Source organism: Mytilus galloprovincialis, chromosome 13 (assembly GCF_965363235.1).
Source record: "Mytilus galloprovincialis chromosome 13, xbMytGall1.hap1.1, whole genome shotgun sequence".
NCBI classification, from domain to species: domain Eukaryota; kingdom Metazoa; phylum Mollusca; class Bivalvia; order Mytilida; family Mytilidae; genus Mytilus; species Mytilus galloprovincialis.
The window spans coordinates 11,863,319-11,935,407 of NC_134850.1; the positions used below are offsets into that span (position 1 = coordinate 11,863,319).

The 72,089-nt window shown below is 32.1% G+C and overlaps 1 long non-coding RNA gene across 1 annotated transcript; it reads left to right on the forward strand.

Annotated features, from left to right (window-relative positions):
- The first annotated feature begins 10,341 nt into the window (after window positions 1–10,341).
- LOC143057105 (uncharacterized) lies at window positions 10,342–44,715 on the forward strand. Its single transcript, XR_012972636.1, has 3 exons — window positions 10,342–10,591; window positions 12,853–13,044; window positions 44,016–44,715. It is a non-coding gene; the product is annotated as an uncharacterized LOC143057105 (long non-coding RNA).
- The last annotated feature ends 27,374 nt before the right edge of the window (window positions 44,716–72,089 follow it).

Below are 72,089 nucleotides of genomic sequence, written 5' to 3' on the forward strand. Positions count from 1 at the left end.
ATTCTCATTCGGGAACCCTTTGTATCATTTAACTAAACGAATACGCTCAGTAAAAAAACCACTTACGGTCAGTGAGTAGAATTTCCAATGAACAAAGTCATGTTAAATAGTATTTGATATGTGATCTAAATGCGAAACAACTGATATAGCGATAATGACTAATAGTGGATTTGACTAGTGGCCACGTAGGAAGACTGGTAGTGGACTGTTGATGTAGTTCATAGGTGTTTCTCGTTCATTATATAGTATAAATTGGACCATTTGTTTTTTCCGTAGATTTGTTTTACACTAGTCATTTTGGGGGCCCTTTATAGCTTGCTGTTTGGTATGAGCCAAGGCCCTGTGTTGAAGACCGTACTTTGACCTATGATGGTTTTTCTTTTGCAAATTGTGACTTGGATGGAGAGTTGTCTCATTGACGCTCATACCACATCTTCTTATATCTATGTAGAGAGTGTTTTGGAATAATCACGCATCAATACATTTTGATCAATATTTTCAACAATCAATTATTTTTTTCAAACAATATCTGTGTGACTTTAAAAAAAAAAGTAATCCTGAGGTGAAAATGTGAATCTCAACTTTTTACGGTATCACTTTATCATCTGCAGTAAATATGAATAGGAAAACGCTTTTATGTCCACCATATAAACAGGTCGGTATTTTGACAGACTCAATGAATTTTCGAATGCAGAGGGCACCCCTGTAACAAAGTTAAGGAACCTAATTCTTGATACTAGACCTTTCAAAGGACATGCAATCATAATGTATAATCAACAATTCTTAAAAGCATGCAAATTCGAAAAAAAAAAAACAGATAGCAATGCAATATCTGTCATAAAGTTGTCAAATGTTTATTACTCGATTTATTTCACTTGACTGGGCGGAGTTTAACCGGTTCGCTCATAATAAACCAGTCCATCTATAGATAGGTGTTTTAGGATAAACTCATCTAATTCTTTTGTAAATTTCTTTGATGACACTGATAGGTGATTAGAAATCAGTAATAATTATAACGGCAATCATCCTAATCACACACATCTTCAAGTAGACTGTCTTTATGCAAATTAAAACGTCAGCTCCGCCCGATCAGTTAAAATAACATTGGTAATAAACATATATAATATGTTAATAATATGAAATATGTTATGATTACTCAGCAAAACAATGCTAGATCTGCAATTTGCGGAGGCTTATATTTGTTTTTACCTCGCTGGGATTCGAACTGATGTTATTGGGAAACCGTGACTACACGACTTGCACTGTGTCTAGACCACTCGGTTCCTATATATATAATATATATATATAGCTATTCTGAACTCTAAAAAACGGCTTTCGGGGACCTAGTGTTTCTTTTCCCCGACAGCTGTAGAATCTAGTGTTGTAAATGTATAATAGTAAGTCTATTTTTTTTATTTTTTTATTGATATGGCCTCTATTTTCGATTACTCATTTGTTTCGGCAATTATTCTATCTCTTTTATATCTTAATAACCTAGTATTGTTCATTTTTTCTATGTGCTGCTTTTTGCGATATTCATTATTTTACGTTTTTTTGTTCCATATTCCCTACTTTTGCTCAATATTCTCTATCATGTTAACTCTATCCCCATATTCCAGTCGCTTACCTATTCATAAAAACACACAAACAAAAATACACCACAAAATACTGAAGTTTTATTGGATAATGGAATCTCTAATGAAAAATTTATTTCCTGATAATATTCGAAAAACACAGTTAAACAATGGCACGGGGTACTTGTAATTTCAAGTTTTTTTTATGAAACTCTTCGAAAATACGATACGTTGAACCACTCAACACTAGATATATAAACCTTTGTTCGGCAATGTTTACAGACAATTGATGTTTTGTGCACGTGAAAAAAAGGGAAATAATTATGCCATACTCAACAAAATGGACGACTTTAACAAGAGCAAACAAATCTATCTTTGTTTTGACAGTGGTTACACTTGGTTTGCTTGTCCTTGGATTTTCAACGCCGATTTGGATTTCGATATCTGTGGAAACTGACGCTCTAATTGAACTATTGGAGTTTGCCGACAAGCAGTATATTGGTCTTTGGCAGTTGTGCTTTAAACATTATGGGTGTGTTGATCTATCATTGCTGGCGAAACAATTTTCAATCTTTACCAAGATTATCAACGACAATGGAAATAAAGATGAAACACTAAATATGATAATTAACAAGGTCAACAAAATTATAAGTATGTCAATATATTGATAAATATGTATTTTATATCGATTATTGTTAGTTTTTTCTTATACATTAGACATAATAGGATATTGAATTTGTTTCAACAGATCGACCGCGACGTGTTCTTTCTTTTTTTCATTATAAACATTTTTGCATTGAGAATTCATGGATAAACTAGATATGTTGGTAGCGTATGTAAGACTTAAGTGAACTAAACTTTAGAGTTCATCAACAATTTTTCCACCATAGAGACGAAGATAAGCCAACCCATACATTTAATTATAAATCCTAATCGGAGAGTGTTTGCTTTTGGTCCTAAATGCTTTGAAAAAAACATAATGAGGTCCGGCCCAGCTCAAGAAGGCGGATTTTTATCGCTGCGTTGTGGTCTTTGTCTGCTCTTTTTGTTTTGTTTTTTGTTTTTGTTTTTGTTTTTGCTTTTCGAGTTTGTTTTTGCTTTTTTTTTTATTTTTTTTTTTTTTTTTTTTTTTTTTTTATCTCGAAGCAGTTTGTTCTCTTTTTATCATATTCCCCATTTCCATTCTCAATTTCTATTTTAAAGAGATCTTTGATGCAGTATAACAAAAATATATATGTCCGATGTTGAAGTGCAACTTAAGATGAAGGAATCCATAAATTGTTGTTCTAACCTCAAGTTTTATTAATATCTAGTTGCTAACTTCTACGTCATCCCGTCACTGGCGAAAATTTAACTTATTTGCCAGTATACTACATGTACATCTGAAAACTTCTATAATAGAATTAAAAAAAATGTTTATAATACAAAAAGGTACGTAATCAGGTAGTTCCGGGCTATACTGCCATCTTGAAATGTACAATCACAGTAAATAATCGGTCGAGTTCTTTGCTCAAATCTGCAAATTTTGAAACAGATCTGTAATGTGTTGGTCACACTGTTTATTTATATAAAGAGATCTTAATTATTCATTGCATTATCGAAAATGTTTTATTTGTGCTTATAAATTTTTTTTCTTTCAAATAAGCAGTAGATAACACTTTTAGTACAAAATTTATAATGGAAATATTGGGAATTTTTCATTTTTTACTTGTAGCAAGAAAACAAGTTCGGTGACACCATTTTTCTTTTTTAATTTCTTTAAAATATATTATAAAACCTACCTTCTCATAAACAAATTTGTCAATCTTAAACTTAAAACAGCGGTGTGACCCATACTTCTTATAATTTTTCAAAAAAATATAAAAAGTATGGGTCACCGCGCTATAGTAAAATCGTCATTTTGGCAAAGTATAAAAATAAATATATCATTTGTTTTCTATACTCCTGAACTAACTTAAGTGCGATAAGCAATAACAATTTACAATTTCCTTAAAATATAATAATGTTAAAATGCAAACTTTTTACATTTTTAAGTTATAATTTTTCTTGAAATCACAACCCCGTCACCATAAGCAATCAGGATTTGCTTATACAATAATGCAGTTAACAAATCAAAATAACTACTAGTGTAGGGAAATGAGTTCGACAATTGGACATATAACGTTTAAAGGTAGAACCATTTGAATACCTATATTACCGTGAACACATAATCAACTTATTTTCTTCAATCTTTTTAGATTTGTGGATAGTTTCAAGATCATGTGCAACAGTGGCCGTCGTTTGTGCAATCTCGGTTTCGATTTGGAAACTGCATTTCATTTGGATAAGGAAGGTGAACAATATACGTATCTACCATAGTGTGTCAATTGTGGAAAATATCCTAATCGGTAAGCCTGAATATACATCATATATTTTATACGCATATGCCACAATATACAAAAATCAATATTTGTTTTGTTATATAGCTTTTTATAATTCGCACACTCATGATAGATAAAAAAGAATCTTGTGAAATTCGATTTATTTCTAGATATGTCAAAACGAATGCAGGTATGTTAAATATTGGTTGTGGCCGTCAAACAAAATTCTTAAAGTTTACCATAATGAATTATTTATCAAAGTTTCATTCCAAGATATCCCATTAAGATTATCTTAATATATAGCACACATCGAACAAATGTGTTGAATGATTCCAAAGAACCAAGCTTTCAAAAAGAGAGGAATAAGCGATACCAGAAGGACATTCAAACTGTTAAATCGAAAATAATCTGACAAAGTCATGGGTGAAAAGGAAAAAGATAAAAAAAAAAAACAAGCAATAATTCACCAAAAGAGAAGGATTTCCCCTTATCGTTCAACCCATCGTAGTTGTGTTCAAGTTTGAATTTGCCTTTTCCTTTGGGTTTAATAAACCTATACAGACCGTACTTGTTTTATATATTACATGTATTTATATTGTAGGTTCTGTTTTAATTGTTTGCTTGGCAACGTTTCGTGTTGCAGTACAAACCTTTGATGCGATACACGAGGACATAATATTTGAATGGAAAAGATTCGTAGACATTAAAAGATACTTTTCCATTTCCATTTGGATGGTTATTGTTGCAGCAATACTATATTTTTCAAATGGTATACTAGCCATAGTCAGTTTACGCAAAGGGTATGTAATCAACACAAAAGATGCATCAGGAAAAAGATTAGAAGAAGCAACCAAATCTGGAAACTCAAAATCCTTTGCAATTGTTTAAGTGTATAATTAATAAATTATTGCGCCGTGAACAACTCCAACACTTTAAAAGTTGGATTTACAAATTAAAATTGATAACAGTCTTGGTCGATGTCTTGTCATTCTGTTGGTGTTTGTCGTACGTCTTGGTCATGTCTTAGTATGCAAATATATATTTTTTTAGGACGAAAGGTAAAACTAAAAATCTAAATTAATCTTGAATATAACAATTGTATGAATAAATTATGGAGTGTTTTCGTTTTATAAAAATTCCACGTTTAGAATTATCAACATACTATAATCGGTAATTTTTGGAGTTCTCTTAGATAAGTTGATTTGTCTTATCTCCTGCTCCTTTCCCTCTGTTTTACAAGTTTCCTCTCAGATCACGTTACCCATTATTTTATCGATGGTTCCTCTTTGATCATATTTACACTTATATATACTAAAACCAAACTTATGTATTTCCTTTGACTGCTGAATAGTCGGTATGCTTACACCATATGAAATGTTTATAGAGGGTGGACAAGCAATATATTGTATAAAGTCAAGCATAACTTTTTTCAGTACGTATTTTAACCATGCAATCCGCCAACAAATTTGCTTTAAATAATGCTTATTTTGTGTAGTTTCAAGATCTTCTCGAGTGTTATTCTGCTTATAAGTTTAGCGAACAGGGATGTTAACGTTATGTTTAAGTACTCGTAGTTTGTTTACAACCTTTTCGCGCTTTGCGTTAAATCCATGATATTGTACAAAATCAGACAACAGTCGTTTATGAACAAAACGTGATGTAAAGGTGAAATTGCTATATATATATATAATAGACATATGCACATAGTCTGACGTTTGTTTCAATATCAATGTAATGTACTTATGAGCTTGATATATATCTTATGTAAATATGTATATAGCTTCTCATGAGTACTTAAAAAGAGTATTTGGTTTTATATGTTTTTGAGTCTATATTTTGTATGTGGTTTTTATAAAATTTTGAAGAATAAAGTATGTCTTGTCTATATTATTCAACATACTTCTAGCACTGCAACATAGCCTAAGTTTGTCAAAAGAACCAGTAACAGTTCCATTGAACCGTATTTTCAAGGATTGTTCATTTGAAGAATGTTGACCGGGATGTTAAATACTGATAAATACAACAAGTATTTTGACACTAGTAAAAAATTAAAAATTAACGAACTCCAAGGGAAATTCAAAACGGAAAATCCATTAAAAAGTCGAATGGAAATCAACTGTCATATTTCCGACTAAGTATTTCCTTATGCAGTTGTGGATTAAACTTGGTTTTGTAGCTAGCTAACCTACTGTAGATTACCGGCAGTTTGTTTGCTGTTCTGTTTTCATTCTTTTTTTTTATAGATACTGTAGCTATCTCATACCTCTCATTTTTAGGTTGATATTATAATTGAACACGCCGGGTGCCACAAGTGGAGAGGGATCTGCTCACCCTTTCGGAGCACCTGAGATCACCACCAGTTTTTGGTGGGTTTCGTGTTGCTTTGTCTTTGGTTTTCGCCGTTTTGTATTTTGTACTTTTGTTTGTTTCTCTGTTTGTATTTTCCTTTTTTATCCATGGCGTTGTCGGTTTAGTTTCGAACTATAAATTCTAATGCCCCTCTTTTTTAGTCTTGGTTTTACTTCAGCACAGGATTTATGCAACCTGACATCTCGGAGTAATATCGATTGCACTATCTAGGTTATTTAGAACTCGGAGTCAACTGAAGCTATGCAGATGACTTTGCAACTTCCGGAGAGATAAATTATTGATTGAAATAGAACTATCGTCGAAACCATTGGCATACAATAAGGATCTCTGGCAAAACGATTAAACTTTGGTGGAAACCGAAGCTTAGAGCATGCCTTATTATCCACACATCTAGCTTATAAGCATATGTTAGTAATATAAAACTGTAATGTTGAAAGGCAAGAGATTCAGAAACAGAAAAAAATAAAAAATAAAAAATGACGAGCACAAAAACAGATAAAAAAAAAATCACACACCCCAAAAAAAACCACCGAGTAAACAACTAAAAAACAGTGAAGGAGCCAAACACGCATATTTCTTTTGGCAAAAACAACATCTCTTTGATGATGTTGCTAAATTATTGACACGATATACTTAAATATAGGATGTTTTACACAAGGAAATGCTTGCACCAAGTCAGTAATCTGTCAAATGTCTTCCATTCGTTTGATGTGTTTGAGTTATTGATTTTGCCATTCGATATATGACTTTCCATTGTTTTTGAGCAATGAAAAAATCCTTGTCCTGACCATATTAATTTTGTAATTTTTTGCGTGTTCTTGGAAATTTCAGAATTTTGATCTACAAAATTAATTGAATTTATGCTATAAATTATTCACTAGATATATCAACAACCAAGCCCATATTTGGAAGCAATCAGTATCATAATGTTTTTTCATCATTTTCAAGCTTAATGAACTTTTAATTTGTTCAACAAATGCACAACATTAAAATGTAACACACACAGAAGCTAACTAAGCATTAGACAAAATCCGATGAGAATAACAAATATAACATGAAAACTAAATACATGAATTTTGGATAGAAAAGTACCGTGACACGTCTTATAGCAATGCAAATACACACTCAAATATAAAAGGAGACAAACGACACAACAGAAACACAACATTAAAATGTAACACACACAGAAACGAACTACAATATAACAATGGCCATTTTCCTGACTTGGTACAGGACATTTGAGAGGATTATTTAGTGTTGGATTTTGTTCGCCTGTTTTGGGATTAAATGGAACATTGAAATCTTCACTGTGCTCTGGTATTCGAGTTGCATGGCCCTTGATTAAGATGTACAAAGTATCGATGTGAAAAGTTAAATCTTAGACGGTTAATTTCGCGGTTCAATGTTATCATGACTAAAGCAACATTAACAAAGTAAAGACACTCGCTAAAATGTCCTGATATAGGAATTAATAATGGACAGTCAAGTTGATTGGTCAGCTTTTTGTTTTGGTAAGATTTTTATGATTCAAAATGTGATTCATTCAATGCGATCAAGAGCTGTTGTGTGTGTTTGAGATACTTAGTATCCTTTTTGTAACAATTTTCGTAAGCTGAATATATTGTCAGATCAATATCTCGTCGCCCATTAACTGTGAGACATCAGTCATTTAATTGTATATGCAATTAGTCTTCGTAAAATAAACCGTTTGTAAAGTTAAAAAATTTCCCTTTCATTTATAAGGATGATGTCTTGTCTCTCAATAACTCACATTTCAGTGAGCGCTTTCGTCTCATATATTCCAGTAAAATGAAATTAAAATTAGTAAACAAAAATTGCAGGTTTGCTGCTTATTTTGATATTTTGTTCGATATGTAGACAGACGTTTAGCCTGAATCTATGATAAACATGATAATTTCAAATTTCTATTTTCAACTTTATATTTCTTAACCGTAACTTACCTTTGCGCTATCGTATAACTTACAATCGTACATGTGTACACTACATGTGTATTCGGACTTCAATAGTAGAGGTGTTCTTCCTTCACAATATCTGCTCCATCAAAGTTATGAGAAAGAAAGACTTAAACTGACAATGAACGAGTGTTAGAAAGAAGAAATGTAGCATTATAATTTAATTTAACTTCTATTTCCGATATAAAGTAGATTTTCTCTCACTAAACTTAATCAAAGTTTATTGTATGAACGCATCTATCACATATAACTTGAGATAAAGGATACAACCGATATAGTTAGGTTTTTTACTTACATCTATAAGTTGACCGTTGAAGTAATTGAAAATAAACTTTACGACAAAACAGAAGATGACCGTTTCACAATTGTGAACTTTCCATTTCTGTATCATGTTTATAGCATCATTTCAGCGGCTTATGGGGTGTATGTATTATCCAGTTGAAACGATATTTCCTTTGACAATTTCCTTGACATTTGTGCTGATGTTCACAAGGGAGATTTAAAAAGTTCCTAGTTGAAATTTTCGATTTTGTTACTGACAGAGTTAGGAGTTTATAGTTGGCCGATAAATATCTGTTTCACAAGGAGACTTATTTTTGTGGGTAAATATTTTCCACTCGATGACAAATCTACCGTAGCTGTATTTGGCAAAACCTTAAAAAATTGGAGTCATAGCAAATTTTTGAAGGTTTAACCAAATACAGCTACGGCAAATTTGTCATCATTTTACCAAGTCTCCAACTTGTAATGTATCTGACCTTTTACCCTTTTTTTTTTAGCGTCAATGGTAAGTCTTGTATAGACAAAACGCGCTTCTGGCGTACACGATTTATATTTGGTATGTTCAATAAGTTATTTGTTTGTTAAATGGTTGATTTTTACTTTGTGCATTAATTTGCCTGAAATATGTACCACGAGACAATAATCAAATAGTGATCAATCAAATCAATCGTAACCAATTTCTATAATTATCTTTTCCTAAAGTACATGAGGAGAGAAAAATATGAGTTGACCGCATTCTACCTCGGTAGGTTGTAATATGATCTGAGAATTGAGGAATATAAAATATTAATTAAATATAGAGTAGAGACATACATTAACCGTCAAACCTGCTTCATCAAAGTTACAAATGTTGCTTTGAATGACTTTAATCCTGCGTAAATTCTTAAACATCTTTTATAAGAGCCTTTGTTATATACAATCCGCCTGTCTGTGTAGGAATTCGACCCCACAACTTCATGAAACTTAAAGAATTTATCATGTTCGGCTAAATTTAATTTTGCTAATAACCAGAACATTTGCATTTGCATCACAACACCTTACAAACAATAATTTCCTGTGACACCTACCGTCGACCATGAATAATCTATGATAAATGTTGTAACATAAAACCATTAACGTTTTATCAATAGTTAAAATTCAACCCATCATGATTTGAACAGTAAATTAAAATATATGAATCAATACCGCAATTGGAAAACATAGCTTTCAACTTTGCATCCATGTGTTAATTTTAATATCAATTGCAGAATTTGATATCAAGCGATCGTATGTCTGGAATTTACCATATTGAGTCGGAGAGCTTTGTTGTAAAGTCACGTAAATACACGAAGAAAAACGAACAATACGGAAGTAAGATTATTTTTGCTGTGCGCGGTATTCCAATAGGGAGCAACGTCCGATCAGACGGGAGACTTTAAATTCGTATATACACGATGAAAAATGAATCTTGATATGCGTTCTCTCTATAAAAAATTATAAGTAAAGTAAAATAAACTTAAAAGTATAGTAAATGACTATTTGGAAGACGTATCAATTTCAAAACAATTATCAGCCAAGTTCGATCAGACGGAAGTTGTATATTTCGTATTTTACGAAGAAAAGGGCATCATGATATTTTCTTCCTTTCAAAGTTACAATTGAAGTAAACAATTTTTAACAAAATATTGGGAATTAAGTTAAATTATACAGCTGAAAATATAAATGAAAATGATCAGTTATTTCTCATTGTTCGTCCATGTTTTATTCTTCATTGTAACCATCATTGTTACAAGCAATGGAAAACGACTGGCATACGCCAGCGCCAAGGCAAATGCAAATTTTGGTAACATTATCGTTAACAGCGTGGCGCCAATACATATTCAGCTCGAACAGGGAGACATACAATGTTTACAATCGTGCCTGGATAATGTCAGATGTATGTCTTTTTTCTACAATTTCGTATCACGCGAATGTAGGCATTTTGAAGTGGACTTTACTGATCCCGGTGATGGAGTTCCAGAAATGGGTTGGAAATATTACACTGTTGTAAGAGGTAAAAACTTGAATAAATAAAATTGTATCTTACTTGTATTAGTTTTCCGCTTGAGAAAAAAGACTCTTAATTGTTATTTCTCATTCGAGAACAAAAATAGTATCTTACTTTTGTTAAATTTTACACTTGAGAAAAAGACTCTTCAACGGTTATTACTTATTCAAAAGAAAAAAAAACCAGGTTAAGATTTTTTTCTATTAACAGCACTAAAACAACTATCTCCTTTTATTATGTCGTTTGAAATATTTAAAATGATAAATGCATTGATATCTTTTATCATTGCAAGAGTCTTTTATATTGTTGGCCTCGAGTTTGGTGCAGGTCAGGGCCCGTATGCATCAAACTTGTTAAGTTAAGATATCTAATCGGAATAGTAATTTATCGTATGGCATGTTGAAAAATACTTCCATTTGGAACACATGTTAATTGAATTAGCTTCATGCATACGGGCCCTGTACTGTAACTAAGTATTTATCGCTTCTCCACTGCATATTCGGTACTAGTGAGTCGATTGAGTATGGTTGTATCTAAATAACAGTACACATATTGTGAGTCGGAATTTGATCTAGTATATCACCTGTAAAGTATTTGGATAACAAAAATACCACAAAACGTCAAAGTAAACCCTTCAATAGATAGACGTTTTGGTTATGCAGAGGCTTCATTGTGAATAAGTATGTTTTAACTCCTTTTTTTGGCTTATTCTCAATTGTTTTTTTTCTCACACAATTATATTCATCTGCTTTATTATCTTTTTTTTTTTTGTATATTTCAATTATTATTAGTTCTTCAAAAACTTAAAATGTATGTCCCTCCTAAACAGAAATGCCCCCCCCCCCGAAAAAAAACCGAACAACAAGAATTTATCATAATGTTTGAGTGTTTTTAAGCTTAGATTCCTAATTTTTACCATTAAAAAAATCCAAGAACCTTGCCAACCAAATATTTGAATCTAAAAGGTCAGGCATTATGGAAATTATAAAATTAGAAGAATTAGCATGATTGCCAACATGAAAAATATCTACCAGAGACTATGAAGACGTGAACAACTGAAGGTCAATTTACAACATTCTCCAATCAATGCAATCCGTACTAAATATTGAACTGTAAAAGTTCCTCAGAAGATCTCAAGTTTTGTACAAAATCAATTTATGAAACAACTAAGATCCCATAAAAAAGTCTTGATGAAATCTCAAACAAACTATAGTAAAAGAGAATAACAGTAAAGTATGCGGGAGTTTCTTGCTTCATTGGAGACCCTTTGTTGTCTGCTCTGTGGTCGGGTCGTTGTCTCTTTGACACATTCCCCATTTCCAATCCCCATTTTAAAACAGATATTGTAAAAAACGAAAAATAAGGCAAAATAAACGAGGAAAAGTCCACAAAAACATATTATTCAACAACTAAAATCCCACAATAAAGGAGCTGTCAAAATCCCATTCAAAGTTAAGTTAAAAACAATAAAAGTAAAATTTAAACAAATACATTAATTTCCTTTTCATACAGTTTTTCCTCAAAACAAAACAAATTAGACAAACAGGTTACAGGCGTTTAAAAAATCAAATTCATACATTGCTGTATTGTAGGCTTTAATATTTGATCAAATACATAGTTAAGCTTAAACAATATATTTCGAGTGGATTGGGAAACAAGTTTTGCAACTTATATTAATCCCTTTCAATTTTGCGGTAGCGAGTGCTGCCTTTAGCGGCATTAGCGTATTATTTTTCGAAATCTACAAGGGTATCTTTTACGTGCAAGAGATATGGCTCTCTCTAAACACGGGTCAGACATTTATCGTCCCCTTCCGACTGACTAACATCGTGTCCTCAAGACCATACTCGCAAATGGTGTCAAGGACGAGCCGAAAATTCAATCCCTAAAATTTTCATCAAATACATACTAGTCATATATGAAATAGAAGTAGAAAGTACCGAAGACAACCCCACAACTCCAAGACAAAACAAGTAACAAAATTAAAAGACATACAATAGTTCAGAAAAAAAAACAGTTTATCGAAAAATAAAATGTGAAATACAAATCTCACGAAAACAAAGGGGTTATCCCATGTGTTCCAGAAGTGTTAGAAGAACCTGTTCAAAATGTGGAAACCGTCGTGTTACTTATGCAAGTACAAATCTGTGGTTATTCTAATTAAGTCTTTATCTTTCTTTGCATTAAAAAATGTGTCTGCACCTGAAAGATATGTGTATACTGTTTGTGTATCCTTTGTAACTTAAAAATAATTCTTCAATTTTCAGATTGCAGAATAAACGGTTTAGCTTGTCCGACTAGTCCTGGTTATACATTTTTGGCAGATATATGTTTGTGTTATAAATACGTCGGAGTACGGTACACCAATCCTCAAGCTAAACAGTATTGTGCTAACATAAAGGGATACCTTATCAAGATTGATCGGCGACTGAAACAATTAGAGATGGAACGTCTATTAAGTAAGTTAAATTAGTTTAAACGGAGTAGATACAAGTTTTCAACTTAGTAACGTCTTCCCCAATACATACATATATTTGACTTTATCATGTTTTAGTAAGAAGATATGATATAAATCACATTAAATGTATTTGGAGAATTGATTGTTTTCAGTAAATATAATGCATCGAATACGTCTAAATCAAGAATCAGTAAATACAAAAACACCGAGCTGTGTAAAATAAAAGATGTTAGTGGTCATGTGTGTGAATTGCTTCAAATACAAATTACGCTCACAGTTTTGTGTAAGATACATATGTAGGATTAAGTGAGAATATCATCAGCTCGATAGTCAGTTTTTGAAAACTACCATAATGTATATAACAATGTTTTCCTAGATTCTCCTTTTATAGAAATATATAAGACATTAAGGTTCGAACGCCCTTGCATAATGTTGACCAATTATTCTATGAAAGTTCCGTTTTGTCATATACCTCCTTATTCAGTCAGCTATTTATAGGCGATTGATTTTTTTGGTTTAAGAATTGCTGATAAAGAATTTTTTTTTCATTTCAGCGATTTAACTGCGTCACACTATGTGACGTTACGATGTAAGGCTTTTGTGTAATTAAATACTTTTTTTTTCAATCGACCAAGAAATTAACTGCATTTTAGCTGAACAAAATTATAAAGACCGCTTACATTATCATATTGAAACAGAAATTTTATCATATTAATAACATTCCATTTAAAAACAAATTATGTAGACGGAATTCCTGATAATCTAAAGTATACCAAAATGTACTTTAAGGCAACTTTTTACTTGTACAGTTTCAGAAATATATCCTCACGTTTTAATTGTAATTATATCTTATAAATTATGAATGCTTATTTGATATTTACTAAACAGTTCAACGAGTTCTAATTGTATACAATTGTTTTTATAGAAATCCGAAAGAACCCCTCCATTACGTATGCTATATGCCGCCTTAATCACGTGTCAACATTAAAGAACCTAATCGAACTTCCTGTGGATAAGATCAAAAGTATTTTTTCATTTTGTCATTTGAATATCCTTTTATAAAGACAGAAAGAAGAAAACAATAAAAGCAATAAACGATATATTTTATATTAACAATCCAGTCTTCAAAACAGCATCAACTTCCTATTTTTTAAGATCATAAGCATTAGTGGTATTTTGTGACTTTATAAAGTAAAAGGTCAGACTTGGCATTTAACAATAAAAATTCATATACTGTACTATTAAACTTCTTGTGAACCCTTTTAAATGATAATATATATGTCTTCTCCTTTTGAAAAGTTGATGCATGTACAGAAATGATTGTATACATGCCATTTCGACAAAGATTGAGCAAAACTTGCTAGAACAGTTATGAATTTGCATTTAAAGACGAGAAAGTATAATTATGAAGCCCCACCAACGACAGTAAAGGCATTAGATTTTCCGCACTGAATATCCATGCGTCCGTTATAATTCATGTTGAAATTTTAGTATTAGGTATGTGAACTTGAAACATGTTCATTATGATTTTAAATATCTAAAATATATACCGTAAAACAGGTTTTTGACTCAGATTTCGATGTGCAGTGTAAATGAAAATACGATAGTGTGAGAAAAGCCATTGATGATATTGCGTTGATGGCTATACGAGAATTTTGATTATGGCTTTTAATTTCACCTGTCCACGCTTGTTTTGTATTCATCTTATTCTTTCTGCTTTTTATTAGCTAACATGACTGAAAGGCCAAATGAGCTTTTCTCATCACTTTGTGCTAGGAATAGAGAAAATCGGATGAGGACAGAATTGTCAAGAATGTTGATATGCACCTGTTGTTTATTTATTCAAATTGTCATTTAAAACTCTGTCATAGAGTTATTGCCCCTGCATTGTGATTTTACTAAAAAAAATGATATTGTTGAAGATTCATGCTGACGACTAGCTCTTTAGAGTCTTAGTTGTATCGCCTATCCTTATTTCCAATTTTTCGACTATAATCTTCTATTCAGTTGCCTGTCTTTGCATTAAAAAGGTCGACACAAATCAAAGGTTCATTTTATGTTGGGGAACGTATTGACTTTGCCATTACCATGATATTTGCATTATTCAATAGAAATTATACTGTTCCAACTTTATAGAAATCTATAAAAACAAAAAAACAATATCAGCACAAACGCTTTATTGTCACCTCATTTATATTTTTATATTTGTTTTTAGAGATTACAAAACATGCGATTGATAACCATCAATATCGAGTATTAAGTATGAAATACATTATTTCATTTATGTAACACACTGCTGAAAATACTATTTCAGAGTTAGACTTACATGTAATTAAAAATTAGTCATGCATTTTTAAATACGAAAAACCATATTGAGTAAATTAAGATCACCGTAAAAGGACGTTTAAAGGCATTCTTATGGAACAAATGTAAAAATTGCATGTCGATCATATCTATTATTTATTCGCAAGAACTTCGTTTTATTTTGATTAAAAAGATGGTCAACAATATCAAACATAACAATTGATTTTATCTGTGAAAAGGGGTTTAAAGCTAAATAATTACATTAGATGTATGTTTCATTACAATACGTTATTCTGATTGGCTAACGGCACATCATGTGTTATTCCTTAAGCAGTTGTATCACTCAATAAAACTTCTCATTCATGATGACACAAGGTCCGACAATAAAGTGCACAGGTAAATGAAATAAAAACTTGATAAAAGGCGTGTTTTCATGATCCTATAGGTAAAAATGTAATTATAAGTATTGAATGCTTTTTTTGTAACTTTATAGGGTTTTAAAAGCGTTGACCGTGCGCACATTTTAAGTATAAAGCACTTCCGCGCTTCATACAAAATGTACTTCGGTCAACGCTTTTACACCCCAATAAATTTACAAAAAAGAGCATTCAATTCTTAATAAATGTACCATTTAATGTCAAAAAGTTGAATCCCAAATACAAATGAAAAAGTGAACCAAAATTGTTAATACATTAAGAAATGATATAATGATAATAATAATGATCATAATATTAATAATACTAATAATAATAATACTAATATTATTAATAATAATAAATTCTTAATTTTAAGAGGGTAAGTCTAATTTTCATTGAGACCCTCAAACAAAATACACGTGAACAGTTAATATTAAAATACAATATATATTACTAGTATATACACAATTCAATCATTCAAACATTCAAATGGCAATAAATTAAAATATTTGATAATGTTTTGATTATTTGTTTTTTATATTCCCACAACAAAAGATAGAAAACAAATTATTCGACTTGCATATAATTTTTAAGAACATGATTAAAACAATGTTTCTTGAATAATTCAACATTTCGACAATTTGTGATTTTGAGTGGTAAATTATTCCATACCTTGGTAGAAGAATAATGAATAGATGGAACAAATAGATCATTATTAGAGACGGATCGTAAGTTGTGGTGTTGCAAATCATTAATATTTAGCATTGCTAAGTATTAATAATCAGGTGTTAGTCCATTTGCAATTTATACATGAGAATTGATTGCTGGTATTTTATTCTTTTGTTAAAAGATAGCCATTTTAAAGATGAAAACATAAAATTAAATGGTAAAGAAATATCGCATTCCAGTATAATTCTTGCTACTTTTTTTTTTGTAATTTTATGATTTTATCTGAATCTTTTTGTAATAAATTTCTTTAAACAGAACTACAATAGTCTATATATGGTAGAATATCTGCAATATGAAATAGTTGTCTTGTGTGTCTAGGCAAATATACTTTAATTTTATATAAAAGTGACATGCTAGATAAACTAATATATATTTGATCAACATGATCTTCCCAGCTTAATATTTCATCAATGTCAATTCCAAGTAATTTTGAAAAAAAATGAAAAAAAATTCAAGACAACGAAAAAGCAGCTGTTTCGAAAATGATTACAGACATAGACCTGTTAGTCAAATGCGTTTTGTTTAAATATTCTTTTTCACTTTTTGGTTATTTTGAAAATGTTGTTTGTGCTGTATTTAGACCCTTCTACAACGAAATTTGTTTTACATGCTCACATATAAAAATTGCGGTTTTTATCCAACGCAATCATAGGTTTGAACGTAGTTTTCAATTTAGACTATATATATAAAATGACTGAATAAATAGTCAACGACCAATCTTACAGGGCGATGGGTCATGTAATATGATTCTGTACACTACAAAATATAATATATAACAAGTCAAAAAGGGTACAACATCACCATTAAATAACTATAAAATGAACAAATATTAGATATTTCGGATAACAGATATCCTTCTTCAATAATAGCACGATGTCAAATGAATCATGTAAATATATTCAAACTGAGAAACTTTTTCTAAATCTTGAAATTTATTCAATTCAAGCGAACACCACAGACGCCGATACAATTTTAAAATTTCCAAACACGGCGCAAAGATTACAAAGATATGCCAAATGGAAAAAGTTATTTTCGATGTGAACTGGCTCAATTCTAAGTTTCCAAAGGTTGTGACAGTTTAGATGTTATAACTGCATTGAGGGCAGTCCTCAAACAAAAAAATCAAAAATGTCCTAACCGATCCCAAGTTGGTATAATATTTCAAATTTGACAACGGTAGGGCAATTGCAACAGAAACTACATATTTAAGCCTCCCAAACAAATAGCAGTCTAATAATGATTAGAAAAATAAGTTTTATCTAATGAGGTAAAATAATTGAACGTGGCTATATACTTATACATCCATCCCGAATGAATGGAGCCCTGTAATTTAAACTGGTATTTAAAAAAAAATCGAACTGTAAAGCCAGTAATAAAGCCGGAGTTACTGGAAACAAGTGATGATAGGAAAATGAGGGACTCATTCTATGTTTTTTAATTTATGCCCTCTGGGGAAACTGTCCGTAACTTTCTTATCCAAAATCTTTCCCGAGCGACTCTGTCGATCTTCGACCAACCGTCGTTGTGGTCTATGATTGTGATGGTAAGGTTTTTGAGATCAGCTTGTGTGTGCCCAGGTGATCTCAAATGACGACTTACGGGTAGGTCGGGCTTGCAAGTGTAGTCACTTCGATGACCATTCATGCGTTTGTTGAATGGCTGCTCTGTCTCGCCAACATACTAAATGCCACATCGACACTGAAGGAGGTATACAACATTCTGGGTTTTGCAAGTTACATTGCAAAATATAGTGTACGCAGACCCAGTCGAGTGGCAAGTAAATGTTTGAGTATTTAGTATTTGTTGACAAGTCAGACAACGTCTGTTACTATCCTGCAATTGATCAGCTTTTATTTGAGGAGACGTCAGCTCTAACAAATAGGTCATTCAGACTTGCTGGCCTCCGAAAAGCTAAGACAGGAGGATTGGGAAAGATCTTGGATAATTTAGGGTGTTTGTCAAAAGATTGCCAATTGGCACGGATCAAACGTGATAGGTTAGTAAAGGCTGGATTGTATGTTAGAACAAACGGGACTGTTTTGCTGCGCCTCTTCCGTTTGTACTGTAAGAGGTCATTGCGGTTGTTATTGTTAGCGCGCGCAAACCCCTTATCTATGTCCAATTTCTTATAACCTCGTTTTGTCAAAAATCTGCGAAGTTTCTGTAACCGTTTCGTGACAGCCTCCGCAGAGGAGCAAATCCGCTTGACTAAACTCTGAGAGCTTGACTGTACGTAATACTTTTTGAACAGTGTATGGGGTGACAGCTTTGGGGGGAAAGGTACTGATGTTTGTTTTGGGTTTACAGTAGAGGTCTGTTGATATGCCACCGTCCTTTATAGATGTGGTTGTGTCTAAGAAAGATATCTTAGAGTCGGAAATTTCATACGTAAATTTAATTGAATGGTGGGTGTTGTTTGCATGTCTGATTAAATCATCCAGTTTTTGTTGGGATTCAATCCATTTCATGTCAACATCATCAATGAAACGGAACCAAGACAAAGGTTTGGATAAAGATGCTGCAATAATTTTTTTCTAATTTGCCCATGAAAATATTGGCGTAAGACGGTGCCATTTTCGTCCCCATCGCTGTCCCCCTGGATGGCGTTTATTTGAAGATAATGATCACCGTTAAAGGTGAAATTGTTGCATTTCAGGACCAGAGTAAGCAGCTGGACTAACATTCAGTAGGTGGTTCTAAAATGTTGCGCGAGTCCCATATTTCCTTTCAAGATTGTATGCCGTCATCATGAGGTATGTTGGAATACAATGAGGTGACATCTAAAGTGACAAGGAAGGTTTCCGGAGGAAGAGGGTTCATGGATTTCATTTTACGAAGATAATCTGTAGTGTCTTGAATGTGGGAAGGAAGATTTTCTACAAGAGATCTTAAATGAAAATCGACGAATTCCGAGATTTTCTCAGTCGGATGGCCTTTTGCGGATACAATGGGTCTACCAGGGTTGTTAACCTTGTGTATTTTGGGAAGAAGATACAATCGACCAGGCTTGGCATTCTCTGGTTTTAAATAACCAATTGTATCCTCATCTATGTGACCGTCATTGTACATGGTTTGTAACGCAGTGATAATTTTGGAGCTAAACTCGGAAGTAGGGTCTTAGTCTAGCTTCTTATAAAATCTCTCATCAGAGAGCTGACGCACTGCTTTCGCGATGTAGTTAGCTTTGTCCATTATCACAACGGCACTGCCCTTGTCTGCTGGTTTTATCACAATATCATCTCGGTTTCTTAGCGATTTTATGGCTTTTTTCTCGTCAGGAGAGGTGTTATAAAATGACGAGTACTTGTTGCTAGCTAGATGAACAACATCCGATTTGATTTTGTCAATAACATCTTCCAGTGTAGCAGATTTACTAGGTTTTGGAATCCATGAACTCTTCTTTTTAAAATGCGGAATTATAATTTCTTCCTCCGAGTCAGACGTGCCTGAGTCTTTCTCATTATCCACCTCTTTATCCTTGTTGCCAAAATATTCTTTGATTCTGAGGGTTCTGGCAAAGTTATCAAGGTCATCTCCCAGTTTCATATTATCTATGTTATTGGGAGTAGGGCAACAATTCAAACCCTTAGACAAGACTTTAGTTTCGTCCTCAGGGAAAGCGTCTGAGGATAAATTGACAACCGTGTTGTTGGGATTGGTCGGAACTCGAATTTTTCTTTGAAATCTACGATTTCGAGGCTTTTTATTAGATTTTTTAGAGGGTCTGATTAAAGAGTGGTTAATTTGCACACTATCACGTTGAAATTTGTTAATCTGTTTGACGTGGAGCTTATGTGATTCAATACGGTTGATAGTCTTTCTCAATATCCACCTCTTTATCCTTGTTGCCAAAATATTCTCTGATTCTGAGGTTTCTGGCAAAGTTATCAAGGTCATCTCCCAGTTTCATATTATCTATGTTATTGGGAGTAGGACAAAAATTCAAACCCTTAGACAAGATATATATTGATACAATCGACCATTTGAATTTTATGGGGAGGGGGATAGGATGAAATGTAAATAATTGCAGGACAAAAGTTTTTTTGTTAAAAAAGGCAGAATGAACAACTTGGCAAAAAAAGAATGCAGGACGACAATTGATGTAAAAAAAATCACGTAAAGAATAAAAGAGAAGAAAATGGATGGACCTAATAGAGTGAAAAAAAAATATATGACCGGACAGAGATTATACATAAAAGAAAAAACAATACAACATTTCTCATCCTAGCCTCTCCCCCTCCCAATAAAAATCAAATGGTAGCTCTCTTTAATGTAACATTATTATCACAGGATTACACATATATTCTCTCCATGGCAACGTTAAAAAATACAAAAGACAATGATTAAAACGGAATAATCTTATTTATTAATTATTCACCACAAATTTAGTTATGTTACTTAAAAGCTTTTACTTTTAGTTTTATAGGGTTGTAAACGCGTTGAGAGTGTACACATTTCTTGACTATAATCAAAATCTCAAAGAAACATTCAATTTAAAATAGAAAGTTGAAGAAGCAAATTTAAGCTATTTCGTATTTAAGCATATACTGTTATTTTCAGAAGCAGTATTATTACTCTAACAAATTTACTATCATATTCCGATAAGATAATATCGCCTTCAAACGTGTAAATTGGTCAAAGTAATTTGTAATTTTGTACCTGGAAACAGGGCTATAGTTTTATTTACATGCAGCATGCAATACACCTAAACTTTCAAATGATCTCTGGCATAAATTGTAAATTTGAATTGTGTACATAGTATAATTGAAAACAGTTACAACAAAATTACAATAATTACTTCATTATGTTAAAATAAATTACATTGATTAAAACCATTATAGAGGTGTGATTGCATAGACAAGTATTCATCAGCATGATCAAAGGCCAAATGTAAAAATGCAAACTACAACATCTAGGAAATCGTTACGTCATTTGTTCAGCAAAGATTTGAAGCTGCCCCAATCAACAAACTAAATATGGTTAACAGTCTAACCTCAACAACTGATTTACACTCATCATCCTGGATTTGGACAGGCAAATTAAAAATTTGAAGGTTGTTTACTTTTAAAAGTGCTCAAACAGCAACATCGGGGTCATCATTACATCATTTATTTCGCTTTTTCAACATTTTCATATCACCGACTTTTGACTATAGTATTATATATTATCGACATGTGACCTTCTTTATGGTTGGACAGTCTGGTACTCGGTCAAGCAAAAGCAACATAAATAAGTAAATTCAAGATTTGAATTTGTACAATTTTGAGGGAAGTTTAGTTTTTTATGCTTTCTTCTAAACATCAACCCAACAATGTTAGATCTGTAAATTTGCTTTCGCAAATTTTTGGTTCTTCCCTGGCCGGGATTCGAACCCATGCTACTGTGATATCGTGACACCAAATCGCCTGCACTGCAGCCGTCCCGCTAGACCACACGACCACCTTGGCTCTTAAAAAATAGAGCTTTCGATGGCCGTGTGTTACCTTTCCACGTCAGTTTTAATCTAGCGGCGTACTGCAGTACATGATATATAAGGCATGAAGATGTTATTGTTACAGATCAGCTAAATTATCTATAGTAAAGGATCCTACAAATTAATGTAAGATACAGTCACAGAAAATATATATATATAACTCGTCTAAACATCAACCCAACAATGTTAGATCTGTAAATTTGCTTTCGCAAATTTTTGGTTCTTCCCTCGCCGGGATTCGAACCCATGCTACTGTGATTTCGTGACACCAAATCGCCTGCACTGCAGCCGTCCCGCTAGACCACACGACCACCTTGGCTCTTAAAAAATAGAGCTTTCGATGGCCGTGTGTTACCTTTCCACGTCAGTTTTAATCTAGCGGCGTACTGCAGTACATGATATATAAGGCATGAAGATGTTATTGTTACAGATCAGCTAAATTATCTATAGTAAAGGATCCTACAAATTAATGTAAGATACAGTCACAGAAAATATATATATATAACTCGTCTAAACATCAACCCAACAATGTTAGATCTGTAAATTTGCTTTCGCAAATTTTTGGTTATTCCCTCGCCGGGATTCGAACCCATGCTACTGTGATATCGTGACACCAAATCGCCTGCACTGCAGTCGTCCCGCTAGACCACACGACCACCTGGGCTCTCAAAAAAAGAGCTTTCGCTGGCCGTGTGTTACCTTTCCTCGTCAGTTTTAATCTAGCGGCGTACTACAGTACATGATATAAAAGGCATGAAGATGTTATTGTTACAGATCAGCTAAATTATCTATAGTAAAGGATCCTACAAATTAATGTAATATACAGTCACAGAAAATAATTATATTTATAAGTACGTCTGAGTCAGTGACAACTCTACAACAGATGTATCCATCGGATCGCCATCAGGTGATACATGGCTGTGTACATAATGTATATACAACTCGTCTAAACATCAACCCAACAATGTTAGATCTGTAACCGGGATTCTAACCCATGCTACTGTGATATCGTGACACCAAATCGCCTGCACTGCAGCCGTCCCGCTAGACCACACGACCACCTATATACATGACTAAATCATCTGAAAGCAGTAGATTTTCACCCAAAATTGCACTGTTTAAATATTTGATTTAACTTCTTTAAGTTGCTCGTAGTTCTCCGAGTACTTATGCAAGATGTTTTACCACATAGTAGGTAACCTGTCGAAAAAACTAATTAACCCAGAGTAAACAAATCACTGGGATGACAAAAAACAACTGCCGAATCATTAAACGCATTAAAAAAATATGGTTGACAAGAATCAACCACGGATGTTTACTTTTGAGAGCACTGAAACCAACGCTTAACGTAAGACAATACTAATAGTCTAACAGTACGGCAATAGAACAAATACACTCTACACTTCATCGAAAGCTACACATATAAAATATGTGTGTTAAATTATATATGATTGTCTTACGTAACATAGTTGTAGTGATAAATGTTGCATTCTGTCAGTATATTTCTACTTAACAAATCCTTGATGTTATTCTGCTGTACCCTAGGTATATATGGAACTCAAGGAACAGGCATTTAATCATTCATTCTGTACCACGTGGGGTGTCCCGACTTGCCTAACCTTGAAAGTCTCTTATGATTAAAACTGGGTTGGTGTATTTGCTTCTATTCGCATTTTTAACTTTCCTATATTTGTAGCTTCATATTTTTGTTGTTATTCAGTGAAAACATAACCTTAACAAGTCGAACTGGCTTTTTATTGCAAGAAATGTCTACCTACTAGAGCAGCTGTTATGTTTTCGGGGAAAAAAGGGGGGTAAGGTAGCTTAGTCCTAAGCTTTAACGTAGTTAAATGAGGACTTTTTTTCGTCCACTTAATAGAAGTGCTTTAATTCCAATACTCGTTTACTTAATACATTGATCATAAACTTTAAGTGAACGCGATTACAAATGGTGCTATGCAAATAAAAACCGAGCGCCTTGTTTCAGGAAATGTATATTTCTGTAAATGATTATCACTCTGTGTTAATTAAATATCATCAAAATTAATCTTCTCTCTTTACTTTTAAATCGATTCTCTATCACAATAAATGACTTTATCAAAACTCTGACAGTCGGGGTAAACTGTTAGCGATACAAGCTTAATTGAATTTAAGTTAGATTTGTGTGATTGTTTAATTGAAATGAACTGATCTCTATAACAAATGAGTTAAGTGGTTACACGAATAAACGGAAGCGTATTTACTGTATTAGCTCCACAACATTTGTTTTATATTTCTTTTTATGTTTGCGTTTTACAAACCTTTAGCGTTATAACGCAAACCTTTGCGAAATAACGGGTTAAACAAAGTAGTCAAGAAATAAATTGTATTGGATTTTGGGATTCTGATATATAAAGAATAGAGAATATAATGGGTTGCAGACATATGAAGAACAAATAATAATGAGGTCCTGAAATATAAAGAATAAAGAATTAGGGTAAAGCAAATATAGAATAGAGAAAATGATTAAAAAAAATAGAAATGATAAATGGAGGATCCCTACTACCATCATATAATGTAAGAACCTCAAATTAGGCACATGGACCTTTAGGGGCACTAGCTACGAGATATATAAAAAAAACCTAAAGTATGATTTTATTTTCTTCAATCATTAATGAAAGTGAAATAATGAAATAATAATTCGCTTTCAGCAGCCAGTATGGGTCAATTATTGGCAACTTCAGCTAAGAAACATTGATGATGAATTATTCTCATGAATCTGTATTCATGTGACTTCAATTTAATCCCTTAGCTAGAGATAGGTGCCTAGAAAAATCCAATTGCACGAATTTCGCTTTCGCTTTCTATTTATATCTATATTTATGTTTTTGTCGCTTATATGACCATCGGCAGTATTAGTAAGTCAACTCGATAGTTAATAAGATGACTTCAAGACTTAAATTCACACGAAATGGAGCTACACATTATCGAGCCCATGCTAGGTAAATTGTTAATTCAAGACTTTTTATAATTTTGATAAATATTTAACATGGTTATAAATCAAATATGAGAATATGAGTCAAATCGGGGAACATGCTTTTGACAGCTTATGCCCCTTTAAATGAATGTGGCACTTTTCTAATCGGAGAATTCACTTTAAAAAGTATTTCTGAACACGAGTCCACGAAATCAAAAGTGATTAATTTACCATGTCTGTAATACTACGCATGTTATCCCTTGATTTGTGACGTATTCATACTTGTTTGCCTCTTATGATTAATTTTCATTAAAGTAAAATAACATATGCTCGACAAAATTATATTCTTAAAGTCACCATTATCATTATTGATATGATTTTATAGATAAATTGCAATTTAAACTCATAATCTATATCTCATATATTGTGCACAAATATATGGGTTTTCATATGTGACATGTGTAAAGGTTACTTGTTCCGAAGTCTCTCAAAATATTAACTTTGCTTAAATTTAGAGAGGTTGCATTGTAAAATATTTGTGGTACAAAATAAAATACGACAGGAATGTATCTAGGGTTTTGCGCCCAAAAGTATGTATTCATACTTGTTTGCCTCTATGATTAATTTTCATTAAAGTAAATAACCTATGCTCGACAAAATTATATTCTTAAAGTAAAACAAGTCACCATTATCATTATTGATATGATTTGATAGATAAAATTGCAATTTAAACTCATAATCTATATCTCATATATTGTGCACAAATATATGGGTTTTCTTATGAGATATGTGTAAAGGTTACTTGTTCCGAAGTCTCTCAAAATATTAACTTTTCTAAAATTTAGAGAGGTTGCATTGTAAAATATTTGTGGTACAAAATAAAATACGACAGGAATGTATCTAGGATTTTGCGCCCAGAAGTATGTTGAAATAGGTATCATAACTTGACATAAATTTTACTGAATCTAATATTTTGTATTCTAATACGACGTTCTTCTTTAGCTTAGGATACAAAGCCATGTTCAAATTCTAATAAAACATGGGCTGCACGTCATTGACGTGACAATTGATATTGCAATGTCAGATAAATTTTGAACAACGCCGGAGATCAAAACGGACATTTTTGTTGGTGTTTCTCGCTAGGCAATTAAATAAAAACATTACAAAAGTAAGTGTAAATGTGTCTGTTCTTTTTTATTGTTAAACCGTCGATTTTCTATAACGTTTTTGGTTCTTCAAATCAAAATGGCGACATTTCGAGCGTGTATTATAGGTCCACTTCGAAGTACAAAAGTTCAAAACTGACCCTTTTAGAATGGAAATAATTATATCATGCCATGCCCTGCGCTCATTTTAACTTTGGTAGGCATTATATTTGTTAACATTTAATACCATGCTAACGCTCGGTAATAAGATATTGACAATTATAATGTCTACCCTCTACCCATGTCAAAATGAGCATAGAGCATGACACGACAAAGTATTTCTCAAATACTACCTGGGGTTTTAAACTGAACGTAAACCGCGTTTAAAAGTACGATTGAAATGTCTAATTGATCTTATTAAAATAGCATGACTAGATCGTAATTTTGTTAACTCAAGCACAAGTTCAACAAATAACAATGGTGTCTTTCCTTCAAATACGTTATGTATTATAAGTAGCTTGAAATTATAACAAAAACTTTCAAAATTAAAAAAAAAGGAATATATCTGAAAATGTATTATCAACAAACATCGTAAGCAGGTTCACACACTTTATGAAATAATGACAAACTGAAATTTTCAAGATAAACTAATTTCTATAATCATTTACGGATACACATACATTGTCTGTCAACTTATATATGAACATAACAACAAATACACCATTAGGTAGATTTTAAAAATGCTCAATCGGGATGAGTTGAATTTTGTCATCCTTTGGTTAGTTGTATAAGGGCAGAAATTTTATCTTGCAACAGGCTACAATTTTTGTCATTTTATTATTAATACAGCAATAATAAGCAGTATAGATTGATCACTTATTTTCTTCAAATACACATGGCGTTGTGGCTGAACCAGTTTTGAGCAGACCCCACACCCTTTACGCTTTAAGGTATTTCCACCCGGGCGCAGGATCTCATCACTAAAGTCCAATCAGAACAGAGGATTTTCGACCGAATTACTCATGAACGCCCGATGACTCACATCTAATGTATATATGTAGGAGGCTTATTACCATATACGTTCGTGCGGTGTTTATCTGACGTCAAATGATTCACTGCAGGACGTGTCGGCATTGTAGGTACTTTAATTAAACAAGAGTATGTCTCACTATTTACAAAAAACAATTTCAAACCGTTTAAATTAAAAAAATAAAAATTAATCAATAAAAATCAATTTAAAAAATGTCGGGATGAACAGTTGTCAATATCAGCTGAATTGAATTTTAGTTAAAAATATTTAATTGAAAGTACTGCAAAATACCAATTGAACTATTTCAGAAATTGATTGAGTGTAACACGAATATGTACTTATTTTTTTTTTATGTTATCTGATTTTGGATGTTGCACCTCTTCTGATTGGCTGAAAGTATTTGTCTATCAGCTCATATACAAACCTTTGTCATGCGAACGTGACGTCATAAACACTTTTTCATTATTTACTTCTTCAAAAAATGGAATTTGGAATCATTTTATCTTTATTTTCAATAAAAACGTTAGATACATTTCATTGAGAGTCTACTTAGTATTAACTCAAAACAGGAAACGGACAGCGAATGTAAACTACTGTTTACCGTAAAAAAAAATAAAATCTCATCCGCTGTTAGAAGACATACATTGGTTAAGAGAAAACAAATCCGGGTAACAAACTAAAACCAATGGAAACACATCAACTATATATATAAGAGGAATAAAATTTAGAATGGAAATGGGGAATTTGCCAAAGAGACAACAACCCGACCATAGAAAAAAACAACAGCAGAAGGTCACCAACAGGTCTTCAATGTAGCGAGAAATTCCCGCACCGGAGGCGTCCTTCTGCTGGCCCCTAAACAAATATATACTAGTTCAGTGATAATGAACGCCATACTAATTTCCAAATTGTACACAAGAAACTAAAATTAAAATAATACAAGACTAACAAAGGCAAGAGGCTCCTGACTTGGGACAGGCGCAAAAATGCGGCGGGGTTAAAACAACAAAACAATAGAAACACTAAGGTGCAACAAAAACAAAACGACAATGCAACACCAAGAATCAAAGTATAAAAAACAACTGCCAGTGAACTATCTTTGCACAGGACATTTAAAAAATGGTGGGTTGAATCTGGTTTTGTGGCTAGCCAAACCTCGCGCTCTTATGGTAATATTGAATAAAACACTAAAAGGACAACATTACATAACAGATATACGCAAATAAACAATACAATGATACATTTCGACATGCTTAAGTAATCAAATGTTCCATTATTTTAATTTAATACACAAGACGCACGTTTTATCTACTTAAGACTCGTTTTATCCATTATCATGTAGCAACTTTCCGGAAGCGCCTGTTTACGGAAGTCTAACAATGTACATTGTAACTTCAAAGCATTTGAGAGTATTCAAAAACTGCTTTTATTAAGAAAATTAAAAGATCGTCCCGTAATCATGTTAAGGAAGTTCTTTGACAGTGTATTGTCGTCTAAGATCGCACCAATCACACATTGAATTTCTCAAAATTGATACTTTAAGCTGGAATAGAAATAGGTAAGGATCAAAATAAGCTTAAAATATTGATAAGTCATGGAGCTCCTTTTCGAGATATTTGATTTATAAAATATGGCGGGAAAAGGCTGACTCTGACTTTTACCTTATATTTGCATTAGTATTATTTGGGTCTCAAATCAAAAGAAAGAAAATCCAGAATCTGCTTAAATTTTGTCAAATGACTTTAAATGAGCTATTAAGTCTTGTGTTAAAAAAAATTAATAGGTGTTATGGGGCAAAATGTTGTCCTCTGCATCGTATGAAAAAAACACCAAGGAGTCCGAACATTCGACACTTATTCCTCAAAACTAAAGTTTGATTATTTTTAATAAACCTGAAAAACCTCAACATAACATGTTTTTCAAACATCATAAGCAGGTATGCACTTTTTTAAATATGAAAAGGAGAATTTATGACAGAAAAATCATCTTCAAAATGTACGAATTTCCATAAACATTTTGGCGAACACATACATTGTCTCTAAAAATTTAAACTAATCTTCCTGTCAAATATTTCATTCATATTCAAGATTGGAACATATTAACTTTTTTGTCTATTCTTTTTTCTGTAAACCCGATGTAGACCGTTACATAAAAGCAAAAGTAGTATACAGGTGTTCATAACTCATAAATCGATGGACAAAAAACAAAATCGGGATATCAAACTACAACTGAGGGAAACGCATAAAATATAAGAGGAGAACAACGACACAGAAACGGACTTAGCATTAGACAAAATCCGATGAGAATAACAAATATAACATCAAAACTAAATACATGAATTTGGGATAGAAAAGTACCGTGACACGTCTTATAGAAATGTGAATTCACACTCAAATATAAGAGAAAACAAACGACACAACGTTAAAATGTAACACACACAGAAACGAACTTTAATATAACAATGGCCATATTCCTGACTTAGTACAGGAAATTTTTTAAAGAAAAAAAAATGGTGGGTTGAACCTGGTTTTGTGGCATGCCAAACCTCCCGCTTTTATTGCAATGTTAAATATAACATTAAAATGACAACATAACATTACAGGACGACAATACAAATAAATAGGAGAACATATTAGACAAAGAAACACATGAATAATAGCTAAAAAAAGGCACCAGGTTTAAAATTCAATACGTCAGAAGCGCACCTCGTCCACACAAGATAAACCAGTGACGCCTAGATATAAAAGTTCGAAAGTCAAAACAAGTACAAAGTTCTACAGCACTGAGGATCAAAAGTTCAAAAAGGTTGTGCCAAATACGGCTAGGGATTTCTGCTTGGGATAAGAACATCCTTATTGTTTAGAACACTTTATGCTATTGCGAACAGTAAATTTTATCAAATAAGTATTAAAGATATACATGATAAAACTGAAGTATTAACTAACTACAGAAAACAAAAACCGGATACATTACATAAACCAACACAAAAAATAGAAACATTCGACTCAACGCAAAAAGTGAAAAAGGTGACGTCACGTACGAAGTGGTGAAAAGGCACACAAAATGACGTCACATTTGAAATTCTAAAAAAATAATGAATTGCAGCTTCCATATAAAGAACATTATTAACAACTAAACGACACACCCATCGTTAAACCAACATAGACAAACAGATGATTCTAAAATGAAACATACCAAATTGAATATAATTCATTCCATATAAATCATTTATGTCAAAGGAAAACAAACAAATTAAATTACAGTTATGATTGAAATCAAACAATAAAAACATATATTAAAAGAACATCTCTTCAATCATTGTATGGTTTAATTAATTGCTATTTATTTAATCTCACTTGTCGGGTTCACATTTCACAAATAAACCCTAATGAGGTGTAAGAATCAGTATGAATTTATATTTTTCGTTATTGACATGCAGAAAATTAATTTTGTCTATAGAATGATTGGGATTTGAAATTATCTGTAAATCTTAAAAAAATTACATAATGAGAATCGCAAATAATTCACTGATCATGTGCAATACTTAAATAAATATAGCGAAGACTCATAAGATTATGATCATAAGATTATGAAAGTGCTCTGCACAATTGTTTAAGACGATTTTAATTTTGAAATTATAAATTATAAACTTCACCTGCATATGGGATATATATTTCCCAACTTATTCGATATTCAAGAGCTTGCAGCTCCTACTCAGACTTTGTAAAACGTCATCAGTGTCTGAGTAGAAAGTTGATGAAACAGGGGTATGTCAAAGAACGTCTCGTTCTTTTTCTAAAAAAAAGTTCATCGGAAGGTACCAAGACCTTGTTGATAAATATTCCGTATCAACTTCTCAAATAATACACGATGGTCTTGATGTATAGATTCTGCGTACTGATGTTGTTTACTGATGTTGTTTATCATCTTAACAACGTGTTTTATAGTTCTTTCATTTGTCTTTGTTCTATTATTAATATTACTTTTACTGTTGAATGGTTTCATGTGATATCCGTTTCATGTGGCTCGGTACTTATACATCTCATCAATGTGTTTGCATTGGCTTTCATTTTTTTGTGGTTTGTTTTGTATTTGCGACTTTTTGTATTTCTTTTGTTCTTATAACGTGACTCTGTACTTTAAAAGATCCCATCAATATGATATTGTTCTATTATATGTCATTATGATATATTTCTATTATGAATTTCAATATACGTTGAACCACAAACGTCAAAATCATTCAATCGCGTAGTGGAACTAACTATTTTTGGATTCTTATAAATTCTACATATAACTTTTGGACTAGTTTAAATCTCAGTTTATTTCTTAAATTTATTCTAACATACTTTTGATTTTTTAACCCTGTATGCTAACATTCCCATGAAAATTTTAAAGTTGTTTGTACGCACATTGATCGACAAATTTATGTGACGTATGAAATTTTCTGACATCAGACACTCAAATCAATAAATGTGTTCGTAGATAGTAGATGTTTTTGTGTTCTGTTAAATTGTTCCTTTTAAAATTGTTAAACGATGATGACTGATGTACCCATATATCAATGTAAAAATATCGGAAATTGATGAGACTGTCATTAAAGTGAGAGGGTTAGCGCTATAGAAGCAGGTTTAATCCACCATTTTCTACATTTGAAAATGCCTGTACCAAGTCAGGAATATGACAGTTCTTGTCCATTCGATTTTGATGCGTTTAGTTATTTGATTTTGCCATGTGATTATGGACTTTCCCAATTGATCTTCCTCTAAGTTCAGTATTTTTGTGATTTTACTTTTTATATAGATTTTCATATCATAACTTTCTGACGTTAAATAACCGGGCCTATAATAATTGTGAATCAGACATAGATTATTTTCCATTTGACATATATAAAATCTTGCACCTGTCCACCCAACCCCATACATATAAATTTGGGTGCATAATGTTCACAGCAAGTTTCACACTAGACAAAAGTGCTGCCCCCGCACTTCACTCTGATGTAACTAAGTAAATGTGGGACCTTCTTTGCGATATTAGTTTGTCTGAGCGGCCCAACAGATGCAAAGTGTTTTTTTTAAATAACTATAATATTTTACCGCTTATACCTTAAAAATAACAAAGTTCAACAATCTCCCAAAAGAGCAAATATTAATAAGAATCAAAACCCTGACCACATGCACACCTTCAATATATGTATAAACAGCCAGCAAAGTACAAACTAACTGGCATTCAAACTGTAGGAGAAGTTATCTGGAAACCCCCCTCTTATGCAAGTAAATACTAAAAATTCAACTATCTCCCAAAAGACAAATATCATTGAAAATCAAAACCCTGACAACATGCACACCTTCAATATATGTACAAAACAGACAGCAAAGTGAAAACTTCTTAGGATTTAAACTGTAGGAGGAGTTAAGCTGATTAACTATATACCCATAATGCGACAGACGGAATGACGGAAGGACGAACAAACGAAAGGACAGACGGAGGGACAGAGGGACGGACAGGTGTAAAACAACATGCCTCCAACTTCAGTTGCGGGACATACAAATATCTCTGAAATTGGTGCTATACAGTTTGCACATCTAACTCATACACATCCATTACGTTATGGAAAAGTCAAGAGATGTTCCAAAAATTGCAAGTTCCAACTGATTGCGCCTATATTCTAACTTTTTTTTGTCAAAGCCATAAAAGGGACCCGAATGAAAGAATATTTCACAATCCTAAGAAAATAATAAAGATGAGTTCAACTTCGTTAACACAATGAATTAGAAGCAAATATGACAGACAGCTAACTAACGACAACAACTGAATAACAGGTTCTTGATTTGAAATAGCGTGTAACGAATGCGATTGAGTTTAATATTATAAAAAGGAAGATTTTGTTAGATTTCTAAATGAAACAACTATGCAAGACCAAATGATGTAGATTTATAAATCAACTATATACCGCCGAAAATTACAGTGACAAAATTTTAAAATTTCAAACCAAAAATTCAGTGGCCTGATTTATTTAGTTTTTTCCTACTTAGTTTCGCACTTTCATTTGTTTTTTAATCAATTTTTATTTTTGTTTTCAAATCCACACAAGACGGAATTCACAGTTCTGTACTGTTCGTATACAATATTATATAGTGCAAACCTGATATATTATTTTTTATATCAAAAGCACTGGTGCACTTTTTTTTAACCATTATTGATAAGATTGATTGTCCTTTGTCCAACAATAAACAAGGACATTTGCCTTTGTATAAACGAGGAAGTTTGTCGACATAAAATATTCTATATACTGTACTGAATATATTGAAATCAAACAATAATCAGATGTCAGAATTTGTATAGACATTAAATAAACCCAAGTTAATATAGAATTGATTGTAATTGCATTTGAATTGTTTGAGAATCTGTGCGGCTAGATTGAATGTTTTTTTCGTCAAGTAGCTAAAGTCTTTGAAACAAAGGAGTAATGTATCAGACTTAGATTGTTGCGTAAATAGCAAAGTTACATTATAAATCATTTTTTTTCCCGCGCTGACATCGTGCATCAATATAATGTTTGGTTATACATTTACTGCATTTACCACAATTCAAGTGACAGAATTTGACAAAATGTATAGTCAGTGGTTTCCGTTTATTTATGAGTGACATATTTGTTTTTCGTTCAATTTTTGTACATAATAGTTATCAAAGGTACCAGGATTATAATTTAGTACGCCAGACGCGCGTTTCGTCTACATGAGACTCATCAGTGACGCTCATATCAAAAGATTTATAAAGCCAAACAAGTACAAAGTTGAAGAGCATTGAGGATCCAACATTCCAAAAAGTTGTGCCAAATACGGCTAAGGTAATCTATGCCTTGGATAAGAAAATCCTTAGTTTTTCAAAAAATTCAAAGTTTTGTAAGCAGGCAATTTATAAAAATGACCACATTATTGATATTCATGTCAACACCGAAGTGTTGACTACTTGGCTGATGATACCCTCGGCGTATAAATAAATAAATAATAAAGATCAAAACATTTTTGTCTATTCAGGAAGGAGCTATCACATTTGGGGTTGTTCTAAAAAATGAATAAGGGTTTTTAATCAAGACGTGAACAAATTCTTTGACCTACACGAACCTCCCCTCTCTTCTTTTTAGCCGCCAAAACCCAAAAGACGTATGTGGGGCCCGAACGAGACACATGGTCACATTTTAAAACTGCCTACAAGACGCATATTTTAGTAAGCAAATTTGTCTGGCAGTATTGCGAATGTAAATGCTATTTGTCAGTTACTTCGACTTATATACCAAGTGAAAATAATTAATTAAACGTTTAATAAAAATAAATCAAAATTAAACTACATGGGTGATTATTCAAAGTATTCCAACTTAGTTGCACCAAAAGGGTTTCTTACTATACCAAATTTATCCTTGATTCTTCAAAATTTATATATATATAGTTTAGCCATAATAAAAAGTAGTATATAACAGCAATAGAATGTCATAAACAGTGCAGAATAAGTCTGTACACATTTCAGGCGAAATTTATACTGTTGAGATAGTGTCAAGACATATTTAAGACTGTCAAGAATGAGTCGAGACACATTCAGACATTATTTAGAATGTCAAGAATGTGTCAAGACATATTCAGACATTATCAAGAATGTCAAGAATATGTCAAGACAGATCGAGACAAAAATATAAAAAAGTCAAGAATTGGTCGAGACTAATCCAGACTTATCAGATGATACAAGGAAGTGTGGAGAAATTTTTAGACAATGTTCATATTGTCAAGACACTTTTCAAGAAAAATCAAGAACCTTATTAGACAAATTCATACTATGTCAAGAATTTTTAAAAATTATTCAGACAAATTAAGAATGTCAAGTAAAAATTCATGCAAATTCAGACAAAAACTGGTCTTTTCAGACTTATTAACTTTTGTAGTGCTCGTTTGAATTGTTTAACATTGCCATTTCGGGGGCCTGTTGACTATGTGGTATAGGCATTGCTCATTGTTGAAGGCCTATAATGGTTAATTTCTGTGTTATTTTGGTTTCTTGTGGAGAAAACATAATTGAAAACAACACATTTAATAAGTTCATGCGTTCGAAGCGCTTTACTGGTATAACCTTTTATCAGGAACGCTCAAAACCAAACATTCAAAATCCGAGGATGTATATGAACTGAAACCGTTGAAGAGCTATATGTCAAAAATACCTAAAGTAAATAGCCAAATTCTTCTAAAGTCAACTTTTGTCTGAGGGAGTTGAAACCTTAGTTTCTTAATAATTTCAAAATTTTTAAACGGACAATTTTAGAAAAGTTTGTTAAATCCTGTTAGTACCGAATTACTGACTTCTGAGCTGATGATACCCTCAGTTAGTGATAGTCCACCAGCAGAGGTATCGACCAAGTGATGTAAAAATGGAAAACAACACGTTTAATAATTTCATGCGTTTTACAATGGCAATCATACCAAATCTTCTATTTCATATTGACAGTATTTCCTTTTACCTGCAATTTCTTTCCGGAGCACCTGAGTTCAATGGTATCGTCAACTATTTATTAGACTTATTGCACTTCTGGTCTGTTCGCTCTCTTTTTTAATGAAAATACAAACAAAGCCATCAACAAACAGCAACAAGCACTGAGTTCCTGACTGAATGAAACTGAGACTGAAAATAGGGATATGTCAGAGACACCAACCCGACCAAATAACAGATAACAGCCGAAGGCCACCAATGGGTCTTCAATGCAGCAAACAAATCCCGCACTCGAAGACCAGCAAAGGAAGCTCATCCATCTTTTTATCTGGACATTGGCAAACGATTTAAAAAAAAATAAAAATCAGTTAAGTAATTTTTTACACGTATGCTACAGGAAATAGATCAAAAGTTTTCTATAACGGGTGTATGGGATGATTGTAAGATGCGTTTGTCTGTCTAGTATTGTTCATCTGACCTGCAACCTTATTTTCATGAATAGTGTTTCGATATAAGGGTCTGTATAGGGTACCTGTAATTATGTATCTTTTATGTTTTAAACATTTTTTCTCTATTCTCTATACATTTTACCCGAAGTTGTCTATTAGTTAGTTGAGCACATCATTTCTCTCTTTTTTCATTTCGTTGGCCAAACATTCTGTAATATTGACCAACTATTCTTCCTCAGTCATAATAACCTTCCATCATTACCGAACTGAACAAAGAAATAACACGACGGGTGCCGTATACGGTGCAGGAAATGCTTACCCTTACGTAGCACCTTGTTTCACTCCCGTTTTTTAGTGGAGTTCGTGTTGTTTCTTAATTATTATTCATAACTGTTGATGAAATATCCTTGGGTTTTGTGAGTCTTTGTTTACTCCTTGGTTTTGATTGTTATTGTCATTGAGCAACTATTCTGTACTATTGGCCAATTATTCTGTAATGTTGACCATTGATTCTGTATACAATTGGCCAACTATTTTGTAATACTGACCAATTATACTGTAATATTGACCAACTATTCTGCAATATTGACCAATTATACTGTAATATTGGCCAACTATTCTGCAATATAAGCCAATTACGCTGTAGCATTGGCCAACTTTTCTGTACTATTGGCCAAATATTCTGTTATATTGGCTATTTATTCTGTAATATGAGCCATTTATTCTGTTAATTGGCTAATTGTTCTGTAATATGAGCCAATTATTCTGTAAACTATTGGCCATTTATTCTGTAATATTAGCCAATTATTCTGTTAAATTGGCAAATTGTTCTGTGATATTAGCCATTTTTCTCTGATATGTAATAATCTTAGTCGTGTGATACCCATCATCCTGAAGATACATTAAATCAAGATCAGAATAAAACAGACCAGACAAGACATATAATCGTGTGTACTTTTGTTATCACGAACTCAATGACATTTAAATGATTCACATTTGTTTCATCCAGTTCTGTTGTTTTTTTATTATACAGTCAGTTAAGTGCTAACCTTTATCGCTGTTTTAATTATGAAATAACTTCCGCAATGTTCTTCATAAGAAGCATAGTTTGATAATTGTGTCCGCCTTTTGACATTTCATACAATAGTATTGAATATCTAAAAACAAATCAACTACTATAGAGAATAAGTGTAATTCAAGTGCATGAATATGGATACACAATGTTGAATAAGATACATACTTTTGAATTTTCTTTTTTTAAATGATTTAAATTCTTTTTAAACCAATATAAAAAGGAAGATGTGGTATGATTGCCAATGAGACAACTCTCCACAAATGACACAGAAACTACTAAGTTTACTTTAGCTAATGTTAAATGTTTAATTCTGTATAGAAATTTCAAAAGCGTTGGAAATGATAAGTAAAACAAAATCCATGACATGTCCTTGACGCGTAATAATATTTTAACAGTTTTCTTGGAACAATTTTTCTTGTACTTTAAACTATTTTTAAAACAAGTGTGTTTTTGCCTAAAGAAGTTTGAAGAGTCTACATCCGTTCCGTTCAATACTACGTAATACTACACAAATACGGTCATATAAAGTGCTGTGTATGAGACAATATAGGAAAAAGTATAATTTTTGGCAATAAGAAAAAATAAAAAAAAGTCTTTAGACCCGGTATTTTAATAGCACAAATCGAGGAACACACATTGGGGATCTAGGAACTGTTGTCTGTAATTCAAACAATTGTTAAATGTGGTTACAATTGCAATTTCAAAAATGGTACAAAATAATTTCAGTTCTTTCCTGTTACCAAAATGAATCAATTTTAAAAAGTTTCTAATGGGAATAAGAAATAAGTTTCAGACACTATTTGTGGTTTACTAGTATATCCTGCAATAATTTAGTAAATGCCAATTATTGATTTTAGCATTTGTAATACAAAAAGGTTTAAATATATACTAAAATATAGTCAGAGATGTATATCTGTAACATGAAAGAATATTGAGTAACAGGACAACGGTAACAGGACAAAGTTGGTAACAGATAGTTTAAGAAAAATAAATCATTTCAGGTTGGTCACAATTGTAAGATAACAGCAAACAATGTCATTTACCCTTTGAAACTGTATTTGCCAGATGAAAAATCTGCCTAGGTAATGAAAAATTCTAAAATAAATTCCTTACTGTTACTATCTACTTTACTAGAATTGCACAATGTTCTCTGCTGTTATCAAAAGCAAAAAAACATATTTTTTCATTCAATATACTGTAAATTACTTTGAAATTTATTTAATATGGTGATGATAACTTATATTAAATGAAATGGTTGACATATAGTAGATTAACTTTTTGATTCATCAGTGAAATTGTCTTGAACATCCTTCCTGTTACTGATTATGGTTATGCTGTTACTTTTTATCAGGTAACATGACAGAACGTAACAGAAAGCAATTACGCAGTACTTTTTGTTCTTTACTCGAATTGTGTAGAAGTTTACTTTCATCTACATATCAATTTGATAAGATACTATAAAAACACATGTATTGTTATAGTGCTGACAATGAAACATTATCAGAAGGTACACAAAAAAGGTTGTTACAGGAGAGAACAACTAAATTATTTTTCTCCAAATTCTGATCTTTTGGGAGTTCAGTTTTTTTAAACTGACTGCTATTCACCAAAACAAATGGATTCATACATTCAGGAAATGATGCTCCTACATTACATTACAAGAAATAAATTTTTGGTCTTTCAAACGTGTCCACAGGTGGAAAAAAACCTCAGCGGTAACAGGAGGGAAAGTATAATCTTTCAGATTTGTGAAAATCGGAAGGCTGTTTACCTAATTTAGATATTCATTCTTTGAATGATTTAATTTTCAGAAAATAACAGAGGACAACAGGATTTTACTTTTTTAATTATATTTAAATTATTTAAATTATAATATTTCATTAGATGAAATATTAAAAAGAATGTTTAATTGGTTGCAGTTGGTGAATTATAAACTCAAGTTAAAACTGAAACTTAAAATTTTCCAAAAAGATGCCTGAATAAAAAAATAATTGCTTGTGAAAGGCGGGACATTGAAATTATACTTTTCCAGATATTGCCTCATATAGTTTATATATATTTTCTTGTTATAGTTGAATATGAAACGAGTTTTAACTTATATTAATCCCTTTTTTCACTTTATGGATGTCAGTGATGCCTCGTAGCGGCATTAGCCTGCTCTTTTTAGAAATCTGCAAGGCTGTCTTTGACATGCAGGACTAAGATATTGGTTTCACTTAAAACGGGTCATCCATTTATCGTCCCCCTCCGACGAACTGTCATCGTTTCCCAAATCCATATTCGTAAATGGTTTCAAGGAAGAGCCGAACATTCATGGAACCGGAACGGGAATCGAATCAGGAATCTTTGTGTTAATTGTCCAATGCGTTAACCACTACACTATGGCTAATAATCTACGGATTTGATATGAAATCTGAGATTGACACAACAGGTGTTCTGATCGAAACCACGGAGTGATCCGAATCCTTAGCAGCGTTCAGTGAGATTGTTACGGTTGGTAAGTAGAATCTGGACCCGTATCATAATCCTTAGCAGCATTCAGTGCAGATTGTAACGGATTGTGAGTAGAATCAGGATCCGTATCATAATCCTTCCGCGGGGATCGGTTCTAGATTTACGTACCTACTGAAACAAACTTCTCAATAATTACTCCTCGGGAGTCGGATTTCGTGTCGGATATCATCAAACAATTGATCTTTACGTTACAAGTGAAAATTAAATGTTAGAATCCGAATGTTGTTAACTTTAAAGATTACACAAGACGAGTAGACTTGTTTGTCTCGTTGTTTCCACCCATCATACTGTTTGTTTGTATTGACGCGCAATAATCTGATTTTTTTTCTTTATTCTTTCTTTTTTTCTCAAGCTGCATTCTTTTGCGTTATGGAGTGATATTTCGTTCATTTAAGACGTAATGCAATAGATTAAAAAAAGTGTATGCAGTATTTGCATTTCAAATTTCCATTACCAATTACAAAGGCCAAGTTGTTAGCTGTGTTACTAGTAAACACTGAATGTTAGAATCCGAATGACAATCACTTATATGAGTACACAAGTAGTCCTGGCCAGTAGTTATTGTTGATTTTCATGAATCATTCTTTTTTCGTATTGAATCGAAATGATTTCAAAACTGTTGTCTCAACACCATTTCTTTAATCTGTTTTATATCATTTCTTAGGCGGCATGTTTTTGCATTATGATGTCAATTTCTTTTACCAAAGCCGAGTTATTTTGTTGTAAAGTGTGTTTCAGGTAAACTTTTAATGTTAAAATCTCAATCCCGAGCAATTCAGTGGTTATAATGGAACATAAAGGTAATTGAAATAAATACATTTTTTTTATTAATTTTTATATAAGAAGAAGATGCCAAATATTTATTACAATGCATGCTCATTGTTTTATAATGCACACAATGCGTGACCCGTATTTGGGGATTTCCATAACCGGCTTATTCTAGAAATGTGAAATAGGTACCAAGTTCGATGTTATAACTAGTCGTCGGAACCTGGGACTATAATAGTATAATAGTCCCAATCAGAACATGAGAAATGAGTTGTAGTTTGAGATTGTATTTTTCAAAATCGTTATTTTATATTCCTTTTTGAGTATGATATATACAGTTTTCATCATTTAGAAAAATAATCATAATAAAGTATTTTTACTTTCAACATCAGCGATCTCGGGAGTTTTAGTAGGTAACATTTTCAGTAACTGAAATTGATTTTCAAACCTCTCACATATCCACATGGTGCTTGTGAATACTTTTCAATATTACTGCAACCAAACAGATTGAAGTGAAATATTTTGTCACGGATTTGTCAGTTGTTACGAAGAGAATAATTTGCTATACTTTTTAGTCTGTCGTATATCGAATGAAATATGAAGGGATATGAAGTAAATGTACACGAGACAATATTGATATCAATACGTGGTAAAACCCAAATATGGAACGTTTTTCTTGTTGTCCCTCATCTTCATGTCACCATGAGACATTCAACGATGATCAATATTTCTTAAAACTGGTAGTTATTTGAGTTCAAGTTGACCCTTCGCATCGGTTTGAGCAGAAGTTATGGTTTAATATCATACAACGCTACATTCCTATTTAGAATGCTTGTTAATTCTTTTAAATTTCACCAAAATCGAAAAGAAATGAAAACATTATGTCAAGGATTTCTCAACCTTATTGAGAAAAATAATTTGACATTTGTTTGCTTTACGTACATGTAAATTATGTTTTTTGTCAAACGATAGAAAATATGTCATCTTGACATAAAATTCATGGATGAGTAAATGAGATGAAAGATAATATTTTGCACATTTTTTTTTACACCAAAAACCTCCATATTTCCGGCCAAAAAATTTGGTGCGTACACAAATTAACTCTCTTGCTTTACCATTATATGATATAAAAAATGACATTATATAACATGACAATGACATAATAGGATATAAATATAACATTGTAATATTTCCAATGGAAATTTAAAATTCCCATAGAAAAAGTACTTTTCCTGATGGGAACTTTAAATTTCCCCAAAGGAGCTACTAATATTCGCATGGGAATTTTTAATGTACTTTTAATCAGCTGGGACATATGGGGATTGTTTTTTTTTGTAATTATTATATATCTATCACTTGGCCAACATATAATTTTGTTATCTTGTAAAACAAGAATTGCAGACTTGCTAATTCAGAAATGACAAATTTGTCCCGCACAGTGTTATAATGTGAAAATGACATTAGTAAAAATTAGCTGATATGATATGAAAATGACATTATAATATTTTGATGTAAACATGACATTATATAATATATATTTCATTAAGGGATAAGTTTACTTAATGAATGTCTATCATCTATTTTGAATTTATTGAACCATAAAACTAATTTTTGACTCTTCACATTGAATGTAAAATGTGAAGAGTCAAAAATAAATTATTGCCATTTATTATAAATAAATTTCTATTAAACACAAGACTCAAAGAACATTTTATATTATTTATATTAACAATAACAACGTACACACATGTTGGCGTATGAATACAAAACGATCAGAGTGGGCGTGTCGCCATCAAAATTGACAACATTGAAAATAAAACTAATAATTTTAACCAATCAGAAGACAGTAAATACACCAAATTTATTTATAAGTAGGTATAATAGTATGGATTATGAGTGCCAATGAGAAAAATCTCCATCTAAGTAACAATTTTTAAAAGTAAGCCATTATAGATCTTTAATACGGAGCCTTGGCTCATACCGAATAGCATGCTATAAATGGCCCCAAAATTAACTAGTGTAAAATCATTCCAACAGGGAAACTTACGATCTAATCTGTGTTAAGAAAAACGAGAAACGAGAAACACTTATGAACCACATCAAATAACGACAACCACTGAACATCAGGTACCTGACTTAGGTCAGTTGAAAACAAATGCAGCGGGTTTAAACGTTTTAAAAGGTAACAACCCTTAACCTTATCTGAAACAACATAGAAAGACACACTATAAAATATCACTAGTCTGTTTATACTGAGATTGCTGGAACTCACAATTAAAAAACTGTCCGTTACGATATAATTAAACTCATCATAGATAACCAAAAGTACCGAAGATGGCGTTAAACACAAACAATTAAACGCCCATTTTGATGTGATTCTTTATTTCAGATATATTCAACAAAAGTGGTGTTTTGCAAGATTGCACATTTCACTGAACTTTAAAAAGCGATAGTGTGAGCGCGGTATTCAAATAAAAAAATCTCTTTTTTGTTAAAAAAAATTCAAGGACAAAACATAAAATGTATTAGTAACTTCGAATAAATATATTGTTACAGGCGGGCGAGTAGGGGTCGAGTGTACTTTTAATTCCGTATGATTACTTATTGATGGTGTTCCTTTTCTAAGTCTTGTTTTTCGTGTAGTTTGTTGACTCCAGCATAATCATATATAAAATGATGAATCCAGCGTAAAAGAATGACTTTTATTCTTGTCCAGTATGCATACATATATACATCCGCGACTCACAGAACTGAAAATCTACCATAACTTTGAAATACTAAGGAAAACCCTGGCTCATGTCCCAAAATGTCGTTAGAAATCCATAAAATCGCGAAAGTTTGCCTTTATTTCCAATAAATAAGTGACATATAAAATATAAACCTTAAAATTCCATACTCTTAGCCTTATTACCTACGTTTCTATCTGACGTCATTGAAATCACAAAATAGTTCCTTAACGGCGCTTCACAAAAACGTATTTAACGTAATTATATCCTATTATTAAATATCTAAAACAATAAAAGGAAAACCAGCAAGTAATTTGATTATATCTAAATAATACTTTTATGTATTATTACAACTTTATAAAGAAGTACCGTTACCCGGAAGTGACCATTCGTTGGAATGGAAACTTCCAATACATAAACAAGCACTCGCCACGATGGAATTAAAAGGGAAATCCATCCAAAGATGTGTCAAATAACACTGAGATTGAATGAATAGGTAACAACAAACATGTTTTATAAACCCATTACCCTCTGAAAGTGTGAATTCAATGTAGACCCGTGAAAATCGTGATCGAAGTGTCTGTTCACTGACAGTTGAATTTTACCGCTATGTCAACTTGATAAGTTGATAGACATTATGTTAAATGTTATGTTATCTGACTAATTATTAAAAAATGCAATTTGATCTCCCCAAATTGACAATGATTGAGTTGCCAAAGTTGTCTTAGTGTACAATGGTGTATAAAAATCATCTAAGACCGTTATTTGTCAGGTTTTCAGATATTGATCCCAATAAAGTTTAGAAATATAAAATGTGTTGTTTCTTTGTGAGAATTATCAATACCCATTTATAACAATATATTTAATCTTGTAATCTGACATTGATATATACATTTTGTTATTTTTTTTTCGTAGCGACTGTACCAGACCCACAACAACCAAATGGTGACATACACATTCAAGGAACGCGTGTTGGAAGCACATCAAAATGGCGATTTGACGATGGACAAGACATGAACTATTTTCAATGGAATTACGGAAAAGGTCAGCCGGAACTTAGATATGGAGAAAATTCTATAGTTATGCAAAAGATATGGGGTAGTCTGTGGCATGATACACCGCTTTCTACACAGGTAATGTTCGTCTGTGAAATCCTACTGTGAACCGGAAGATATTACTTAGCTGTATAGTTGCTGCTGCGCATATCTGAGGAATTTACGCACGTACATACATCTTCAATTTTGAATAAACTGAAAAAATATCATGTCCATAAGAACAAGAAAAAACCTTAGATTTAGTTCTGCTTGAAACTACTTATTTTATTATTTGTAAAATGTCTACGAATATGTGTATTGCTTATTTGTTGTGCATGCGCATTTCTACTTGTAAAGTGAAAGAAATACCATGTCAAAGAAATTTGAAAAGATATCGCTCAATTGTTGTACATGCGCTATTTTTCTTGTAAAATGCAATAAATGCCATGCCAATATGAAGTAAATTTAGCTTAACTTCAAATCTGATCAGACTTACTTTTATTTTTGTATTTTTGACTTGTTGTGCATATGCAGTTTTACTTGTAAAATGAAAAAAGAAACATGTTAATAAAATCTGATTGAAATTACTTCTTTTTTTATAATGAGTTTTCTTTATTGTAACAAATAGACTAGCACAACATGAATGAACAAAGGTATACAGAATGGCATTTTCACACAAAGGAAGTATTAAATAATAAAACAACAATTGAATATATAAAGGCAACAGTAGTATACCGCTGTTCAAAACTCATAAATCCATGGACAAAAAACAAAATCGGGAAAACAAACTGAAACTGAGGGAAACGCATTAAATATAAGAGGAGAACAATATATATGATGGTGCAATTAATAGGTTGAAAATAAACAAATATGTTATAACATTGAAATCTTATGTGTTCTTGCAATAAACATAAGTGGTGTTTCAATCAAATTTAAACATTAATTATTCATTCTATGATATGGGCCCAGGGACTCCAGTATTTGTTATATTCCTCTACAGAGAGGATTTTAAATGAAATGTATTTTTCTAAGTTCAAGTGTTCCTTTAAATAGTTTCTTAATAGTACGGTGACCGAGTAAGGAAAACTCCGGAAATTTAGAAATGATCCATGTAAACTTGTTGCTCCTTTAAATAAACTTATTCTAAAAGGTTACATATTCAACACTGTAATAAGATCATTGAATATTGTTTTTATTGGTATAAATATTGATTTTGTTATCAGTAAATTAAAAGCTAACTAAATATTACTAGTATGTTATATATTTACATACACATGGATCTACTCTGTCGATTGCTGTAACTTGGCATTACACAAGGTCAGGTTTTTCTCTGGCTGTTTATGACGTCTTTACACTAAATCCATTGGATGTTGGATGTGTACGGATTGATTGTTTAGTCTTAGATGCATGATTTTTTCATTAGTTGTTAGTGGCTTTAAACTAGCTGTCAGATAACTACGAGTACTCTTAGATCTGTTCATTACGTCTTTTTGTATCAGGATGTATAAGTACCCGGCCACGTCTACTTATATTTTTGTCCATCTGACGAGTTAAGCCTTTTTCAACTGATTTTTATAGTTCGTTCTTATGTTGTACTGTTATACCACTGTCCCAGGTTAGGGGGAGTGTTTGAACCCCGCTAACATGTTTAACCCCTCCACATTATTTATGTATGTGCCTGTCCCAAGTCAGGAGCCTGTAATTCAGTGGTTGTCGTTTGTTTATGTGTTACATATTTGTTTTTCGTTCATTTTTTTACATAAATAAGGCCGTTAGTTTTCTCGTTTGAATTGTTTTACATTGTCTTATCGGGGCCTATTATAGCTGACTATGCGGTATGGACATTGCTCATTGTTGAAGGCCGTACGGTGACCTATAGTTTTTAATGTCTGTGTCATTTTGGTCTTTTGTGGATAGTTGTCTCATTGGCAATCATACCACATCTTCTTTTTTATATTTGATAAGTTTCGAGGTCTAAATTGTAAAAGAACATCCATGATATGATTTCTGTTATTATATACATTGTTGTTCCAGCTTATTTCAACGATTTCAAATAAAATTTAGCAAAATTAATCAGTTATTTTATAAAGAGTTTTTGTAAAGGATTAACACTACGAATATTTTTTTTAATAGAGTACGTTTCAATTCAATGTCATCATTTGTTTTTATGCAAAATTAAAAATAATCAACATTTATATGATATTTCATACCTTTAATAAACAACAATGTCAAATTTATTTATCTCAGAAGCATTGTTTCAGCAGTTCAAGCCGGAAACAGGTCCTATTAAGACGGAGCTATTCGAAGCTCACATACAGCCTTTTATAGATACATATAAGCAATGGGGATGCTGTATCACTTACATTCAAATACTGGGACATTTTTTGAAGCAGTAGAAATTTTGCTGTCAAATGTTAGAGCAGAACGAGATGGCCATTTGTCACTTCTGTGAGATCGTCATCTCAAATTTAACCTTACTTTTTTGTAACCAACCGTACCAATTTCTGAGAATATTCGATCACCTTTTATAGATGGCGACTTTGCTATTAGACAGACTCCTATACATTTTATGGACCTACATGGCAACAGAAAAGACCATTAAAAGTCTCAATGTAACCAGGTGTCAATGTAGGCATAACAAATTAAAAGTCTGCGCTTGTTAGATGGACCCTTACTAGACATTTGCTAAAATACCTTAAGCGTGTAATTCTGGAATTGCTGAAAAAAATGCAAATCCACACGAGGAAACAAAACCAACAGTAATGAAAAGAAAGGAGAACATGTTACTGCCATTGAGAACCATGACTGATCCCGTTGATGTGGAATCCCATCATTCATGTCTTATTCATATCTCTTCTGGAATGCATGCTACAAAAGATGTTAAAGATTCTTTGCTCACAGCTGTCGAAGAAGACTTGAATATGTCTTAGACATTTCATCACTAGTTCTCTTTCTATATGTCAGTCAAGGAGTTTTTATAGTCCAATACCGAAGTTACAACTTATAACGTTTGAAAACATGACCACAAAAACAAACCTTAAATATAAATCGGGGGAAACAATTTAAGGTCACATTAATCCATAACTTGTATTTAGACGTGCACTGATTTTGGCAAAAATAGAGATGATGTTACAATAGAAAATGTGCTGTCGCACGTGTAGGTTTCATTCCAATTTCCCTTTTTCACGATGACGGCACCACGAGAAAATCATGCAAGTCTGATTTGGTGAAGCAATTAGAATCTGACGTATCTTGTGCACTTTCCCTACCTTCCTTTGTAACATCACTCACAAATTCCATCAGAGATGGTATGGCATTGGTTCAATGTATTGATGTTGAGAGAAGTAAAACATTTGGTGACCTTGCAGCTGACTATTGAAAACATATGTTCCAATGAATTTCTATAGCGCACACAATACAGATGTTTTTGACCGCTACGACATGAACAACTCTATAAAGTCTGCTGAAATTGAACACCGCACAAAGACTATAGCTTCCACCAAAATGTATCATATTATTGAGGGGAGAAGTATTCCTGACTGGATGATGTTTTTTTCTATTAAAGAAAACAAACAGGCTCTCCTTAATTTCCTTGGAAGTTTTATTATTTAAAACTTTGCCAATCCCCTATATGAGCTTCATTTTGCCGGAACGTTTGTAAATCCCGAAATTGTTAAAATTATTTATACCAACACTGTTAATGACTGTCGTAACTTGTTTAGCACTCAAGAGGAGGCCGATACTCGTATGATACTCAATGTCTTAAACTTTAACACTAAGTTTAGAGAAATGGGAAAGCGAAAAAACGATCATACGGACCTCTATTAAGAATATGATTGTTCTGTGTGTTCACTACTATAAGCATATGACACATACCAGCGAGTTGTGGGTGCAGATGGGAAACATTAGCAATTTAAAGGATGGGCGAAGGTTTTTACCCATTCACCAACTATGTGCCTGTCTTTCCCCAACAATTTGTAAAATATTGCCTTATGTACATGTAATTACCGGATGCGACACAACTTAGTCTCTGTTTGGAGTAAGTAAACAAACTGCCTACATGACTTTGAAGTACACGCACGACTATGTCAGAGGTTTGCAGAGCTTCGGTAGTACATAAAGCCCTTGTTTGTGCATGAAAGTTAATTTCAAGCTTTATGATTAGAAAAATCTCTTTAAATCATTCCATCATAATCATGCAATACGCTTCAAGCTTGCCACCAGTAAAGATGTAAGTTTAGCCGCAGGTTACCTCCCTGTAAAGCGGCACTGAAACAACATGTTTTACTTGCTTTGTTTCCAACTTAAAATTGCGACCGCATTACACATTGCTAACCCCCTGCTCCGTCAACTTTACAATACGTTTGTCGAGAGTAAAATAATTCATTACACCCGGTGTATTTTAAAGGGCATACGCCAGCAGAATTCTTGCAGTATCTTGTATTTTAATGTAAGGGAAAATATTTATGTAAAAAGTCATGTGTTTGTTCACAACAAAAACTTACATGTTCGGTGCTTTGCTCCTGTAAAGGGTCAGAATTATGTAGAAATTTCAAATCATGTTCCTTAACAGATAAACCAGAAGATACTCCTGGATGAATTCTGTTGTGTAAATCTCTTTAATTGGATTTTGTTAATAGTTACGGTTTTCAAGGTATTGAGTGGCTTTTTGTTTTAATGAATTACATGAACTAGCTTATGCAAAATACGCCTTTATGGTAGTAGGCTTCTGGCAAACATAACATTTGTCATTTATTGCTGAGTTTGAATGTTAGCCGGCAAGGTAACTCCTGTAAGTTTTAACAGGATATGTGTTGATCTTGTGTAATGGAACAAATGTTTGAAAAACGCCAAATTTCAGAATAAATTGATTTCCTAATTCATTTGTTTTTTTTACATTATCGAGATAATTCTTGCTTATTGATTTGGAAAAAAAAGGATGCATCTGAAATTTAACCTGAAATTGTTGTATATATCTTCAAATTCTGATAAATGGAAGAAAACAATAATAACAGAATTTGATCTTTGACCTTATTGTATGCAAAACTGTTACCACATTCCTTTTTGACGACATCGATATTTCAAAAGTACTCATTTTCCCGAATCCAATGATATATAATATAGCCAAATAGTATGTTTGACGATTAAATATAAAAAAAAAACATTGTGTTCTACTATACGTTTAAGTTTGGCAAAATTTTACTATACGTTTAAGTTTGGCAAAATTTTTTGTAGTTTTGTTCGGTAAATATAGTATTTTGAAAGTAGAATAATCTTATTTTTAACAAAATTCAATTTAACATTTTCGACAGATACCAAATAAAATAATCATAATATTCAAAGGCAGTTCAATATTTGTCATTTCAAAATTCAGATGTTTAGTGCATGCCAGAGACTGGCGACCATCGGACAGCTCCAAAATAAATGTTCTATGGTCTCTGGTCCTTCTTTACAAAATGTACATATATTGTTACTATTTAATTATTTTTATCTTGTAAAGTAGTGAATTAGTTCCTAAATTCTATGGATAATTCTATTTTGAAACCAGCAAAGCTTAGTGCTTTTAGTTTATTTTGTACACGAAGTGTGTATTTTTTTCCAGTTAATACCAGTCATATTAAGATGGTTCTCTCATTTTTCCTTTGCAGGAAATGTAACATATTTTTCATTCAATACTTTGTACAGTTCCTTTAAACCTTTTTTGATTCGAAAAAGATACTTATGTTAAAAGGTAGTATTGCATGATATTTTTTTCTCCTTTACTTCAATATTGATTGTGTCATTAAGCGAGTGCGCTATTCCATAATAATGTAAAATACTTGGCCTAAATTGATATAATTGTTGTCTCATTGGCAATCATACCACATCTTCTTTTTTACATAATCTTTGAAATCGAATTATACAGACGTCTTACCCATGTAAGTTTTTTAGTCCCTGTATAAATGCTTTAAAGTTTAGCATTTTTAAACCACCCTTATAATAATCTTGACATACAAGATCTCGCTTGACCTTATCTGGTTTATTATCCCAGATAAATGCATACATTTTATTTGTTAAATTACGTAACATATTCTCATCTGGACTAGAGATAGATAGAAACAGATGATTTAATTAAGCTATAACCAAAGTTTTAAATATAATTAAATCTTTCCAAAGGGGGTGAGATACAGTGTTGACCCTTTTTTCAAAGTGTTGTCTATATTATCTAAAACTGGCCTATAATTTTAATTAATCATTCTATCTAGGTCGACTGAAAACGTAATTCCAAGCAGCTTAAATGTACTGGAGCCCCATTTCCATCCCCACTTTACACAAATTTGATCCTGGCTATGTTTTTTGCTAACTATCCAAATAACACTTGTTTTTTTCTATATTAATCTTAAGTCCCGAGATTTCAGCATACAATTGGAGAACACGAAGTGCTGCATCGATCGATTCTGGCGAGCCATCTAATATCAATGATGTATCATCTGCATATTGAGAAAGTGCAAATTCTGTATCATCTATAGTAATACCCTTTCTCTCCCTATTATGTCTTACCAAAATGCCTAATATTTCTGCACTTAGCAAGAAAATATAAGGGGATAAAGGATCTCCAAGTCTACAGCCTCTCTCTATAGTGAAAAATTCTGACAGACAACAGTTTTTTGTCACCGCAGCTGTTATATTGTTATAGAAGGTTTTAACCCAGGATATAACGGATTCACCAAAATTAAAATATCTTAATGTATCATAAAGAAATGACCAAGATGTGGAATCGAATGCCTTCTCAAAATCAATCAGCAAGAGAATTCCTGGAATATTATTTTCTTTTTTACTCATTTAAATGTTTACCAATGAATGGATATCGCTTACTCTGTGTGCATGTGATCTTAAAAAAAATGCTTTATCTGATTCTGTTACTGGTACATGTAATGTCCCCCCTCTTTGGAAAACTCCAATATTCAATGATAATAAATAAGCATTTAAATTAAAATTTCTCTTAATACAATGGTAAATATCGTGTAGTTTATTCGATTTACAACTTACTGCATCATGATATGATATGCTTTCCAATATAGAACACCAAATTGTTTTGGCTTTCCAACTGGACAGAACTTTTTTATTTGACTTGTTTCCTTTTGCGTGGCTTATCTTATAAGATAACATTCTTTTATTCATAAACAATCAATACACATTTGTGATGTTTTAACATTGTTTATTTTTTGTCAATCAATATGCTGCGTTTCAATAAAATATTAATTTACTTACTTACTTACTTACTTATTTATTTACTTACTTACTTACCTACTCTTACTTACTTACTTACTTACTTACTTACTTACTTACTTACTTACTTACTTACTTACTTACTTACTTATAAATTACTTACTTACTTACTTACTTACTAGTTTTGTTTCTGCACTTCATGCACACATCGGCAATATATGTGTTTTAATTGATGGTCGATGCCACATGAGTTAAAAATCTAATATCTAATTAAAACACAGAAGAGCTGATATGCAATGTAACAAAAAAAGATAACCAAAAATATTACAAAAGCTACGCAAAATCCGGCCAAGGAATCATGCATAGGAAATATATTACCCAATTCTAAATGATTTCCTAAATATTCAAGCAACTTCTTTTAATTAACATTTCAATTGTTCGTGAACAATTGGGAGGTATTTCCTTTTACCAGATATATATTGAAACCACCTCTTCCAGGAAATAATTAGTATCATACCTTAGGCCAGTATTTGTTTCTAAGAGTCATCAGGTATTTGAATAATCTACCAATATCAGTATCGTCGGACAATACAATGAGGGATTTAGATCTGCCTTTAACATGTTGAATGCACTAAGATGACAATAATTGTATTTGTAAGATTAAGAGTGGAGGAGAAAGATACTGACCATGGGACGTCCGATAAAGGTCCCTTATCAAACAAAAAAATCAATGACCAGAATTTAAAAACACGGACTGCAAACACAATCATACTGACGTCTGTTTTAAAAAATATTAACAAATATTAACAAAAATTGTAAAAAAAAAAAAATTGTAATAATAATAATGATAATAATAATAAATAATAATAATAATATGTGAATTTACAATGAAATTTAAATCACATGAATACATAATGAGATAATAATGGCGTAAGCCTCCCAAACCCATCCATACCCGCTGACCAAAGGAGTAGGTTCAGTAAGACCCTTTTTTGGCCCCAAAATATAGCAGATTTACGAAATTGTGAAAATGTAATCTTGTAGCTATTTACTGGAAAGTAGAATGCTTCTGCTATATACATATCGGCTGCTTTTGACAATACAATGCACATATATCGGGTACTAGCATCATTAAGTCATGCTTAGACAATAACAATCAAAACCAAGGAGTAAATAAAGATTCACAAAACCAAAGGACATTTACTTCAACAGTTATAAATAATAATTAAGAACCAACACGAACTCCACTAAAAACCGGGAGTGAAATCAGGTGCTCCGGAAGGGTAAGCATTTCCTGCACCGAAATTACTGAAATATTCATAATTTTAGCATGCTAGTTAAATTGTAGACGGTTTCCGTCTTACATGAAAGTGGCCGCATTTGTGTTCATTCATAATATTGAAATACTAGTTGTATTTGATGATAATACATAACATATATAAAGGTTGAGGCTGAACACAGATGCGGCCACTTTCATTTATGACAAGAACCATATGAAAAGTGACGTTTTTGGGCATATTTGATACACTTTTCATATTGAAGCTTGAATCGGAGCGTTTTTAATGACTAAATCAGTTAAAATCTTTCACATAAACTAATGGAATCATTTGAAATAGACACTTAAGTGTTTAAAAAGTGTCCAAATTCTTTCGTTAGATGCACCTGCAAATTAAGGCCAAAATCGGACCTTGCCGGACCTACTCCTTTTATCGAAATTGGCTCCACATCTTTTCGCACAACCTGAGGCAATCACGCATCGAGTGGAGAAATGTTTGCATTAGGCTATTGTCAACCTCGATAGGTTTACTTGCGAAAATAAAATTGAAATAGTTCTGCTGATATGTACCTCTTTCTATGTATTTGAACATATCTTCAAGCGTAAATGGTAAGTGTTTGCAATTTAAAGTCATCAACAAAATTCGTGAGTAGTAAAGTTCGATAATACATAAGGTGAAAAACCACAGTTTCAAATGAGTTTTTTCCTTCATCTTTAACAGAGTTCTGTGTTTTATAAGATGGTCTTTAATATGAAACTATTTTAAAAAGGACGCAAAGAACCAGTAACACTATTTGGTCATTACGTATATATAGCAGGTCCAAAAGGCTCAATAATTACAAATGGACTGTTTAGGGTTCTTTATAGTGATTCTATTAAAACTGACTGCATATTATTAAAACCTACAACATATATAACAATAATAAATACACATTACATAAACAACGCATAACAACATAAAACAGACTTATAGACAAAGGGGAATAAGTCAAATATATTCCAATGCTATTACTTCTCTTATATTAATAAAATGCACAAATAACGTCTCATAATCATGTGCTCTAAAGCATTAAAAATAAGCATAAACACTAGCATTCTCAATGTTAATGTTCTGACAATTACATATAATCACTATAACACTAAACAGCTACAAAATAGACAAAACAATCACCAACTAAAACATGAAACACATTCCTTACCATATATGTGGTATATGGGTCATGCGTGGAACCATCTACTTGATTTCTATCGTAACCAATTCAATATCATAATCTCAATAAAATAAATATAACATTCATAAGTCCACTGACCTGGACTTAACTTTTACATTAAGTAAAACACAATGTACTCAATAATTCTGTACTAATGTACTTTTAAGTTTATAAAAAACTATTAAGTTTATATACTGTTTTAAATTATTTATTCTATTTGACATTTACCAAATATGTTTTACTAATAAAGGTTTATATTTTGATATGTGTGTTATTAATTTTAATCACTTCCTCTGCATATACTCTCATTCAACTCATTCATTCATCTTTTATTCAATATGTTAAAACATCATTATATTAGTTCTTCTAAAAAAAATAGAGTATAACTGACCTGTAGAAATGAATAATGAGTTCAAACAGAAGTATGAAGTATGTATATATAATATCCAATATCAAATATTGTCAAAATGTCACCAAAGCAAATACAACAGAAGTGTTTTCTTATGAAAAAAGGCTTTCCGTTGGCTTCATACCTTTTTGTGACCATGTATGTATGGTTACACCCCTGTGATCATCTATGTATAGTCACAGCTCTGTGATCATGCATGTATGGTCACAGTGGTGTGATCATGTATGTATAGTTACACCTGTGATCATGTATGTATGGTCACAACACTGATCATGCATGTATGGTCACACCCGTGATCATGTATGTATGGTCACAACATTGTGATCATGCATGTATTGTCACACCCCTGTGATCTTGTATGTATGGTCACAACACAGTGATCAGGCATGTATTGTAAAACCCCTGTGATCTTGTATGTATGATCACTCATGCACTGTGGTTTTCAGAATTTTTAATGTAACGGTCACTGTGAAGTTACCATTCCAGAATAGTCAACTTGGTGTTGCCATTCCATAATAGTCAATGTAGTATTGTTATTCCAGACTGGACGATGTATTGTTACCATTCTGGAATGGTCAATCTAAGGACACTTTTGAAAGAAGATAAATTAAATGGTAACACTACATTGCCCATTCTGGAATTGTAACACTACATTGACCATTCTGGAATTGTAACACTACATTGACCATTCTGGAATTGTAACACTTCATTGACCATTCCGGAATTGTAACACTACATTGACCATTCTGGAATTGTAACACTACATTGACCATTCTGGAATTGTAACACTACATTGACCATGCTGGAATGATAACAGCACATTGACTTTTCTGGAATGCTCAACCACTGTTACCACATGGATAATTCTTTGATGATACATTGACTGTATTTGGAAACAGTATTTATGGTTATTCAAACAAGCTGAATATCACCGTCTTTTATGTGGATGGTATGCGATTTTATATAATATCTTAAAACAAAAACTAGAAAAATATGTGTAATTCACTGTACACTTCAATATAATCATAATGTGTATTGGGTTGTTTTACATACATGTCAGATGATTTATATATTATATCTATCGACATGTTTAAACTGTTTAAATATTGATACACCTTTTTTTAATTCTTTTTTAATTTGAAAGAATACCAACATTTTCGCCTTTTACCATTTCACTTATCAAACAATTAAATGAGAAAAAATGTCACGTCATTCCTTGAAATTCCATAATGAAGGGCATTTCATTTCTAAATAGCAACATTCCAGCAGCACCTGCATACGGGGTATATATCTCCCAATTGATACGATATTCCTGTGCTTGCATTTCCTATCATGATTTACTTGATAGAGAGTTGCTGCTCACAAGGAAGCTATTGAACCAAGAGTTCCAATAGGTGAAGTTGAAATCATCCCTTCGAAAATTTTATGGACGCCATCACGAGTTGGTTGACCGTTATGGAATAACCGTTTCACAAATGATATCGGATATATTCCTTACGTCGTAACAACAATTTCCTCCCCTTTCATGAATGTGACCTATCGAGTTACACTTTTTATCGGATTTGTTATCACATGGGGTTTGTGTTGCTTATTCTTTAGTTTTCTATGCTAGTGTAGCCTTTGAAAACTTTTCCCAAGAATGCATTCAATTCTGAAACCAAGAATTAACTGGGTTCTAATTGAGATGAGATTATATTACAGATCTGCACTTTTAACACCATGGAAGAACCACATAACAAGAATCACATACCAATATGTTCTTAAAGCTACCAAAACAAGAAATATCACAGTTGTTATAGAGAACAATATACGAACCTTTGATTATTAATGAGTACATTATATACATTTGTAATTTGAGATGCTCTTTTATTCTGTTGAGCATATTCTCATCTGAATAAAATCACATGCATAAATTTGATAATAATTTATTAATTTGATGTATTCTATATGACTTTTACATATTGTACTTGAAGTGACTTATTCATGATTCAATGACATTTCTCATAATTGTCTTAAAGGTAAAATATGTCAATCTACAAATAGGTCCTGTGACACAATACTGGAGGTTTCTGGTTGATGTGTTTCAGTATTACTTTCAGTACATGTAATATTCAAATCAATTTCAGTTTCAAAAGTAATATTTATCTATTTCGAGGTATAGCTTGTATCTGGGAATCCAGAATCATCTGCAGTATTATCATGACTATCACTATCACAAATATCACTATTATCAACAATGGATTTCATAATATTTTTTTGTTTACTCAATAATTTTTTGAGTCCATGTTTCTTTTATAATTGATGATATTTTGTACAATTGTATTATTTGAAATAATAGTTCCACTAAGGTTAATGTATATGTTAATTTCTGGATTAAAACTTGAAAAATCTGTGTTTATCCACTTCAGCTGTGTCCCTTGCTTCCTAACAGTAATCCAGATATGACGAGGGAATACAATTATTGGTTATATCCAATCCTGCAAAAAACAAAACAATTATTGAAACAGCTAAAAATTTGATCATGTGTATTCTATCAATTCCCTAAATATAAAATACCTTATATTTAAGAGGCTCTTAACCTTGATTCCGTCTGCATCATGATTCCGATGTATCATATTTCTATAATAAACCATTTGTGAAACCCTTATCACAGCTTTGATTTGTAGAAAACAAAAGTACTAGTGCACACGCAGAAATGTCTAATCATTGATATTATGTTGATAGTCCTAAATATAAAGCTGTACTACAACTATCACATAAATTTAACAAGATGCAATAAAACGAGATCGTGATATGTAGTTAACAACAATTACATAATGTTTCGATATAAAAATAACCTTTTAAACACAGTGAATACGAGAATCACTAATGAGTCTTTTGTAGACGAAACACACGTCTCTCGTATATACAAAATTCATTTAATGAGGCTGCATGATACAGATTAATAAGACAGCAAAACAACAAAACAAGCACCCAACAATTCATATTTTGATTACATTCATTCTAAACAGAAAACCGTATAATCTAGTCACCAAATTATATTCAGGATACAGCTTTAAAAATCCATTACACCTGTCAAAAACGTTTCAGATATGAATAAAAATTGGTATCTCTTGAATATAAATAAACAGTAAATTGTATCTCAAAATCTGTCTATGCCATCACAGTGATTGGGATACATTAGTTGCACTTGATTGTCTATGAATTTATAATCGTCAGCATAAGTTTTGTCTTCTTATTTGCTGTTTTGACTCTTGACGTGGAACTTTTCAATGATGTGTACAACGGCTCTTGCAAAACGTTTGTTCTTTTTATGTCTCTTATACCTTGCAACTCTTTAAACAACTGTGATATGAGAATTGGTCATGAAATTTATGAAACTTACATTCAAACAATAGTTCAGCAATAATCATAAAAGTAAAAATCATTTAAACATACTCATCTTAGTGAAATTAATAACATAAATAAAGGCAACAGTAGTATACCGCTGTTCAAAACTCATAAATCCATGGACAAAAAACAAAATCGAGGTAACAAACTAAAACTGAGGGAAACCCATTAAAATAAGAGGAGAACAACGACACAGCATTAAAATGTAACACACACAAAAACGGACTAAGCGTTAGACAAAATCCTATGAGAATAACAAATATAACATCAAAACCAAATACATGAATTTGGGATAGATAAGTATCGTGACACGTCTTATAGTAATGTGAATTCACACTAAAAATTAAGAGAAAACAAACGACACAACTGAAACGCAACGTTAAAATGTAACACACACAGAAACGAACCATAATATAACAATGGCCATATTCCTGACTTGGTACAGGACATTTTTAAAGGAAAACATGGTGGGTTGAACCTGGTTTTGTGGCATGCCAAACCTCGCACTTTAATGGCAATGTTAAATATAACATTAAAATGACAATATAATATTACAGGACTACAACACAAATAAATAGGAGAACGTAATATGCAAAGAAACACATGAATAATATATAACAAAAGGCAGCAGGTTTAAAATTTAATACGCCAAAAACGCGCCTCATCCACACAAGACTTACCAGTGACGCCCAGATATAAAAGTTCGAAAGTAAAAAAAAGAACAATGTTGTATAGCACTGAGGATCAAAAGTTGAAAATAACCTCGATTCTATAAAACTACATTTGACAACCTTCCCATTAAAGACTCAAGTTTTCTTATTTTTATTGTTTTATCATCAGTCATGTTGGGTTTTCTTGAGCTTACTGTATGGATCTGGTTTTTCCCATCGTTGAAGACCTGAAGGTAATATGTGAGTGTTACTGCCCATTTAATCTTGATTGAAGGACGGTTCAAATATACTCTTTTCTTAATAATGCAATGTCTACAACTGATATAAAGAAAATAATTTCTAGTTGAAGATGTAAAGATTCTATTACCCTGTTTTCTTTAATAATCTCTTTAAAAATCTACATCGTCTACCGAAAAATAAACAAAGTCAAGATCAACTACCGGAAGTCCTCTTGACCAATCATATCAATGTTTTCCATATAAGAGTTATGACTTTGCAAACAGCACAGCTGCTATATTGCACACATCTTAGACCACATTTCGTATAATCAAATTAACCATTAAGATACATAAAAAGCAAAGAATGTGTGCCATAAACCGAATTTAAAGTATCACTATATAACAAGAGGTGTATGTCCGGAACCTCTAGAGATATCAGAAAATACTCACAGGTTAAAACTCATCGAATATGACGCTGCTGACCATTTAAGAAGTCTTTTTGTTTGGTAGTACTTGAGAAATGTGTATGAAAAGTTTTATTTCTTTCGACCAAAAAAATTTCAAAATAATGCTATGAATCAGCAAACAGGAAACCATGGTCCAACAATTCAAAAAGTGCTCAGAACTGTAGTTAGTGTTGACCGTTATGGGTAAGAAATCACCAATGAAACTGTTTAACCTACTGGTTAAAGAGTTCCGACAAAAGAATGGAACTTTTAAAAGTATCCTCAAGCTGTATATATAAATATGAAGACCTTTGCAGTAAATCAAATAAATTAATTGTGTAAAAATTCTTAACACCAACAGTTTAAAATCAACAAATTGGCAGTGATGACTTAAAAATGAGCACTTTTTGTTGGACCATGGTTTCATGTTTGCTGATTCATAGCATTATTTTGAAATTTATTTGGTCAAAAGAAATAAAATTTTAATAACCAGCGAAGCAGGTAAAAAAACTGCAATTCTTCTGGAGAGTGCCTGCAAAAATATATTTGTAATTGAAAAAGGAAACATTACTAATAAAAGCAATCTAAAATTATAACTATCAGTTAACTACTATGCATCTAATTCTCACTGTAACATCCGCAAAATTCATATGAAATCTCAACTCAAAAACTAACTGAAATTCAAATTCTAGTAAAACTAGTAATATTTACATAGAGATCAAGAGAGATCTATCATACATGCTCAGATCAAGGTGATCTATTATACATGCTCAGATCAAGGTGATCCATAATACATGCTCACATCAAAGTGATATATAATACATGCTCACATCAAAGTGATCTACTATAATACATGCAAACATTAAACTGATCTAACTGGATGAAAAATCCACCATTAATGCTAATACAATGTATACAAATGTCAAATAAACATTGCCAAATATGTCCTTTTTACTCTTACCAGCTATAAAAGTATTTTTGTAAGTAGGAAGATCCATAAAAGTTGTCACTTCAGAAATGAAACCACCACCATATGGAAAAAGGCTTTAGCCAAAATGCAGCAGAGAGCCAGTAAAGTAAAAGTACCAACAGTTTAATTTCTACTGTCGGCTACATACACTAATTCTTGTGGGAAAAAAGAAACAGGTGAAAAGAACAACCCGTTGATCCCTCGCCAGTTAACCGTGAACGCGTCAATACCTTCCAAAATCTGGAATAAAAAAATATCAATTTAAAATTGTCATCAGAGGCAAACTTATCAACCTCATGAGGTCCCCAAAGGGATTCATTTATCTGAAATACAAATTCAGAAATAGCCTATAGCCAATCGTGTTAATCAACAATCCGAATAAGATAATCTGCTCTCTTATTCTCAATACGTAGACTCACTACCATGTCAATATAAACATTGTGCAATATATGTGCTAAAATTTCTAAAATTAACTTTTGCAATACTGATGTTGTGCTCCTTTTACTAACAACTTTTTGATTGTGGTTATTATATTCTTATATTCTTGCAAGCTAAAAAGTTTATCAACAACAAAAATACATATTTCACTACTGTGAACTCCTTCCATGTAGAACTTGGAGAAACTTTACATTCTAACCACGTATCGTGAACAATATTACATGGGTTTTCACTGTACACTGTTCACTATAGTCTGCCAAGAAGTTCAGAATTAAAAGGTACAACATTGGCTTCATGTGTATTCTAAACCTAAAACAAATATTAATTAGACCAATACTGTCTACAGATAAATGTATATATAACTGTTCCATGAATGAACACTATATCATAAGACAAATGTTTTGTCAATAAATATACAATGTTGCCTATAACTAGAGAAATAGATATAAGCTGTACTTCCAAAGAAACTACCTTCCTTACAAATACTTTTCAGTTCTTGCTAAACACTAATCAATGTATGAAATGATATTCATTATCTTGTCTATACGATTGTCAGGAATAGTAAAAACTTCTTTACTTAGTGCCCAAAAATGCAAGGTTTTTCATAGTAGTCCACAAACTTATCAGCCTTGGGTACAAAACCGCTACTTATTGTATTACATAATTCCTCATCGTCATGGGCACCAAGTCCATCTTCTAAGTACATAATAATCTGCTTTCCCTCTCCTCTCCATTTTTAATGAGTTGTCTAGATATTTTAGTAAAAATAATAAGCAGTAGCATCGTTAAAGCCCCATGCAAATCATAGATATTTAGTATGAGGTGGAAACATATAGATATGGTATTATGCATAATGTGTATCATACTTAAACGTAAATAAATCGATATTATATAAATGTAATGTTTTGCAATACGTATATCTCCCAACTTTACACTCAGCTTCCACAAATGTCTGTCATATTCTGTAGCTCAAATCTTATATTAAACGTGTTTTGTTTTTGACTGAACAGAAACAGTTAAAGGATTAACAACAAAGTGAATATTTGACATCTCTACAATTAAATCATAGCTAATAAATCAGTAATACCTGATTTAACAAAAGAGGTATTTTTCAAAACTAATAAATTAATTGACAAACAATAAATCGATATTGTATTTGGATAGAAAGGTAAAATACAACCATCTCGTATAGTATCTATAATAAGTATAGGCGTATCAATATCTATCTTATATTGAATGTTTCTGCCAAGTCTATCCATAACAATAATATCAGATTGACCAAATTATAATCAATACAATTATCTATTATAGGTAAAATTTAAAGATAATTTAAATACTCATCTTTCAAAAATTTACTGAGGCTAGGTTTGGGTGGCTGATTTACTACTGATGACACACGGATTGCTGGACCTGTAGTGTCTGTAGGACCCACAAGAGTAGCACTGCCCCTTTTTCTTTTTCTCTTCACCTGAAACTCCATCAACTGGTTAGCACCCTGCAACTCATTCCTAAGTCCACCAATTTTATCCGTCTCTCTATCACCAATAATTGGCTCAATACCTCTACTTTGTTGATTTAAAGCAGTTAAAACAGTTCTCAACGAAATATCGGATTCACCTTCATTATCCAAGACTAAATTCAAACGAACATAACCGACGAACACAGCTAGAAAAATTAACGGAGCCTATCGAGTAGACCCTGTCGTGCCGAATGATTTAACCGCCAAATCACACAAAACACTTAACCTAAACGCCATCTATGGGCCGACAACTCAGAAGAAAATAATTTCATTCTAAATAATAAAATCAACCGACTGAAATTATATTAACTTGACATAAATTTTACTGAATCTAATATTTTGTATTCTAATACGACGTTCTGTTTTAGCTTAGGATACAAAGCCATGTTCAAATTCTAATAAAACATGTGCTGCACGTGATTGACGTGACAATTGATATTGCAATGTCAGATGAATGTTGAACAACGCCGGAGAACAAAACGGACATTTTTGTTGGTGTTGCTCGCTAGGCAATTAAATAAAAACATTACAAAAGTAAATGTAAAGGTGTCTGTTCTTTTTTATTGTTTAACTGTCGATTTTCTATAACGTTTTTGGTTCTTCAAATCAAAATGGCGACATTTCGAGCGTGTATTATAGGTCCACTTCGAAGTACAAAAGTTCAAAACTGACCCTATTAGAATTGAAATAATTATATAATGCCATGCCCTGAGCTCATTTTAACTTTGGTAGGCATTATATTTGTTAACATTTAATACCATGCTAACGCTCGGTAATAAGATATTGACAATTATAATGTCTACCCATGTCTTAATGAGCATAGAGCATGACACGAAAGAATTATTTCTCAAATATTACCATGGGTTTTTAACTGAACGTTAAATGCGTTTAAAAGTACGATTGAAATGTCTAATTGATGTTATTAAAATAGCATGACTAGATCGTAATTTTGTTAACTCAAGCACAAGTTCAACAAATAACAATGGTGTCTTTCCTTCAAATAAGTTATGTATTATAAGTAGCTTGAAATTATAAAAAAAACTTTCAAAATAAAAAAAAAAAAAAAAAAGGAATAGATTTGAAAATGTATTATCAACAAACATTCACACACTTTATGAAATAATGACAAAATGAAATTTTCAAGATAAACGAATTTCTATAATCATTTACGGATACACATACATTGTCTGTCAACTAATATATGAACATAATAACAAACATACCATTAGGTAGATTTTCAAAATGCTCAATCGGGATGAGTTGAAATTTTGTCATCCTTTGGTTAGTTGTATAAGGGCAGAAATTTTATCTTGCAACAGGCTACATTTTTTGTCAATTTTTGTCATTTTATTATTAATACAGCAATTATTAACAGTATAGATTGATCACTTATATCCCTGCAAATACACTTGGCGTTGTGGCTGAACCAGTTTTGGGCAGACCCCACACCCTTTACGCTTTAAGGTATTTCCACCTGGGCGCAGGGTCTCATCACTACAGTCCAATCAGAACAGAGGATTTTCCAAAGCAATTACTCATGAACGCCCGATGACTGACATCTAATGTTTATACGTAGGAGCCTCCTTACCATATTCGTTCGTGCGGTGTGTATCGGACGTCACTGCATGACATGTCGGCATTGTAGGTACTTTAATTAAACAAGAGTATGTCTCCCTATATGAATAACAATTAATTTCAAACCATTTAAATTAAAAAATTAACAATAAATCAATAAAAATTAATCTAAAGGATGTACAGTTGTCTATATCAGCTTAATTGAATTTTAGTTTAAAATATTTAATGGAAAGTACTGCAAAATACCAATTGAACTCTTTCAGAAATTGATTGAGTGTAACAAGAATACGTACTTATTTTTTTTTTATGTTATCTGATTTTGGATGTTGCACGTCTTCTGATTGGCTGATAGTGTTTTGTCTATAAGCCCATAGACATAACTTTGTCATGCGAACGTGACGTCATCAACACTTTTTCATTATTTACTTCTTTAAAAAATGGAATTTGGAATCATTATATCTCTATTTTCAATAAATACGTTAGATACATTTCTTTGAGAGTCTACTTGATATCAACTCAAAACAGGAAATGGACAGCGAATGTAAACTACTGTTTACCGTAAAAGACATTTTTTCTCATTTTAAAATAAAGGCAACAGTAGTTTACCGCTGTCCGAAAGTCATAAATCGATTTAGAGAAAACAAATCCGGGTAACAAACTAAAATATATGTGGTAACTTGAACCCAACCTAAGTGTGGTATTCAATATGTGGGACAGACGGGACGAGAGTATTTCAGAAGAAATCAAGAACATCTCTACCGCTTTCGTAGACCCAAAAAATTCAAAAGTTTAGTATATCAGCATTTAGATAAGCATAATCATAATCTGAAATATATAAAATTCCAACCGCTCGAAACCGTTCAAAAACAACCAGGAGAATCGCACAAGCAATTTGAAAAATCACGCGAAGTTCGCGAATTGTTTTGGATAAAAAGACTTCAAACAGCTTATCCTCTCGGTCTAAATGATAAAATATTAGGGCAGGGGAACATATCTAAAACTCATATCGATGTCATTAATATTGTTGATAAACGACTTAGAAATAATAGGTCTCATGGTAAACGCAAGAACCGTAATCAACGTATTAAACATCGTATAAATTATACATTTGCTGATCTGTTATCTATAATAAAGAATAATGGCAGACATCAAGTATTATGCAAACTGGGTCAGATACCTATAAGTAAATTATATGCTATTTTTCTGGAGTGTGATCAAATTTCTTTTTTTAGCCCATTTTATGAATACACCCGTATTATTACAGCCTTTTGTCATCACAGGCTTTTTCCTATTATTGATAAACCTGAAAATCATAAACGACATTTTCTCAAATTAAAATATATAAATAGAGGTATTGATTTTATTAATTAGTCTAGCATATTCAATGACTCTTCTGTCTATAGCTTAATACCTCCATATTTTGATAATATAGAACAACCCATTATTTCGTATTCTTATAAAAAACCAAGCAGAAATTTGATTTTCAATTATACGTCAATTACAACAGACGTCAATATAGAAAATAATGTTCCTTCCACTTGAGATTGCGAAACATCTAGTTTTAAATATGTTCCCTATGGTCATGTTATCACAGGAGACCTCAACATCGTCGATGACCGTGAAGTCATAACTTTTCTAAAGAAAGGACCGAAATACCGTCCTCCATCTACAATAGATTGGAAACAGTGTCGTCAGGTCATTAAAGACGCTCTGTCTGCCTATTGTAAAAATTGGTGCAAACGTGAAAAATCCGATAAAAAATCTTTAGACAGTTATTTGAATAAAATTATGAATACGGTTGATATTCGAATATCTCATTTAGAAAACAATTCTGAAATTAATAATAGGAACCATGATATACCCATTTCTAGAATAAAAAACAAACTCAAGGTACTCGCAGAGCGGTTTGTGTTCGTACCGGCAGACAAGGCAGCAAATAATGTAGTGGTGGTGTGACGCATATACTACACGAAAGTTCTTCAAAACGAAATTATCAATTCCTCTACATTCAGGTCAGTGCGCACCACAGAGAGTCAAATCGTTAACAAGCATACCACTGCCACTGCCCAGCTTAAAGCATCTTCCGAACATTTGAAAGTCCCTACCATGTACTGGTTACCGAAACTACACAAAAAACCATTTAAATTCCGTTTCATCTCCGCTTCCAGTAAGTGTTCTACTACTAATCTATCAGTGCTTCTAACCACCTCCCTTACTACTATCAAAGAACTGGTTATTAACTTTTGTAATAAAGCTTATGAAAATAATGGTATTAATTATTTTTGGAGTGTTAAAAATTCTTTAGAGGTTTTAGATAAAATACATGCTTTCAATGGTCCTTACAATTCTGTTGACAGTTATGATTTTTCTACTCTGTACACTACACTTCCACACAATCTTATAAAGAAAAAGTTTTTGTATTTGATAAAATGGTCTTTCGAAAAATCTCATTGTAATTTTATTTGCTGTAACTCGTTTAAGGCCTTTTTCTGTAACGAAAAGGGAAAGTATGCTAGATACACTTACTGGAAATGTGAGGATATGATTGAAGCTTTAAACTTTCTGCTTGATAACATTTATGTACGTTTCGGCGATAAAGTGTATCGTCAGGTAGTAGGTATTCCTATGGGCACCAACTGTGCCCCTTTAATAGCAGATTTATTTCTATATTGCTATGAATCTCAGTTTATGACCAAACTCAGTAAAGACCCATCATTGTTACATTTGGTTGATACATTCAAAAATACCTACCGTTATCTGGATGATATTTTTTCGTTGAATAATCCAGAGTTCTCTAAATATACTTCAGAAATTTACCCAAACGAACTTACTTTAACTAAATCTAACATAAACAGCAGCAGTTGTCCTTTTCTAGATTTAGACATTTCAATTTCAAACGGGAAACTTCACACTAAAATTTACGACAAAAGAGACGATTTTTCATTTCCTATTGTTAATTTTCCTTTTTTAGACGGCGATGTGCCTTTGGCTCCATCATACGGTGTTTATATATCGCAACTCGTTCGGTTTGCCCGTGTGTGTTCTGATGTCATAGATTTTAACGAACGTAATCAATGCATCACTGGTAAATTGTTGTGTCAGGGATTTCGATACCATAAATTACTTAAAACTTTTACTAAATTCTTTCATAGATACAAAGATTTGATTAGTAAATTTGGCTCTACCTGTAGAAAGCTTATTAAAAATGGTATTTCACATCCTAAATTTTATGGTAATATTATACTTAAAGCGAGGAAATCACTATGTGATCCTTGTAAACTCATCGAACCTTTAAACAAACTTATAAGTAAGGGTTATCGTACCAATATTGTAATAAGATCTCTGAATATAGTTCACATTGGCACTAATATTGATATTGTCATTAGCAAATTAAAACATAACTAAATTTCATTATCTTTTGAGGCGAGATGTATAGAGACACAGACACGTTAACTTTTATTTCTATAGAAGTCGCTCTTCACTATACTACTACCTGTCGATACATTTATTTTTGGCATTGCACAAGTCATGTCTTCTTTGACTATTAATGACGTTAAAATACTAAATCCCTGTGATGTGTTTTAGTCGATTTTAGTCTCTGATGCATGATTTTTTATTATTAATTGGTTTTGGCTTTTAACTAGCTGTCAGTAACTGCGAGTACTCTCAAATCGTATTTTCTTGTTAATTCGACCTGTTGATACTGTTTATAATGCTTTTTTGTCATTTTTTATTTATACGGATCTTGTCTGTACACCAGCATTGATTATTTGTAATATCTTCACTTATTCTTACAACATTTGTATAAACTTCAAGATTATAAAAAAACCGGTTTTTTTCTAAAGTGAACATTGAGTGGTTAAATATTTCTCAGTCATGTCCTGTTTTTGAATTTGTTTGTTAGCTTTTTGGTCATGAATGTTTGTCTCTAATATTTAATTAACTGTGCATTTGTATTCAGATATCGCAGATCAAATTTATTCGTTCATTGTTTAATCATACGTTTTTTGATTGAGTTAAGTCTGCCAATTGATATTTTATCGTATGTCTTTCTTTGTTGTGATGTTATGCTATTGTTTCGGAAAAAGGGAGAAGGTTTGGATCCATTAAAACGTTTAATCCCGCTGCAAATGTTTGCACCTGTCCTAAGTCAGGAATCTGATGTACAGTAGTTGTCGTTTGTTTATGTAATATATACGTGTTTCTCGTTTCTCGTTTTGTTTATATAGATTAGACCGTTGGTTTTCCCGTTTGAATGGTTTTACACTAGTAATTTTGGGGCCCTTTATAGCTTGTTGTTCGGTGTGAGCTAAGGCTCCGTGTTGAAGGCCGTACTTTAACCTATAATGGTTTACTTTTTAAATTGTTATTTGTATGGAGAGTTGTCTCATTGGCACTCACACCACATCTTCCTATATCTAAAACTAATAGAAACACATCAACAATATATATATATATATATATATATATATATATATATATATATATAAGAGTAAAACAACGAATCAACAGAGACACTAAAGTGCAACAAAAACAAAACGACAATGTAACACACACCGAATCGAACTATAAAAAACAACTGTCATTGTCCTATCTTGGCACAGTACATTTGAAATAAATGATGGGTTGAATCTGGTTTTGTGGCTAGCCAAACCTCGCGCTTTTATGGTAATGTTTAATAAAACACTTAAAGGACTACAGTACAAAAAAATGCAAGAACATTCAGGACAGAGAGATAAGCAAATAAACACTACAGTAATACATTTCGACATGCAAATAGTAATTAAAGGTTCCAGGCTTTTAATTTTTTACACCAGACGCACGTTTTAACTACTTAAGACTCGTTATATCCATTATCATGTACCAAATTTCTTGAAGTGCCTGTTTACGGAATTCTAATAATGTACATTGTAACTTCAAAGCATTTGATAGTATTCAAAAACTTCTTTTATTAAGAAAATTTAAAGATCGCCCCGTAATCTTGCTAAGGACGTTCTTTTACAGTGTATTGTCGTCTTAGATCGCACCAATGACACATTGAATTTCTCAAATGTTAAACATTATTTTCTTTAACTTCCATTGACTGTAAAATAGGACAGTCATTTACTAAATGTATTGATGTTGATTGGATTGTAACCAAAGTTTTTAAGGGTGATTCACCAGATAATTTCGGAAAGAGATTGTTTTCACTAAAAAAATACAACATGTGTTTAGAATCACATAAGCAACTGAAATGATAGAGATGTAGTTACATTTGTAATCAAGGATGTCTTTATGTGATCTAAGGTCAAATTATTTAATCAAGAATTCAAAATTGATACTTTAAGCTGGAAGAGCAATAGTCAAGGATCAAAATAAACTAAAAATATTGATAGGCCATGCAGCTCCTTTTCGAGATATTTGATTTATAAAATATGGCGGGAAAAGGCTGACTTTTACCTTATGTTTGCATTGGTATTAATAAGGTCTCAAATCAAAAGAAAGAAAATCAAGAATCTGCTCAAATGACCTAATATGAGCTATTAAGTCTTAATTAAAAAGATATATAGGTGTTATGGGGCAAAATGTTGTCCCCTGCATCGTATAGAAAATCAACAAGGAGTCTGAACATTCGACACTTATTCCTTAAAACAAAAGTTTTTTTTTTTTTTAAATAAACTTGAAAATATGTTATCAACAAAGCATGTTTTCTCAAACATCATAAGCAGGTATACACTTTTTGAAATGTGAAAAGGAGAATTTACGACAGAGTTAATCAACTTCAAAATGAAAGAATTTCAATAATCATTTACGCATACAAATACATTGTCTCTAAAAAGTTAAGCTAATTGTTCAGTGGCAAATATTTCATTCCTATTCAAGATTGGAACATATTAATATTTTTGTCTATTCTTTGTTCGGTAAACCCGATCAAGACCGTTACATATGATTAATGAACTGCAGCTTCCATATAAAGAACATTTTATAACTACTTATCGACACACCCATCGTAAAACCAACATAGACAACCAGATGATTCTAAAATGAAACATACCAAATTGAATATAATTCATTCCATATAAATCATTTATGTCAAAGAAAAACAAACAAATTTGAAATTACAGTAGTGATTGAAATCAAACAATAAAAACACATATTAAAAGACCATCTCTTGCATCATTGTATTCTTAAATAAATTGTTATTAATTTAATCTCACTTGTCGGGTTCAATTTACACAAATAAACCCTGATGAGGTGTAAGAATCAATATCAATTTATATTTTTCGTTATTGACATGCAGAAAAATTATTTTGTCTATAGAATGATTGGGATTTGAAATTATCTGTTAATCTTAAAAAATATATATAATGAGAATTGCAAATAATTCACTGATCATGTAATACTTAAATAAATATAGCGAAGACTCATAAGATTATGATCATAAGATTATGAAAGTGCAAGTTTAACTCTGCAGAATTGTTTATATAGATTTTCATATCATAACTTTCTGACGTTAAATAACCGGGCCTAAAATAATTGTGAATCAGACATAAATTATTTTCCATTTGACATATACAAAATCTTGTCCACCCAACCCCCACACATATAAATTTGGGTGCATAATGTTCACTGCAAGTTTCAAACTAGACAAAGTGCTGCCCCCGCACTTCACTCTGAAGTAACTAAGTAAACGTGGGACTTTCTTTGCGATATTATTTTGTCTGGGCGGCCTAAAAGATGCAAAGTGTTTTTTTTTTAAATAACTATAATATTTAACCGCTTATACCTTAAAAATAACAAAAAAAAAAGTTCAACAATCTCCCAAAAGAGCAAATATTAATAAGAATCAAAACCCTGACAACAAACACACCTTCAATAACTGTGTGAGTTATAACAATAGCTGTATAAACAGCCAGCAAAGTGAAAACTAACTGGCATTCAAACTGTAGGAGAAGTTATCTGGAAACCCTCCTCTTATGAAAGTAAATACTTTAAAAAATGACAAAAATCAGCTATCTCCCAAAAGACAAATATCATTAAAAATCAAAACCCTGACAACATGTACACCTTTAATATATGTACAAAACAGACAGCAAAGTGAAAATTTCTTAGGATTTGAACTGTAGGAGGAGTTTAGCTGATTAACTATATACCCATAATGCGACACACGGAATGACGGAAGGAAGAACAAACGAAAGGACGGGAGGATGGACGGAGGGACAGAGGGACGAACAGGTGTAAAACAACATGCCTCCAACTTCAGTTGCGGGACATACAAATATCTCTGAAATTGGCGCTATACAGTTTTCACATCTAACTCATACACATCCATTACGTTATGGAGAAGTCAAGAGATGTTCCAAAAATTGCAAGTACCAACTGATTGCGCCTATATTCTAACTGTTTTTGTCAAAGCCATAAAAGGGACCCGAATGAAAGAATATTTCACAATCCTAAGAAAATAATAAAGATGAGTTCAACTTCGTTAACACAATGAATTAGAAGCAAATATGACAGACAACTAACTAACGACAACAATTGAATAACAGGTTCTTGATTTGAAATAGCGTGTAACGAATGCGATTGAGTTTAACATTATAAAAAGGAAGATTTTGTTAGATTTCTAAATGAAACAACTATGCAAGACCAAGTGATGTAGATTTATAATTCAACTATATACCGCCGAAAATTATACGACCCCTCAGTGACTAAATTTTAAAATTTCAAACCAAAAATCCAGTGGCCTGATTTATTTAGTTTGTTCCTACTTAGTTTCGCACTTTCATTTGTTTTTTAATCAATTTTTATTTTTGTTTTCAAATCCACACAAGACGGAATTCACAGTTTTGTACTGTTCGTATACAATATTATATTGTGCAAACCTGACATATTTTTTTTATATCAAAAGCACTGGTGCACTTTTTTTTTTAACCATTATTGATAAGATTGATTGTCCTTTTTCCAACAATAAACAAGGACATTTGCCTTTGTACAAACGAGGAAGTTTGTCGACATAAAATATTCTATATACTGTACTGAATATATTGAAATCAAACAATAATCAGATGTCAGAATTTGTAATCAAATAAACCAAAGTTAATATAGAATTGATTGTAATTGCATTTGAATTGTTTGAGATTATTAAACTTGTCAGAGAATCTGTGCGGCTAGATTGAATCTTTTTTTTCGTCAAGTAGCTAAAATCTTTGAAACAAAGGAGTAATGTATCAGACTTAGATTTTTGCGTAAATAGCAAAGTTACATTATAAATCATTTTTTTCCTGCGCTGACATCGTGCATCAATATAATGTTTGGTTATACATTTACTGCATTTACCACAATTCAAATGACAGAATTTGACAAAATGTATAGTCAGTGGTTTCCGTTTATTTATGAGTGACATATTTGTTTTTCGTTCAATTTTTGTACATAATAGTTATCAAAGGTACCAGGATTATAATTTAGTACACCAGACGCGCGGTTCGTCTACATGAGACTCATCAGTGACGCTCATATCAAAAGATTTATAAAGCCAAACAAGTACAAAGTTGAAGAGCATTGAGGATCCAAAATTCCAAAAAGTAGTGCCAAATACGGCGAAGGTAATCTATGACTGGGATAAGAAAATCCTTAGTTTTTCAAA